Raw genomic sequence first — 68,152 nt, 5'->3', positions numbered from 1 at the left:
TCAGGGCAGCGGTGTGGGGGGCACTGCTGTGGGAGCTGGTCAGGGGGCTTGGCAGAGGGCAGTGGGCTGGGGGGCATAATGGGGCATGCTGTGCTGCAGGGAGTGGGGTGGAGGGTGCTGTGCTGCGGGAAGCAGGGTGAGGGGCCATGCTGCAGGGTGGGGGGGGTCATACCACACAGCAGGGTGAGGGGTGCTGTGCTGGGGAGTGGGGGGTTATGCTGCAGGGCAGGGGACGTTCTGCTGGGGGATGGGGGGCCATACCACACAGCAGGGCAGGAGACACTGTGCTGGGGGAGTGGGGTGGGGTGACCATGCTACAGGGCAGGGGGTGCTGTGCTGGGGCGGGGGGGCGCATACCACACAGCAGGGCGGGGGGCACTGTGCTGGGGCGGGAGGCGCATACCACACAGCAGGGTGAGGGGTGCTGTGCTGGGGAGTGGGGGGTGATGCTGCAGGGCAGGGGACGTTCTGCTGGGGGATGGGGGGCCTACCACACAGCAGGGCAGGAGACACTGTGCTGGGGGGAGTGGGGTGGGTGGCCATGCTACAGGGCAGGGGGTGCTGTGCTGGGGCAGGGGGCGCATACCACACAGCAGGGCGGGGGCGTGGTGCGGGGGCGGGGGGGGGCGCATACCACACAGCAGGGCCGGGGGCGCTGTGCTGGGGGAGTCGGATGGGGTGGCCATGCTGCAGGGCAGGGGTGCTGTGCTGGGGTGGAGGGGCATACCACACAGCAGGGCGGGGGGCACTGTGCTGGGGTGGAGGGGCATACCACACAGCAGGGCGGGGGGCACTGTGCTGGGGCGGGGGGCATACCACACAGCAGGGCGGGGGGCACTGTGCTGGGGCGGGAGGACATACCACACAGCAGGGCGGGGGTGCTGTGCTGGGGCGGAGGGGCATACCACACAGCAGGGCGGGGGGCACTGTGCTGGGGCGGGAGGACATACCACACAGCAGGGCGGGGGGTGCTGTGCTGGGGGAGTGGGGTGGTGGAACCATACCACGCAGCAGGGCGGGGGTGTTGTGCTGGGGCGGGGGGGCATACCACACAGCAGGGCGGGGGCGCTGTGCTGGGGCGGGGGGGCGCATACCACGCAGCAGGGCGGGGGTGCTGTGCTGGGGCGGAGGGGCATACCACACAGCAGGGCGGGGGGCACTGTGCTGGGGCGGGAGGACATACCACACAGCAGGGCGGGGGTGCTGTGCTGGGGAGTGGGGTGGTGGAACCATACCACGCAGCAGGGCGGGGGTGTTGTGCTGGGGCGGGGGGGCATACCACACAGCAGGGCGGGGGCGCTGTGCTGGGGCGGGGGGGGCGCATACCACGCAGCAGGGCGGGGCGTTGTGCTGGGGCGGGGGGCATACCACACAGCAGGGCGGGGGTGCTGTGCTGGGGCGGGGAGGCATACCACACAGCAGGGCGGGGGGCGCTGTGCTGGGGCGGGAGGGCATACCACGCAGCAGGGCGGGGGCGCTTTGCTGGGGCGGGGAGGCATACCACACAGCAGGGCGGGGGTGCTGTGCTGGGGCGGGGAGGCATACCACACAGCAGGGCGGGGGGCGCTGTGCTGGGGCGGGAGGGCATACCACGCAGCAGGGCGGGGCGCTTTGCTGGGGCGGGGAGGCATACCACACAGCAGGGCGGGGGTGCTGTGCTGGAGGAGTGGGGTGGTGGAACCATACCACGCAGCAGGGCGTGGGATGCTGTGTTGTGGCGGGGGGGCATACCACACAGCAGGGCGGGGGCGCTGTGCTGGGGCGGGGGGCATACCACACAGCAGGGCGGGGGGTACTGTGCTGGGGGAGTGGGGTGGTGGAACCATACTACACAGCAGGGCGAGTGGTGCTGTCCTGGGAGGGGGGAAGGGCATACCACACAGCAGTGGGGGTGCTGTGCCAGGGCAGGGGGGCATACCACATAGCAGGGCGAGGGGGTGCTGTGCTGGAGGGGCCATACTACACAGCAGGGTGGGGGTGCTGTGCTGGGGCGGGGGGGCATACCACACAGCAGGGCAGGGGCGCTGTGCTGGGGGAGTGGGGTGGTAGAGCCATACTACACAGCAGGGTGGGGGTGCTGTGCTGGGGCGGGGGGGCATACCACACAGCAGGGCGGGGGCGCTGTGCTGGGGGAGTGAGGTGGTAGAGCCATACTACACAGCAGGGTGGGGGTGCTGTGCTGGGGGGGGGGATACCACAGCAGGGTGGCAGGGGTGCTGTGTTGCAGGGAGCACAGGAGGGGAAGTGAGTCTTGCTTTGCATTTGTCCTGTTGAGTTCCGTTCCCGAAATGAGGTTCTTTCTTGTAAAATATGTCGTCTTGCAGGTACATCCGACCTTCCCGCTGAACCTGGCGCTTCCTTTGGCTAAGCAGGACGCTGCCCATCTCCATGCCCGGTGATTGACCCAGCTGTAGAGCTGCACAACCAGTGAATCAGCATCTGAATTTTGACCTTTTTAAGGATGTTAGAAAACCGGCCAGCTGCATTTCCTTGTTTCTGTGTCCACACTTTTTACGCTGGGCTCGTGTTATGCTGCCAGGTTACTCCTGGGGGAATTCTGCACTACAGCGTGTGCTCATATTAACGAGTCCTGCAGATTTGTAATTTTTTGAGCAGAAAAAAGCTGCTGAATTGTTGCTGCAGTTCTGACTTTTGCCCACCAGAGGGCACTGTGGCGCTAGGGCAAAGCTGCAGCTCCCGACCAGCGAAGGAAGAATCAGCACCTGCCTTCTTCAGGCCAGAAGCCAGGGGCTATGGGGAGACACAGCGTGGGGTGCTGGGGGGGGGTCAGATGGACTCACAAAGGCGAGTGGGGCAGGAGCTCAGTGGGAGAGGAGGCACAGGGCCCCGGGGGAGGGAGGTGCAGAGCTACACGGGGACGGGAGTGGCTGGGCAGCGCCGGCTTTAGGACGTGCGGGGCTCGATTCAAAAGAGCTGCCGCCAAAATGCCGCTGAAGCCAGCAGCAGCAATTGAGCTGCCGCCGAAGATAGCGGCAGCAATTTGATGGCAGCTCAATCGGTTGGAGGGTCCCTCCTTACCTTGCAGGGCCCCTCTTCCAGACGCTGTGGAGCCCTCGTAGGCGCGGGGCCCCATTCACGGGAATCGGGTGAATCGGCCTGAAGCCGGCCCTGCGGCTGGGTGGGGAGACAGAGACACAGGGATGGGGGAGGGGGTACAAACCACATAGGGACAGTGGGAGGGGGTGCGGGGCCACTTGGGATGGGGGTAGTGGGTGTCAGAGTGGGGGTGGAGGGACACATGGGGACAGGGGCAGATGTGCCTGACTGGGAGAGGCTAGGGGTCAGCCAGGGTCTGTCTGGGGGAAGCTCCCTAACAGTCCCTCCCTCCACCCACCAAAAAAAACCCTCCGAAGTTCACATGCAGCAATTTACTTTCCTCTCCCTCAGCTCCTCCGTCACCCCGACTCCCCCAAGCCTTTGCCCTGTGTCAGAGGGAGGTGAGAAATACGGGTCTGTGTTTATTACTCAGAGTTCTATATTAATATGCCTAGTAAGGAATCTATTTCTCAAAAACCATTACGGACAACAAAAAAGATGCAAGTATGGTTACACACGTATTTGCTGACAGGTATTTTGAAATAAATGACCAAAAATAATCAAAACGGGTGTCATTATATTGTGTTATGCAGAATTTTATATGCAGAATTTTAAAATATTGTGCAGAATTTTTAATTTTTTGGTGCCGAATCCCCCCAGGAGTAGCCAGGGCAGTTCTAGCAGCGAGGCGCAAACACGATATTTTCCAAGGGTTTCTTCTTTCTTCAAGAAAACGTCTTTCAATAGGCTGCAGTCAGACGTGAATCAAAACCTTTGGCCTTTCAAGGGACCTGCTCCAGTAAGTGTGAACTGCACCTAGTGACTGCGGGGACTGTTTGGGGGACAATGAGCCGGGTTTGGGGGTCTAACGAGGTGGATAATTATAAACCTTCACTCTCAACTAGTGTGTCCCAGCAGTGGAGCTCCAAACTTGTCACAAAGCTGGTCTGTTACACACCAGGGTGGGTGTTTTAACTGTCATGCTGTGCGGAGGGCTCCCACAGACAGAGCAGATACACCCAGACTGGAGGTGGGGGCTGTAATTAGATTTCCCTGAGCCAGGAACAGTTAACGCCTGGACCACGGCACCCATCTCACCATCAAGTCCCAGACAGTCCCCTTGGGCTCTCCAGTCCATCTCGCCCCCCAAACAAGCTGGACTTAGTGATCAGTGATCACTGACACGTTCAGGTCGCGTCCAGTCCCAAGAGGCCGCACAGCCCAGATCCATGGGAGCCTAGAGCAATGGTTTTCAGCCTGTGGCCGTGGACCCCACGTGGGCCGCAGACTATCCAAGGGGGGGCCGCGCTGCCATTCAAACTTGTTTAGGGGTCTGGAGATGAAAAAAAGGTTGAAAATAACTGGCCTAGATTTCCCCCCCGAAGACAATGCCTGTAGTTTGTTACAGGATCAGCCAGCTATTAATTAGGAATATGAGTTATTTACAAGTTAAAGCAAGCAGGGGTATGTTGGCAGGGGTCCAGCTCCCTCCTCCCTCTTACTTCCCAGACGCAGCTCGCTGGAAAGTAACAGTCCAGAGTGCAGCCTGCAGGCACTTCGATGGGTTTATTGGGGCTAAACAAGCAAACATGTTCAGAAGCCAGGCCCTTCGCACCAGTTGGGCTATTCCTACACGCCAAGAGTTTTCCTCTTCTCCTCCTCCCACTACAGGTCTATACGATGAGAGTTTTCCTCTTCCCCTCCCCCCACTACAGGTCTATACGTGGAGAGACTTTTCCTCTTTCCCTCCCCCCACTACAGGTCTATACGCAGAGAGAGTCTTCCTCTTCTTCTCCTAACCCCTAGCTCCAAACACCACCGAGTCCCTCTTCCCCCACTCATACTCATAGACTCATACTCATAGACTTTAAGGTCAGAAGGGACCATTATGATCATCTAGTCTGACCTCCTGCACAATGCAGGCCACAGGATCTCACCCACCCACTCCTGTAACAAACCTCTAACCTATGTCTGAGTTACTGAAGCTGGCTGCCCTTGTAAGGAGCAGCGGGAGTGAAGCCAGGGGCAGCCCTGCCTCTCAGCGGGGCTCCTTTCTGCACCTGCAGTCCTGGGTGCAGGTGGGTGGCCCTGGTGGTTTTTATGAGGATTTTTGATACGTTTGTGAATAAAGGGTTGCTCTGAGGAGTGCCAAGCTGTTGAGGACGAGTGGGGGGCAGCATGTGCACGTACCTCAGCGGGAGGGAGGGAGCACCTGGGAAATGAGTGCCCTCCCCTCCCACAGCCCAGGGCTCCCCCCCACTCAGCCTGGTGGTGCAGTGAGGAATAGGGGCCAGCAGTGGGGGAAGAGGGCTCCCCATGGACTGGACTAGGCTGCTGCCCTGGCACGGACTGAGGAGAGGCAGCTGCCTCATGGGGCACTGGGGCCACTGGCCTTGATTTCACACATGGCCAGTGGTGTCACAGGAGAGCCCAGCTCTGCTACTCGGCACTTACTGGGCCTTCGGGTGTCCTCTTGGGTGCCTTCTTGGCAAACTTAATTATACTTGTTGTGCTCTTCCCCTGGGCCCACCCACCCGTTCCAATCCATGGTCAGGTTCCATTCTGGGGGGGTCCTGAGTCGGGGGTCGATGAGCCGCCTCTTTTGTACCTGATGGGAGGGTTAAGGAGCAGGTCATGGTCACTCCTCTGCAGATTCCACGTCTCCTTTCCAGCTACCTGGTAACAATTGCAACCCCTTGCTCCATTAGCCCCTCATCTTCAAGGCTACCAGCCGTGGGGGGGGGAAGGCGAGGAGGGGGTGCAGCCTTGTGCTTTCACTTACATTCACTTGCTTATTTAGCCTGTTTAAAAGCAAAGCCAGAAGCAAGATGATGATTGATTGGTCTCTACGCTATTTACTTTACATTCTCCTAACAAGCGACACACACTGCTGAGTTAGCCTCTGAGCTAAAGAGTGACTGAGGCTGCAGTGATCTGTCCTTTGGGGTGCACCGCCCCCCGCCCCAGGATCTCTGGCTTCAGCTACAGCCTTTGGCCCTGTTCAAGGTCAACCAGCCCAGACGGAAATTGTTCCTGTGACTTTGTTTGATTTCCTTCATTCAGACTCTAAGCCCCCAGCCGAACTTCCCTGCACAGAGCAGGTCTCCAGTGGGACAATCTTCATATTGCAAAACGTTTTCCGCGTTTTCAAGCAAAACTCACACCTCTCCTTCTCGCCGGGAATACCGACATTGCAAGTGAGCTGAACGCAGGCAGCAATTTACAAGCATGTCATAGAGTCTAAACACTAAATCCATTCTCATTAAACTAACACCTATTCTGAGCGAAACTAGCATACAGGTGACCTGGTCTGGGCTTCAGCTACGAGTCTGTTAGGTCTTAGCTAACGCCTGCAGCCCAGGCACGGACGGGCATCTGGCACAGCCAACATCACATACTTGGGAATCTGAAATTCCCACGAGGCGACTAGCTGCACCTTTCAATTCTTAAACCCCTGCTGAATGCTGGCCTTGTGGCTTTGCAGACCTTGTAGCTCTCAGCTTCTCCTGACTGCTTGGGATTCACACAAAGAGGCAAAGAAGCTTCTGGCTTTTTCAGCTCCCAAGCAGTGGTACGATTTGGAAGACAGACAAAAAATGTTCCCTCTGCACCTGCCCCATAAACTGCATCCCAAATTCTGAAGGTAAAAAGCTTTTCTCCCCCGCCAGGAACTGTAAGGGACACAGGGAGCCCAATGCTGAGATGCAGCCACCGCTGGGGTGGGGCAGCCAGGGAACAGCCACACACAATGCCACACAGGGACAGCTTGCCCGACACTGAGACGCAGCCACCTCTGAGGGCAGGGAACAGCTGCACAGTACCACCCCCAGGAGCGAAAGCTTTCCACTCCGTGAACTTCATTTTACCAAGAACCAGCTCACTGGTTCTCAGTCCTGCCCACACATCCTGAATGCTGTGGCATTTAGTGTCACTGTCTTTTCCTGCACTCTGAGCCCCTGTATTTTGTCTAGATTCATCAGCTGCAGGAGTCTCAGAGCTGGCCAGTTCTCAGCACCCGGTGAGCCATCCCCATGCGGTGTTATGTGCAGCTGTTCTCAAGTTACCCTGACTCAGACCTGGCTGCATCTCAGTGGCAGGTAGGGTGACCAGATGTTCTGATTTTATAGGGACAGTCCCGATTTTGGGGGCTTTTTCTTATATAAGCTCCTATTACCCCCATCACGATTTTTCACACTTGCTGTCTGGTCATCCTAGGCCCGGGCAAGCTGTAACCATGTGGTGTTATGTATGGCTGTTCCCTGGCTGCCCCACTCCAGTTGTGGTTACATCGCAGCACCAGGTGCGCTGTCCCGTCCGGTGTTACAAACAGCCATTCCCCAGCACCCATGTCTGGGTAATCCCCATGCAGTTGGTAGTGCTGAGTTGACTGGTTATATCTGCCTCAGCTGACTGCTGTTTTTCAGGATGGCAGGAAGTGTGCAGGGTGGAGACGGGAAATGGGGGGCTGGCTGGGGGCCGGGGGCAGCACCACGGAGTTCACACACCTTACAGAGGTGAGCAGCGAAGCAAACACATGTGTAACTCGGAGAGCAGGAAAGAGGATACACACGCTGGGCAGGGGTGAGAGCCTGGGGGACAGCTGGGGCTGGTAGGGTGTGGTATCAGAGGGGCACACAGGTTGGTGGGGTTATGGAGGGTGTGTGGGGAAGGGGTACAGGCCAAAGGGGTGAGCTAGGGGGAGGGGTATGATTAATGGGGTGGGGGCTGAAGCAGCCAGGGGGCTGTGGGGAAGGAGTACAGGTGAGGAGGGTTGAAGGGAGCTGGGGGTTTACAGGCAGCTGGCAGGGGGTGGGGTGGAGAATGAGGATTTAAGGACCTGGATGTGGTTGGGCTCAGGGTCAGCTGGTGGGGGTATCAGTAGGGCCGGGACTGTGGCTGGGGGAGGGAGTAGCTGGGATGTGGGGGGTTACTGCCCCTGGAGCGTGGGGGGGTTGGGGTGAGCTGGAAGATGTGGGGGGGTTGTAGGTGAACCCCACATCCCCCCTCCCCATGTTCTCCCCTCTCCCAGGTCCCAGCACTTCCAAGCCCTCCCCCCAACACACACACACGGTCCTTGCCATGCTGCTGCCCCTGCTGCTCTGCCTCCTGCCCAGCGCCCTGCTGCCCCCCAGCGCCTGCACGAGGGCCCGGAGCTCCCAGTCCAAGAAGTGCAGCTCCCTGCAGTACTGGCACCAGCAGGCCCAGGCCTGCGTCCCCTGTGAGAACGGCTACGCACACAAAGTCCCACTGCACGGTGAGTGGGGGGGGGGGCAGAGAGGGCTCAGCAGGGGGTACCGTGCTGCAGGGCGGGGGGCTCACCAGGGGGTGCCATGCTGTGGGATGGCGGGCCTGGTAGGGAGCGCTGTGGTGTGGGGCAGGTGGTCAGCTGGGGACCCTGGGGTGTGTGCAGTGGGGCGCAGGGTATGGGGCACTATGCCATGGGGCTAGGGGCTCTGACTCACTCTGCGGTCTCCCCAGGACTGGAATTCACCGTGAACTGCGGCGTGAGGGACACAGGCGGCCGCTTCGCAACTCCCACCCAGGAGTGTCCATCCAAATCCTTCAACGATGGGCGATTCCTGCTGTGCCAGCCCTGCTCCCAGTGCCCGCCCGGCACCGAGCTCAGCCCCTGCACCCGCCTGCAGGATGCCCGGTGCTGCCCCCCCGGGTATGGCATGGACCCACCTTGGCTAGAGCAGGGAGCTGGGTTCAATCCCTGGGCCTGGGAGGGGAGTGGGGTCTAGTGGTTAGAGCGCTGGGGGCTGGGTACCAGGACACCTGGGTTCTCTACACGGGGGGGGGGGGGGACGCTGCTCTTTGCCCTGGTTGACAAGGCTGCTCTCGGCTCCGCAGGCAGCGGCGGGGGCCGGATGGGAGGTGCCGGCCCCAGTGCTGCTTCCCCAGCGAGCGGTGTCACCCTGCGGTCCGGGCTGACATCGACTGCAACAGCCCAGCGGAGGTAGGTGCTGGGGGTGTGGAGCCAGCGTCGGGAGGGGGGGAGGGGGGAGCCAGGACTCCTGGGTTCTATTCGGACTTGGGCGGGGGGTGGCAGGCGGGCTCATTCCCTCTGCCTGGCTCTGCCTTTCAGGCTCCCGGCGCCGAGTCTTCTGCCTCCCCCCCGCCGTGCTGGCCTGGGGCCGCCCCCACGTCGCTTCCGTCTGCAGCGGGGCCGGGGGGCTCTGCTTCGGCCCCCCCCTCTGGGACCCCTGGAGCGCCCGAATCCTGCAGCGACACGGCAGGTACGTGGGGCCTGCCAGCGCCCCCTGCTGGGCCAGACCGGGGCGGGAGGCACGGGGAGCTCGCCCCACAGTGCCCCCTGCTGGCCAAGGCCAGAGTAGCGGGGCGCTGTCCCCCGACCCACTGCCGCCCTCATTGCAGGCTATGGGGGGCATGTCGCGCTTCTGACGCTGCTGCTGCTGCTGCTGCTCACTGGGTCCTTCGCCCTCCTTGTCTGGACAAAGCGTGGCTGGTGCCCTCACCAGGGTGAGTAGCCAGCCAGCCCCACAGCTGCTCTGCCCCACTGCCCCACTTCTGCCAGTGCTGGAACAGACCTAGGCTGACCCCATTCCCTGATTTTATAGGGAGAGTCCTAATTTTTGGGTCTTTTTCTTATATAGGCTCCTATTACCCCCCACCCCCAACCCGATTTTTTGCACTTGCTGTCTGGTCACCTTAAATAGACCCACAGCTCCATCAAACTTCTCCCCCAGCTGAGAGCCCTCCCAGAGAGCAGGTCGCACCCACTGTCCATCAGGCTTCTCCCCCATCCTCCCCCCATTCATTGAACTCCTGAGGCAGAGGCTGGGAGGATCCTGCCCCCCTTGGGAAGGGGCAGGGTCTGCTCTGTTCTGGGAGGAGGGCCTTGGAAGAGTGGGAGGGGCCTGCCCCCGGGGAGGGGCTGCTCTAAGCACTAGAAGCCCCAATGTCAAGGGCAATGCTCCTTGGGCAGCAGGTGGAATCTAGCCCCTGGGGGGTGGAGCTCTTTGGACAGCGGGTGGGGCCTAGCCCCTGGGGGGTGGAGCCTAGGCCCTGGGGGGGGGTGGAGCTCCTTGGACAGCAGGTGAGGCCTAGCCCCTGGGGGGTGGAGCTCCTTGGACAGCAGGTGAGGCCTAGCCCCTGGGGGGGTGGAGCCTAGGCACTGGGGGGGTGGAGCTCCTTGGGCAGCTGGTGGGGCCTAGGCCCTGGGGGGGTGGAGCTCCTTGGACAGCAGGTGAGGCCTAGCCCCTGGGGGGTGGAGCCTAGGCCCTGGGAGGGGGTGGAGCTCCTTGGACAGCAGGTGAGGCCTAGCCCCTGGGGGGTGGAGCCTAGGCCCTGGGGGGTGGAGCTCCTTGGACAGCAGGTGAGGCCTAGCCACAGGTGGGGGTAGTGAAGCTTTCCTTCGTGAGCAGCAGACAGGGTTTGGGTAGGTGCTCAGTGTGCCCCTTGGGCTGGGGGTCCAGGACCCCAACCCTCACCTCTTCCTGCCCCCTCAGCCTCCAGCTCCATGGCTAAGCCTCCTCTGCTGCTTCACCCCCAGAGTGCAGAGGAGACATCTGGCATCATAGCCCCCACCATTGGCCATGCAGGTAGGTGTGGCTCCCTTCCCTCACCAGCCATGCCTACACACACCCTGTCCTAATCACCCCTGCTCTGTACCCCACAGGCCTGTGGGGGGCACCACTGCAGCACCTGCTGGATGACCCAGATGTGCTGGAGGAGCTGATCATGCTGCTGGACCCTGAGGGCAAGGCTGGGGCAGGCACCCGGCACCTGGCTGCCCGCTACGGCCTCTCAGCCACCTGGATTGACTATGCCTATTCCCTGCGCAGCACGCGCAGCCCCCTGCGCGCCACCCTGGAGACAGTGGCTGCCCGCCAGCCCGATGCCACGCTGGGGCAGCTGGCAGGGCTGCTGGCTGCCATGGGGCGCAAGGATGCCCTACAGGTGCTGGAGGGGGTGCAGGTGGGGGTGTGAGGTGCATGCCTGGACAGACATGCAACATCCTTGCCCACCACAGGAAGGAAATGAGCCAGGACCGTGTTCACACTGCCCTCCACTCTCTAGCTGTGCCACCTCACTATGCCATCTCCTCCTCCACAAGAATCACAAGGCAGCTGGGTTCTCAGGTGCCAGCCTCCCCCGGGTGTGTGTGTGGGGAGGGGGGTAGTAATCCACCAAGAACCATCAAGGAGTGTAGTTAGAGTGAAGACCAGGACACCTGGGTTGCCAGGTGGCTGGGGGCAGCTGTTAAGAGCAGGCCTGCCCCCCCCCACTGGAGGAGAGTTGAGGGTCAGTCAGGCAGAGGGGCTGCCCTCCCCCACCTAGTCTCAGAGCCCATGGTGCAGACAGTCACATCAAAGGGCAGCAGGAGGCACCTAAGCCACACTGGAGACCTTGACACCACCCCCAGCCCAGGAGACAGTGACTGACGGATGCAGGACAGGAGCAGCTGGTAACTGCCACACTGCAGCAAGCCAGGAGGACAGCTTGCCCAGTACTGAGATGCGGCCACCTCTGGAGTAGGGAACAGCTGCACATAATGCCACATGGGGCCAGTCCCTGCAATGAACCTGTCCCGAGCAGCAGGCACACGCCCTGAAGGTGTCTAAGGAGTCAGCGGCCGCTGCCCCGTGGAACTCTGCCTAGAGGCGTGAGACTAGGGAGGAATGGGAATAGGTCCTACAGGCGCAGAGCACCCCCCTCGGCCAGCAGCCTCCTCCTGGGGTAACAGATGGTGAGTGGCTGGGGAAGCAGCAGGGAGCTGTGGCTGCCCCAGGCCTGCACCAATGGAAAAAAGAGGAGGCACTTCTGCAGAGCAGGGGCAGGAGCTGGGGCAGGCCTTTCCCGGCAGGGGGCAGTGTGCCCAGACCCCCTCTCAACCTCTGGGGGCCTGGGCATCTCCACAGAGCCCACTTCCCCCCCTTCCCCTGCCACTGACCCGAGGAAGAGCGCAGCATGTGAAAATGGCCATTTATTTAAAATTATACCAACAGGGCGGGGCCGGGGGGCACAGGGCCGACTCACCGCTTTAAATAAAAAAGTGCATAGAAAATAAACAGGTTTAGAAACATCTGTACAAATATCTACAGGGTTGGGGGGCCTGCCCTGGCCCCCCACCCCCCACTCACACCCTCCCCGTACAAAAAGGAAAGCAGCCCCCAGGCCAGAGCTGGGAGTCCAGACTCAGGAGATGGGGGCTGGGCAAACTCACCCCCTCAACATACACACACACAAACACACACCTCATGCCTCTGCTAGTGCAGATCAGCAGGGGGGTCATTGTGCTCCCCTGCTCTGGGGCAAACCCCACTAGCCCACATGGGGGGCTCTGAAAAAGGGGCAAGACCCTGTTCCCCAAGGGGCCTGCCCCAAGTCAAGTCTTGCTCCTCCCTGCCCAGAAAAGGGGGGCACTTGGGGGCAGGAGCCACAAGCTGCCCTGGGACCAGGGGTTGGGGGAGGGGCGAAGGAAGAGATCACAGCAGAGGAATCTAGGGCACCAGGCCCTGCCCCCAGCAGCGACGCTAGGGGCCCTTCCTCCCCAGGCCAGTGTCTGGGGGGGTTGAGCAGCTGGGCTCCCTTGCTCCCCAAAAGCCCAGCACTGGGCTGCTGGGGGCCTGGAAGGGGGGAGGTAGCAGGAAGTCAGGGGGCTCTGGAGGGGGCTGATCCCTGCTCCCAAAGGTGGGCACCCTAGGCAGAGCAGCGGGCGCTAGTTGAGGAAGCGGCGGCAGCGCTTGGCCCCGCAGTTGCAGGGCAGCTTGGAGCCAGCGTCCTCGATAGGGAACTTGTAGTCGTAGGTGAGCTCCTCGCCCCGGAAGATGCGCCGCAGGGCGAAGATCACGATGTGCTTCTGCCCCTCCACGTGAATGACGCGCGAGTAGCAGTTGGGCTCGCACGAGTGGTTGATGAAGCGGGCGGCGTTGCCGTGCATCGTGGCGTCCACCACGTCGAAGTCGTCAATGCGGAACATGTAGCAGCCGATGCCCTGGGGGGTGGGGTGGGGATGGGTCACAGGGCACCCCATGGCTGCTGCTGGGCCTCCGAGCCAGCAACCCCCCGGGCCACCCTCTCCTGCCCCCAGCAGCCCTCCCTGGCCACCAGCCACCCCTCTCCTGCCCCCAGCAACCCAACTCACCAGCTGCTCCTCCCACAAGCCTGTGACCCACCCCCAGTAACCCACCCCCCCAGCTGCTGCTGCCCTCCCCTGCCAACAACCTGCCCCTAGCAACCCCCACAAGCTGGCAACCCACTCCCTGCAACCCCCACAGCCCCCGTCTCCACCCCCACAGAGCAACTCCCCTCTTGCCCTCAGCCCCTATGGATCAGCCCCCCAGCAGTCCCTCCTCCAGCCCCCCCAGCACCACCATCCCCCATGCCCAGATGGAGCCTTTAGCAGCACAGCTCCCCCAGCCCAGCCCCCCCGCACCTTGCCATCGTAGTACTTCTCGCGCTTGTCGGTCAGCACTGAACGGATGACGATGCCCGAGTACTCAATGACCATCTCGCCCGCATCGATGGTGCGTTTGCAGAACAGCCCGCGCCCGTGGATGGCCGACCTGGGGGCACACAGGGTCAGCACCGGGGCCAGGCCTGGGATCACAACAGCACATGGGGTGGGGGGGCAGGTAGCACGAGCCAAGCAGCGACTGTCCCCAGGGCAAACAGCAGGGTGAGTGGGGGCACCAGCTGCAGCCAGATGCCTATTTGTGCCCCCCTGTACATTGCCGTGTAAGAGCAGGGCCATATGCCAGGGCTTGGGATGGCTGGCGGTGCTGGAGAGGGAGGGGCCATTACCTGTACACACCCACAGCCTCCTTGGAGGTTCTCTTGAGGTGGCGGAAACGCATGGCCATGGGCAGCTCCAGGCTGGTGGCTCGTCTGGGAGAGCAGGAGAGAGAGCGGATAAGAACTGAACCTGCCTGGGTTCAGAACCCAGGAGTGCTGGCTCCCAGCCCAGGAGGGAACCCAGGCATCCTGGCTCCCTGCACCATTACCTGGTGGATTTCAGCTGCACCTCATCCTCCTCCTCATCATAGCTGCCCCCCTCGGGCAGTGTGCGGTGCTGCGACGCCAGGAAGTTGAACATGTCAAAGGTGCATTTCCTAGGTTGGAGAGCAGGATTAAAGCACCATTGATCCCTCCCCTGTTCCCACCCACATCCCTGCCTGGATCAACCCTGCACCCCCCACCAACCCCCATCCCGTTCCTGACAGACACCTCAGCCTCCTACCGGCCAGGTCTCCAGCCCCACTCCCAACAGCATCCTCACGCCAGGCTGGATCTCCAGTCCGAGGTGTCTCCCCTGCCCCCGTGACTGGACTTGCCCCACTCAGCTACACATCTCTGCCCCACCTGACGTAGACCTCGGCCCGGGCGCAGCCACTGGGATTCAGGGGCAGCGGTTCCTCCTCCTCCTCGTGCTGGTGGTAGCGGAACTTGTACTTGTGGCAGGACTTGGCTCCGTGCAGCTGCTCTACCAGGAAGGTGACGGCGTCGTGGTGCATGCCCAGCAGGCGCACCCCGTTCATGCCTGGGGAGACCCCCCCACACATCAGACACCAGCATGGCAATGAGCCCCACCCCCTCCCCCAGGAGTCCTGGCCCCCGGGCCCTTTCCCCGCACCCCTGCTCTAACCCACAAGCCCCACCCCTGCTCTAACCCACAAGCCCCACTCCTGCCCAGAACCAGGGAGAGAACCCAGGAGTCCTGGCTCCCAGCTCTGCCCGCTCTAACCACTATACCCCACTGCACTCCCAGAACCAGGGAGAGAACCCAAGAGTCCTGGCTCCCAGGCCCCCTGCTCTAGCCCACAAGACCCCAGGCCAAGGCTCCCGACACTCACCAGCAAATGACAGGTGCCTGAGGCGGGCGTTGGCTCGTGCCTCCTGCACTCTCTCAATCACAGCCTTCCAGGCACCTGGAGGGAGAGCAGGGAGAGCGCATGAGCCCCTGGGCTGCCTGGCACTCCCCAGCCCCATGCCCTGCCCCTCCCTCCCCCAAGCCAACCAGTCCTCTCCCTTAAGGACTGCTCAGAGCCAGCGCGCCCTGGAGGGGAAAGGTCCCATGTGGCCAGCCACCCCCATACCATCGATGCTGTCCGCCTGTACGCTGAGCCCATCCTCACTGCTGATCTCAAAACGTAGGTGCGGCTGGCTCTTGGGTGGCGCCTCGTTCTCCTTATCCTCGCAGTACAGGGTGTCCTCATCAGAGCTCGACAGCTCCCCTGGGGGCAGAGAGTGAGGATGGGGCAGGGCAGATGATGGCTGGCCCTGGCTCACGTCTCCACGACACCTCGCACAATGAGGGACGGGCACCTTGCTCCAATCCCAGGCCCCACTCTGCCCCCCAGCCAAGCATCCCCCCAAACCCCCTCAGAGCATGGCATGATGCCCCAACCTCCCCACAGTACCACCTCCCTCTGCCTTGCTCCTCGTGGCACAGGCGCATGCTGCCCACCCGGGCGATACCTGTGTAGCGATGCCACGTGGGCTCCGGCAGAGGCTCCAGGCTGGGATCCGGCATGCGGGGGCTGCACTCCGGGGCCAGAGAGGGATCCGAGGGTGACCTGCAGTGGGCAGGCAGAGGGAGCTCAGCACAGCTGGCCCACTGGCCAGGAAGGTGGGACAGGGTGGGGAGCCAGCAAGGCTCACACTCACCCTGTGCTGCCCCCATCGCTCAGCTCCGCCTGCTCCTTCCGCGCCACCAGCTCCAGGACGCTCTTCACCGAGGGAGTCTTCATCCGCACCCGGCCAGGCCTGCAATGCCAGCACAGCAGGGGGGTTAGGAGGCAGGCAGTGGTGGCTGTGGGGCCCTGGCAGAGCAGGGCGGATTGTGGGGAGCCCAGGGATGGGACAGAAGGGGGCTGTGGGTTGAGATTGAGGGGCAACAGCAGAGCTTTGGGGCGCAGGGCTGAGGCACCCATGACAGAGCTGATGCCCTTACAGGAGACATGCACTGCTCCCCACGGCTGTGGGGGTGGGGTCACCTACCCGGGGACCTGCGGGGGGCTGGCGAAGCCGTTCCTGCTCTGGCTGTCGGGAGCACCAGCTGGTGACGCAGGGGGCAGCGGCTCCTCATCTTCCTCCAGCTTGGGCCTCTTGGGGGGGGCACCAGCAACAGCAGAAACCCTCTTGGCACTGCTGGGGAACTGGTGGGGGTGCGGCTGGGGCGGGGAGACAGGCAGGTGAGCAGACCTGAGTTGAGGGCCAGGCGCTGCAGCAGACATGGCTGAGACAGTCCCAATGAGGGCGTGACCAGGGCCGAGGGGCTCAGGGTGAGCTGCCCCCCAGCACCTGATGGCTGCAGCACATTCACCATGGGCACCATGCTGAGAACTGGCGCTCGGATGGTCCATGTGGGCACTGGGCTCCTGGCCACGCCAAGCGGGGCCGCAGCACGGAAGATCACTGTGCCCAGGCTGGCTGGGTGTTGCGGGGGCAGAGCCGGCCTGGCTTGGCAGGGGCGCCCGCCCCTCCAGGCCGCCCCCCACCGGCGCCCTCCTCCCCACCCTGCATCTTGACGAACACCTGTCCCAGCTTGTTGACTAGAATGACCTTGGAGCCAGGCTTGGGGGGAGCGGGAGCCTCGGGGCCCAGCACCCGGACGCCCGGGCTGCCTGGGGCCCAGCCCAAGGCACGGGCCGGCTCAGGTGCGGGGCCTGCCTCGCTGCCATTCACACTGGGCTCCGGGGCCTTGCCCTCGCCAGGTTCTTCAGCACAAAGTCCACGATCTCTGAGGGCAGGTCCTCAGGTGGGGGGGCAGGGCCAGCCAACACCTGCTCCACCCCTGGCTCCACCCGCTTGCCATTGGCACCCCGCCCCTCACCCTCCCCATCATCCACCCCATCCAGCTGGTCGATGTGGGGAAGCGGCAGGTCCAGCGGGAATGGTGCCAGGGTCCAGCTCCCGTGTCACCACTCTGCGGGGGAAGTGGAAGTAGCGCCCGGTGCCCGCGGCCCCTTCCTCCTCCTCGTCTTCGTCGCTGGGGCCGGCCAGGGGCAGGCCAGGTGAGGAGCAGGGCCCCCGCCCCTCGCCCCCCTCATGGAAGGTCTCATCCAGCAGGCTGTCGTCGAACTCCAGGTCCGAGACTTTGAGCTCGTCGAAGGCCAGTTCGGGGGCAGTGCCGTGGGGGAGGTAGGTGGGCCGGGCCTGGCTGAGGTAGGGGGGTGCTGCGGGCTGCTCCCTGGGGGAGCGGCTCCTGCCCTGAGAGAGGTGGGGGCCAAGCGGCCGAGTCCTGGCGGGGCGTGGGGAGAGGGGGCCCAGCGGGGGGGGGCGGGGCGCGATGAGAGCGGGCTGTGGCGCCGGGGTCGCGCAGTGGTGTGAAGTCCGGGTCACCCACTGTCAGGATGTGGTGGGCCATGGATGCCGTGCTGCCTGGGAGGGGAGACGAGGGGTGAGATGCTGGCACCAGGTGGGGGGGGACCCCCGCATGCCCCTCCCAGACAGGATCAAACCACCAGCCTCCAGAAAGTCTCTCTCAACCCCCTTGCCCACAACACCCTCCTCATCACAAACCCCGCACAGTGCATCCCAGAATCCCCTGGGCCACAATTCACCCCCCTCCCCACCACACCCACACCCAGTTTGCCTCCCCGAATCAGTTGAGAGGCTGGGCCACGAGCAGCAGCGCACCCTTCTCCCTCCCGCCATAGGGCGGCTGGGTCTGCCCCTCACAGCCAGGCAAGGGGCACTTACTGGGTGATGGCAGCGGCCGGGAGGAGACCCCAGCCAGGGGCCGGCGCGTCGGCGAGTAGTTGGGCACTTTGATGCGGGCTCCGGCCAGGGAGCGGGGCACAGAGGCGGTGGCCGACTCAGGGGGAGGCAGGGGCCCCGGGTTGCGGGAAGGTGAGTGGCATTCTGGTGCCAGCATGGCTGGTGCTGCGCCCAGGAGGTGCAAGTCCCCGAGGTGAGCATCTGAAATGGGAGCAAAGACGACAACATGCTAGCTAGAGGGGAGCCCCGACTGCACAGCCCTGGAGACAGCACCGGGACACATGCCTGGCGTGGAGATGCAGCCACCTCTGGGGCAGGGCTGCTGGGAACAGCTGCACATAACGCTGCACTTTGAGCTGAAAGGAGTCTCCCCTATCCGCAGCAGCAGTGGGTCTTTTATCCTCCGCCAGGATGAGAGGACAGCTCCCAGGTAGGACATAGGGGCTGGTGCACCAAGGACAGCCCCGCCCCCAAGGAAGGGAGCACCCGGCCCAGAACTGGCCTGGCTTGTGCAGGGCCCACAGAGCTCCTTTGTGGGTGGCAGAATGCCTCCTCACTCAACCCCAACAGGGTCAGCCTCCCACCCCCCCGCCCACCTGTGGCAGGACTGTGCACGATGGTCCGGTTCTCCTCCTGCCCGCCAGCAGGTCTGGCTCCTTCTGGCTCAGCTGGGGCCGGCACTCCAGGATTCGGCACTTGTACCAGCAGCGCCTTCGGGCATCTACCGTGCTCCAGTACAGCCGGGTACACCTGGCAGGAGAGGGCAGCTGGTCAGCTGTGAGACCATGGAGTCCTGGCACTGCCCAGAGCCACCTGAGCTCTGGGACAACACAAGCCGGAGACCTCATGCCAAGCCCAGCCGCAGGTGTCCTGGCTAAAGCAACTCCCCGAAAGCTGGCCGGCCCAGGTTGCTGTACCATGCCCTGGCCACTTCTCCCCCGGTTGCCCCCTCCCGAATGGTGCAGCCAGTGAGTGCAATGCCCCTGCCAAGGCACCGTCCCACAGGCTGGATGCCTGTGCTCCCAGCAGGAGCGGCCAGACAGGTCTCCACGTTGGCGGGGCAGCACCATACACATCCTCACCCCCCTTCCCTCGTGCTGCTAGTTCAACGCCTCCCCTTGCCGCTCCAGCATGGCCCCAGCTGCCCGCTTGGCCCCCCCAAAGTGGGGAATGGGGGGCTGGAAATTGGGGTGGGGTACACAGGCAGCCCCAGGGTAGGGGGGGATCCACCCCTGTAGCACACGCACCCCATGGCAAGGAGCCGGGGGAGCCCTGCACCAGGGGGCCAGATACTCACTGGTAGCCAACGGGGAAGAGACGTCCCTCGCACTCTGACAGGTCCGTCAGCAGCCCCAAACTGTCAATCTTGATGGAACCTAGAATAGGAGACAAGGCGAGGGCGTCCACATGCACCTGGGGCCAGATGGGAGCTGGAGCCTCGTGGAGGGGGAGGCCACATGCCCCATTCCCCACCCTACCCCCAGTCAGCCAGTCCTCTGCTGTAGGGCCAGATGAGAGCTGGCGCCCCCTAAAAGAGAGAAGCCCCCCTGCACTCACCAATCATCATGTGACAGTATCGGGTTCGAGGCCAACCATGAATTTCCTCTTGAAGCTGATGCCCTCAAAGTCTACGTAGACCCGGCGCAGCACGTCGAACCCGTCCTCGGTGACGATCTCCTGGGGTGGGCGGGGGGACGGGTCAGCAGTGCACCCTTGCCTGGGAGCAGCTTTGCGGGGACACGCTCCCCTCCCCGCCAGGGCCAGCCTGGCCATAGGGACCCCCCTAAACACACCATGGGGCCCCAGCCCTCAATCTCCAGCAGGGATAGTGCCCCATAGCCCAACCCACCTGGCTTGCACCCCATAGCCCCGCCCCACAGGGGCCACCAGCATGACCACTCACCGTCCCATCTAGCAGGTCCGTGTGCTTCTGGCAGAAAACCTTCTTGTCCTCCTGGAAGGTACAGTGGCGCAGGCGGGCACACATGAAGTGGTAATTGCTGAGACAGGCCGACAGGCAGCAGCCCACGGTGGCGCCAGTGCGCTGGCAATGCTCGCAGCGCTGGGGGCACGGGGGGGTAAGGGGGCAGTGCTCACAGCCTGGCTTGTGCCAGTGCAGAGGGCAAACAGCCCCCCTGGCCACAGCCTGCCCCCCCTAGTGGCAGACAGGCCCTGCCCCCACTGGCCTCTGCCCCTCAGCCCCGCCCCCACCAGGAGACAGGCCCCACGCCTGAAGGCTTCACCCCCATGCACCCACCACCCACCTCAATGAAAGAGCCACAATCCTCACCCCAAAAGCAGAGAACTCCTGCTCCCCCTAGGCCAGGCCTGCACAACATGCGGCCCGCGGAGGCTCACTGTGCGGCCCGCGGCTGGGATTCAAAAGGTTCTGAGCTGCCCGGAGCGGTGGGGAGCCCAGAGCCCTTTAAATCTCAGCCACGGCCGCAATTCAAAGGGCTCTGGGCTGCTCGCAAGCCAAGTACGGTGTACTGGCAAAAGCCAGTGTGCTGTACCGGGGTGGCCCAGCTTCCCCAGGGGCAATTTAAAGGCCTGGGGCTCCCAGTAGGGACTGGAGCCCCAGGCCTATTAAATTGCCATCAGAGCATCACTGCTGGAGCCCTGGGGTAGGGCTCTGGGGGTTATTTAAAAAGTCCAGGGTTGCTGTTGCTTCTACCGCCCCAGCCCTTAAATAGCCACTGGAGCCCCACCACTTCCCCAGGGTTCCCGTGGCTATTTAAAGGGCCCTTTAAATACCCCCAGGCCCTTTAAATACCCCCAGAGCCCTGGAGTAGTGGGGGGCTCTGGCGGTATTTAAAGGGCTGGGGCTCCAGCTGCCTCTGCCACCCCGGTCCTTTAAACAGCCGCTGAAGCCACACCGCTTCCCCAGGGCTCCCTCAGCTATTTACAGGGCTGGGGTGGTAGAAGCAGGGGAGCCCCGGGCTCTTTAAATAGCCTCTGAGCCCCGGGCTGCTGCTGCTGCCGCTACCATGGTGGGGGAGGCAGGAGGAGGGGGCACTCACCATACAGGATGGGCTGTACCCCCTGTACCTGTACCAGCTGCCCGCAGCCAACCCCTGCTGCACCCCATGCCCACATCAGCCCTGCACCTCCTGCCCTGCCTGCACCCGTTCCTATCTGCAGCCAGCCCTGCACCCGCTGCCCGCAGCTAGCCAGTCTCCAGCCAGCCCCGCACTCCCTGCCTTGCCTCCAGCCCTGCACCAACCCATCTCCAGCCAGCCCTGCACCCCCTTCCCTGTCTCCAGCCAACCCCTGCCGCACCCACCTGCCTGAAGCCAGCCAGTCCCGCACTCCTTTGTCTCAGCCCTGCCAACCTATGCCGCACCCCCCCGTGGCCCTGCCTGAAAGCCAGCCAGCCCACCCCACACCCCTTGCCCAGCCTGCAGCCAGACCCTACCTCCAGCCCCCTCCTCCCAGCCCCCCACGTCCAGCCAGCCCATGTCCACTGGTGCCCTGCAGTTCCCAGGAAAGTAATCCTGCACACCTGCTTCAATGAGGTGGGCAGGGAGCAGCTGAGACACATACGTGCACCCTAGCACATCTCAGGGAGTGCCGGGAGCTCATTTCTAGTTCAGACCCATCTTTTCAAAAAAGAGCTTTAGGTAGGGTTAACATACATCCGTATTTTCCCGGACATGTCAGGCTTTTTGGTTCTTAAATCACCATCTGGGAGGAAAATACGGATGCATGGTAACCCTATTGGTACAAAAATACATACTGTGGCAGAACTTTTTATAGGGAACCAGTTGCTAAGAAATGAAGGTTTTGGTTTTTTTTTCCCCCAAGTCAACCCTGCCGGGGCCTCACGAAAATGTTCGAATTGGGCCCCGCACTTCCTAAAACCGGCCCTGCCAGACGCGGTCAGGATTCAAGGGCTCTGGGCTGCCCACAGCTGCGGGGAGCCCTGAGCCCTTTAAATCTCAGCCGCGGCCCGGATTCAAAGGGCTCTGGGCTGCCTGCAGAGATTCCTGGCCGCGGCTGGGATTTAAAGGGCTCGGGCTCCCCTCAGCAGCAGGAGCTCTGGGCCCTTTAAATCCCTGCCCCAGCCCCGCAAAGCTCCAGGTTCCCCCAGCTGCCAGAGCCCCGGGCCCTTTAATTTGACCCTGAGGGCTCCTAGCCACCTCTTCAGCTGGGAGCCCCTGGTTGATTTTAAATCAAGTATCACCTCCCCCCCCCCAACCATCCTTTTTGGCCCACAGCTGTTTTGGTGTGGTGGCGCTGGGGAAGGAGAGTTTGTTTCTGCAGGGCTGGGCGGTGCTGGGCCGGGTGTTTCGGCTAGGCTGGGAGGTCCTGGAGGGGGGTGTTTCCGTGGGGCCAGGTGGTTTCGGCCCTCAGCTGTTTTCTTTGGAGTAATGTGGCCCTTGCCACTTACGAGTTGTGCAGGCCTGCCCTAGGCCATACCCCTGCCAGCACCTCAGCCCTGCCCCCTCACCCTGCCAAGGCCGACCCCCTTCCTGCAGGGACCTGCCCCCTCACCATCTGGCGCCCCCGCACCACGGCGGCGTGCACGTTCTTCAGGGACCCGTCGTTCTCCTCAAGACCTCGGCCGACCAGATGGCGCAGTTGACGTGGGTCCACTCATTCTGGCCGATGTACAGGAGCCGCCCCGCATCCTGAGGAGGGGTGGGGAGTGAGGGGGACAGGGTCAGCATCACCAGCCAGCCCGGGGAGCAAAGGGCAAAAACTGGGTTCTGTCCCAGGTCACCACTGGAGGAGTCTTGGCTCCCTGCCCTCACTGCTTTAACCATTAGCCCCCCACTCCCCCCTACCCCCAGCAGGGGACTGAACCCAGGTGTCCAAGCCCATATGCCACGCTCCTTGGATCCCCATTGGCCCAAGGCCGCAACGTTCGAAGGCTGATGGCTCCCCCAGCCCTGGTGCAGGCCAGGCCTACCTTGGAGGGGGCGTCCCCGTACTGGAGGCACAGGGCGCACTGACGCTTGTCCTCAGCACTGCTGCCCAGCCCCTGCTTCGCCAGCACCACCTCCTGGCCCTTCCCACCTGCAGGGAGAGGGGGTGAGAGCTGCTGGGGGCAGAGACCCGATGGCACTGAGGGGGTGTGGGGATAGGAGAGAGGCCCTAGCAATACACATTGAGAGGGATCACTGAGTCCTTCCCCACACCCCCTACCACCCAGCAGCTGGCCCAACTCCCAGCCACTACTCCCCGAATCTAACCCACCAGACCCCACTCCTCTCCCAGAGCCAGGGACAGAACCCAGGACTCCTGGTTCCCAGCCACACAGCCCCACCCCACCCACCCGCTTTAACCACTAGACCCACTCCCCTCCCGGAGCTGTGGAGAGAACACAGGCGTTCTGATTCCAAGTCCCTACTGTAACCCACCAGACCCCACTCCTCTGCCAGAGCCAGGCACAGAACCCAGGAGTCCTGGCTCCCAGCCCCTACTGTAACCCACCAGACCCCACTCCCCTGCCAGAGCCATGGACAGAACCCAGGAGTCCTGGCTCCCAGCCCGTACTGTAACCCACCAGACCCCACTCCCCTGCCAGAGCCAGGGACAGAACCCAGGAGTCCTGGCTCCCAGCCCCTACTGTAACCCACCAGACCCCACTCCCCTGCCAGAGCCAGGCACAGAACCCAGGAGTCCTGGCTCCCAGCTCCCCTGTACTCACTGGTGCCCATGGCTCCGGGTGCCAGCTGGCCGTTCTCGTGGCGCTGGGCTCCTCGGGCCGGCGCCACTGTGCATACATGTGGTCGGAGGAGGGGGGCAGCACGGCGTCGGGCAGCATGCCACTAGGGGGGCAGAGTAACAGCGTGACGGCAGGGGAGCCGGAGCCCTGGGAGTCCCGCAAGCCCTCCCAGAACCCCACAATGTCCCTGCTGCCCATACACCTCTCTCTGGTACTCACTTGGGAAGGCAGCTGCGCCGTGCCAGCGCTTGGCGTCCTGTGCATTGAACCAGCTGAATGAGCGCGCCATGAGCTGCGGGAGAGAGCTGAGTGGTGGGGGCTTGCCACATCCACAGGGTTCCCCCAGCCACCCCCCGGGGGCCCTGCCCCCACTGCCTGCCCCCCCCCAGCATCCACCCCCTGGGGCCCTGCCCACCACTGCTGCCCTCCCCCCGGCATCGACCCCCCGGGGTTCCTGCCCACCGCTGCTGCCCCCCCCACCCAGCATCCACCCCCCGGGGCCCTGCACACCGCTGCTGCCCCCCCCCGGCTTCCAGCCCCCTGGGGCCCTGCCCACCACTGCTGTCCCCCCCCCGGCATCCACCCTCCTGGGGCCCTGCCCACCGCTGCTGCCCCCACCACCCAGCATCCACCCCCTGGGGCCCTGCCCACCGCTGCTGCCCTCAGCCGGACCCACGGGGGGCCCAGCTGACCCGGAAGCCTGTCTTACTCCCCATGCTGAGTGCATGCCACGTGCAGTGCCCCCCGCGTGCCCCTGGTGCTCCCCTGCGGTACCTCAACGTAAAGTGCCTTGACGGAGGGACCACCCTGCTCCTCCTCAAGGCCCTCATGCTCCTCCAGGTGCTGCAGCAGGATGGCCACCACGTCCTCGCTGAACGCGTGCTGGGGGGAGAGTGACCGTGGGGGCAGGGCCTAACCACTGCCCCACCCTACCCACCACCCACTCCAAGCTCCCCTGCACTGCTGTCCCCCACCTCCCTTGCCCCCATCCCTAGGGCTCCATCAGTGCCCCGCACAGCCCGCGGCCCCCTCACCACGGAGCTGTAGTGGCCCTGTTCGAAGAGCTTGCTGACGGTGCGCAGGTCGCCAGGGCCGCTGGTGCACCTTCACGCCGTCATCTGGGCAACACTGCGGGGGAGACAGGCGTCAGCACCCCAGAAAGCCACGGGTTGCTGGCAGGGGAGGGTCTGTTCCCTGCCCCAGACCAGAATCCCCCCGCACAGGCTGAGACTGATCCGCCTGGCATGGGCCCTGTGTGCCTGGCACCCCAGAAACACACGCCCCCCCCAATCAGCTCCCAGCCAGCGAGGGCCCCAGACACTGTCACTGCAACAACAGGACTAACAGGAAACGGGGGCTAGGAGCCAGGACATCTGGGTTCTAACTCCCGCTCTTCCCGCCCGCTGGGAGGGGTAAGGGGACTTGTGGATTCCAGGAGTGTGGGAGGGGAATGGGGACTGGTGGGTTAGAGCAGAGGGATGCCGGGAGCCAGGGGCCGAGGTCTCTCCTGGCTCCAGGCACAGGGCCATACTTGGACACACTGCGACAGTGGGCTCGGCATGCTGGGAGGGGAATGGGGACTAGGGGGTTGGAGCAAGGGGGTGGACGTTGGGAGCCAGGGGCCAAGGTCTTTCCTGGCTCCGGGCGCAGGGCCGTACCTGGGCGCACTGTAGCAGGGGCTCGGCATGCTGGGAGGCCATCATCCCCTGCAGTACATTGCGCAGCCCCTTGCGCTGCTCCGAGGTGAGGACGTCCGCCACCTGGCCTTGTCACTGCCAGAGCAGGGCCGGCAGGTGTAGACCACGTTCTCTGGCAGGCTGGACAAGATCTCATAGTCCTCGTCTGGGGAGAGAGCAGAGCAGGTCAGGTCAGGCAGCCCCAGCCCCGCAGCCTCCCATTCCCTGGGGCAGGGAGAGCATGGGCCAGCCATGGCCAATGAAGCAGGGCAGGGCTCAGATGGCAGCCCAAGGCAAAAGGGGTGTGTGGCAGATACTGAGGCAACACACTAAGGGGTGCTGTGCCGAAGGGGGCAGGGCTCTCCCCAGCCAGCAGGGCCAGCCCCGATGCCCTGGCAGCACTGGAGCGCGCTGCGGGGTGTCATGCTGCAGGGCTCTCCCCAGCCAGCAGGGCCAGCCCCGATGCCGCTGGGCAGCACTGGAGCGCGCTGTGGGGGTGTCATGCTGCAGGGTCAGGGTGGGGGCGCTAGGGGGTGCTGCGCTGCAGGGCTCTCCCCCAGCCAGCAGGGCCAGCCCCGATGCGCTGGGCAGCACTGGAGCGCGCTGCGGGGGTGTCATGCTGCAGGGGTGTCATGCTGCAGGGTTCAGGGTGGGGGCGCTAGGGGGTGCTGCGCTGCAGGGCTCTCCCCAGCCAGCAGGGCCAGCCCCCGATGTCGCTGGGCAGCACTGGAGCGCGCTGCGGGGGTGTCATGCTGCAGGGTTCAGGGTGGGGGCGCTAGGAGGTGCTGCGCTGCGGGCTCTCCCCAGCCAGCAGGGCCAGCCCCGATGCCGCTGGGCAGCACTGGAGCGCGCTGCGGGGGTGTCCATGGTGCAGGGGTTCAGGGTGGGGGCGCTAGGGGGTGCTGCGCTGCAGGGCTCTCCCCAGCCAGCAGGGCCAGCCCCGATGCTCCTGGGCCAGCACTGGAGCGCGCTGCGGGGGTGTCCTGCTGCAGGGGTCAGGGTGAGGGCGCTAGGGGGTGCTGCGCTGCAGGGCTCTCCCCAGCCAGCAGGGCCAGCCCCGATGCTCCTGGGCAGCACTGGAGCGCGCTGCGGGGGTGTCATGCTGCAGGGGTCAGGGTGAGGGGCGCTAGGGGGTGCTGCGCTGCAGGGCTCTCCCCAGCCAGCAGGGCCAGCCCCGATGCTCCTGGGCATCACTGGAGCGCGCTGCGGGGGTGTCATGCTGCAGGGGTCAGGGTGGGGGCGCTAGGGGGTAGGGGGTGCTGCGCTGCAGAGCTCTCCCCAGCCAGCAGGGCCAGCCCCGAGACCCAGCACAGCTCGCTGGGCAAGTCCCCAGACTGACCTGAGAGCCCCTCGCATTTTTGGCATGAACCCAGTGCTCGCAACTTAGCACATTGCATCATCTTGCTCTCGTAGTCGTTGTCCTCGTAGCAGTGAGAGCAGATGGGGCAGTAGTTACCTGGGGAGCAGAGGGTGGTAGCGCTGCACATGGGGCCAGCCCCCCCCAGAGGGAACAGGCCCCAAGCCCCATTCCACACCCCCGAGCCAGCATCCTGCCCTGGGCCTGGATGGGAGCCTGTGTCATCTGGAGGTGAACAGGCCCCGTACCCCATTCCCTGCCCCCCGAGCCACTCAGTCCCGCCCTGGGCCTGGATGGGAGCCTGTGTCACCTAGAGGGGAAAGGCCCCGTGGCCCATTCCCTGCCCCCCGAGCCAGACCGTCCCCGCCCCTGGGCCTGGATGGGAGCCTGTGTCACCTAGAGGGGAAAGGCCCCATGGCCCATTCCCTGCCCCCCGAGCCACTCAGTCCCCGCCCTGGGCCTGGATGGGAGCCTGTGTCACCTAGAGGGGAAAGGCCCCCTGGCCCATTCCCTGCCCCCCGAGCCACTCAGTCCCCCACCCTGGGCCTGGATGGGAGCCTGTGTCACCTAGAGGGGAAAGGCCCCACGCCCCATTCCCTGCCCCCCGAGCCAGACAGTCCCACCCTGGGCCTGGATGGGAGCCTGTGTCACCTAGAGGGAAAGGCCCCACGCCCCATTCCCTGCCCCCCGAGCCAGTCAGTCCCCTCTCTGGGTCTGGATGGGAGCCTGTTCACCTACAGGGGAAAGGCCCCGTGCCCCATTCCCCACCCCACACACCTTGGTCATAGAGCAGGGAGCAGGGGGGGCAGAGGCTGTAATCGTGGGACCACTCTGTGTCCCAGCACTTCCCTGGGGCAGCCCCACAGCTCTTGCAGCGGATGCAGGCAGAGCAGATCTAGGAGCCAACAGAGCATTAGTGTGGGGGGGAACCCCTCCCCCACCAATCCCAGGATAGACCCCACCCCCATCCTCCACCCCGGCATGGCCCTGCCCCTGTGCTCACCCAGCCCCACTTCTTGCGGATGGGCTTGCTGGGGTAGTTGGGGCCCAAGCAGGCTGGGTGGTAGCAGTTGCGGCAGCGCTCACACTCCAGCAGCGGCTGTGACAGGGCAGAAAGGAGAAGGCAGGTGAGAGAGAGACGGATTCTACCCCCTCCCATTCTCCCCCCACCCTCCGCCCTGGGATGGACAGCACTGAGATGCAGCTGCCTCTGGGCTGAGGAAGGGGGCTGGTCACCCAGGCCCCCTTGTCCAGCACTGAGACATGGCCCGGCTGGGAATTCCCAGCTGCCCCGCATTACCAGGTTTGGGCAGGAACCACAGCAGAGCCCCAGTCAGGCTGCCAATGTAGGTGATTTCAGGGAGCAGAATGGAATCACCCGAGGGGCGACTAACAACCTCACACCTGGCTTTTGGTAGCAAAGTGTGTAACTCAGAGGACTCAGGTGGTGGGAGCACAGCGCAGGGTATCAGAGCCAGCCCTGACCGCCAGGGAGAGCCCCTGCCCAGTCCTCTGCAGCACAGCGCCCCCTAGTCCCGGCCTGGGGCATCGGGGCCAGCCCTGACCGCCAGGGAGAGCCCCTGCCCAGTCCCCTGCAGCACAGCGCCCCCTAGTGCCCAGCCTGGGGCATCGGGCCAGCCCTGACCGCCAGGGAGAGCCCCTGCCCAGTCCCCTGCAGCACAGCGCCCCCTAGTGCCCAGCCTGGGGCATCGGGGCCAGCCCTGACCGCCAGGGAGAGCCCCTGCCCAGACCCCTGCAGCACAGCGCCCCCTAGTGCCCAGCCTGGGGCAATCGGGGCCAGCCCTGACCGCCAGGGAGAGCCCCTGCCCAGTCCCCTGCAGCACAGCGCCCCCTAGTGCCCGGCCTGGGGCATCGGGGCCAGCCCTGACCGCCAGGGAGAGCCCCTGCCCAGTCCCCTGCAGCACAGCGCCCCCTAGTGCCCGGCCTGGGGCAGCGGGGCCAGCCCTGACCCGCCAGGGAGAGCCCCTGCCCAGTCCCCTGCAGCACAGCGCCCCCTAGTGCCCAGCCTGGGGTACAGGCTAACGCTGCCTGGAGGGAAGGGCCTCAGCCTCTTCCAGGGCACCTACCTTGGAGACCTTGTTCTTGCGCCCGCACACATGGCAGAATTTGCAGCGGCGACAGCACCAGTTCTCCTCCTGCTCCCGCCGCGGCTGCTCGTCCTCCTCCAGGCAGAACACGTGGAAGGGGTCGCAGCAAACCTGGCAGAACACCAGCTGGGGAGGGGATGGGCCGATAAGATGGCTCCACTCAGACCAGGAGGGAACCCAAGAGTCCTGGCTCCCAGTCCCCCTGCCCGCAGAGCCTGCGCTCCCAGCCCCGCCCCCCAACTATTAGACTCCTCACCCCCAGAGAGGGGGGGAACCCAGCGCCCCCCGCCTGCTCTACCCACTAGACCCCCTGCCCCCAGAGCAGGGAGAGAACCCCGGCATCCGGGCCCCACGTGCTCACCTCGTGGAAGCCCTTGCTGGCGCAGAGCAGGCACATGAGCTGGGCAGTGACGGGCACGGAGGTCAGGATGCTGAGCCCCCCCATCAGCCACACATTCTCCAAGTCACAGTCCTCCTGCAAGAGAGTGCCCACCCCACAGCTGAGAGCCTCTCGCTCTGCCCAGACACCTGGCTGGGACCACGGAGACCGACACAGGCTGGGACAGCAGCCAGGGGCACGGAGCCATGCCACGCTCTGGATCCACCCATCCCACCGGATCCCGGACGGTCACACCGTGGGGCAAAGGCTGAAGATTTCACCCACACTCCCCAACGCCGATCCCATGGCTCAGCGGTACCCCCCAGCTCAGAGGGCAGTGGCACACGAGGGCCCTGGCAGCATGGGGACCAGCCTCCTCAGCCCATGGCTGCATCAGGGGTGGGGAACAGCTACTGGGCAGGGCGTGGCAGCCCTCTGGACACCTGAGAGGGGGTGGCACCCTGCCAGCTCCCAGAGGGGCCAGATCACCTCCACTCCCCAGACAGTCCCCTGCCAGCCCCTCCTCCAGCCCCGCCCGGCAGGGGAGACACCGGCAGCAAAAAGGGGTTTAATGCCTTTGCCCCATCACCGATGTGGGACTGAGCTGCCCTGTGTCCTCAGCACCTCAAGGGGAGGGGGCTGGAGGCTCGCTCTGAGTTGTGGAGCCAGTGCCGACCCCCCTCCCGCAACAGGGCCAAGCTGGGTGCAGATTCTGCCCAATGCTGGGGACCAGGGAGTGCTGCCCCCTCACCTTGAAGTCAACGCGCAGTCGGTGGACGCCGTCAGTGGACTTCTGCTTCCCGTTCCAGCCGTTGGGAAAGGAAGGGAATGAGCCAGAGGAGAGTGTGTCCTGGGGAGAGCAGAGAGTCAGTGCAGGGCAGGGGAGGAGGCAGGGGACCTGCACTCTCTAGGGGGCACCAGCACCCATCTGACTCCAGGGCAGGGGACTGGGTGGGCCACAGGGGTGAGGAAAGGGACATGGGGCCTCTCCACTCTGGGGGGCGCTGGCCCCGATCCAGCCACAAGACAGGAGAGTGGCTGGACCAGAGGGCGGGAAACAGGCCACGGGTCCTAGAACCAGCCAGTGAGAGCTGCACCAGCCATGTGGAGGCCTGGATGGAACAAGGTGGGGTTTTCCATCCTGGCAGACCCCTGCCTGCCCACCCACCCACAACTAGCTATGATTATGGCAGAACTGGGATCCCTGGGCCCCATGCAAGCTCCTCTCCCTCTGCTGTGGGCCTGGGTCCTTCCAGTGCTGGAGCGTAGGTGCATCAAACCCACACTGCCCACTCCGTGCCTGGGGCCACCTCACCTTCTCCAGTCTCCTCCTCGCCTTGAGCTGCACGACAGGCTGCAGTGGTGTTCTCCGCGGCCGGCTCTGCTCCTCCGCCTCCATAGGGAGCAGGTCTGGAGGGGGCGGAGGGGGAAGCAAAGAGATTGTTGGAGGGCCAGCCAGCCCCAGCTCTACCTGCTGGCACAGCCACCTCCCAGGTCCTGGTCCCTCTGCACCCCAGAACCAGGCACCCAATACACAGGTGGGGGAAACCAGCAACCTGGCACGGGGAGAGGGGAACCGGTCCCCATTCGGTGGAGGGGGGAGCCAGCTCAAGTGCACGGGCGACAGAGGTCCCAGCAGGGCAGCTTACCCGAGTCGCGGGAGGGCTTCCTGCGGGGCGTGGCAGAGCCGGGCTGGGGCTCGGCATCCGAGTCATCCGTGGACTCAAAGATGTCATAGGAGGGTCTCTGCTTGACACAGCGCCGGGCTGACTTGCGCTGCAGCAGGGCCTCCTGCTCTGCTGTCTCCGTCGCCCCCAGCATCAGCTCCCAGGGTGCCGGGAATTCCTCCTGTGAGTCCTCCGAGTCCCGTGCCACCACCGGCTTCACCACCGTGCGACCTGCAGGCGGCAGAGAGACACTGAGACATGGGGCCCACAGCACCGCCACCCCATGGAGCCACCAGCCCCACTGCCATGCGACCTGTGGGCGGCCGAGAGACACTGAAGCATGGGGGCAGTGGCACTGCTGGCCCTGTCTGTGTGACCTGCACGTGCCAGTTCCACCACAGGGTGGCCAAGAGACACAGCCCCCACCAGCCCCACAACCACACAAACCACAGGGGGCAACCAACACACACAGACACGGGCCCCAAGCACCATGGGAGCAGCTCAGAGACACAGACAAGCCCCAACGCCGGGCAACCTGCAGAGAGACTCTGATACTCAGCAATGCTGCAGCAGGCCCCCTGCCTGTCAGAGCCTAAGCAGCCCCTCCACGGCCTAGCTCCTCCCAGTAGGTCACAGATCCGTCTGCCCCCCTGAGCACCACATACACAGCAGCCTCCTGAATTGTCCCACTGTGGCTGCTCTCATCACCCACCTCCAGCCAACACGACCCCCCAGCTCATGCCTGCTTCCCACACTCAAGATCTCCCAGGCACCTGAGTGAATGCTCGGCATGCTGGGCTGGGGCCAGAGATCACACCCCACCCCCCTGGGCTCTGTACACACACCCCCTCACCCCAAACACTGACCCAGATACTGTAGGGATGCGCCCTGCCCCAGGAGCCTGTGATCTGCAGACAGAGCACAGAGGGGGCAGGGGCTCCACATGGGGAAGTGTGTGGAGGGGGCGGGGGGGGGGGGGGGCAGATAGAACACAGGAGTCCTGGCTCCCAGCCTAGTGCTGGAGCAGGTCTGGTTCTGTGAACAGCTTCCCCCCCACCCATCACCCTGCAGGGCTCCCCTCCCCCGTCCCATTGATATACACCCCAGGGCTCCCCCACCCACTTTCACACACACTCAGCACCCCTCCCCCCTTTACACACCCAGCACCAGACTCCACTCCACCCATTCTGTCTCTCCCCGCAAGCCATACATGGCTCACAACCACACACAGATCTCCCCCTTCCCCTCCCCCACGCACATGCAGCTCCCAATTCCACTTCCCCTCCCCAAGGGGCTGGGACCCACACACACAGGCCTTGAGCCTTCCCCCACTGGCAGCAGCACAGAGCAGCCTGGCTGCCCCCCAGCTCCGGCCCCCTCCCCAGCTCCCCCCCAGGTACCTGCTGCAGCCTCCTCCAGCCCCCCAGATCTCCCTGCCCCACCATGCTGGAGAGAAACCTCCCCATCCTGCTTGCTGCTGCCCCATAGAGCTGGGCTCTGCCCCCTGCCCAGGGGCCGGCTCTGGGTGAGCTGGGGGGCGGGAAGGGAGGACAAAGGACAGGGCGGTGGGGCTGGGCTGGTTTCCCTCCTCAGCCACAGGACAGGTGGGGAGAGCTGGGCTACCCACAGCAGGATGGGTCGGGTGCAGAGCCCACAGACCCTGCCCAGGTGCCACTCTGCCTGCTTAGATTGTAGGGGCCTCCTGCATCTAAGGGGGGGTGTCCCAGCAGCACTGAGAAGAACACCCTGCTCTCCTCCAGCGCCCCCATTCACAGATCTCAAAGCACCCCACACAGTGGGGAAACTGAGGCACGGGCCAACAACAACTTACCCGCTCACCCACCAAGCCAGTGGCAGAGCTGGGAACAGAGCAGAGGTCCCCTCGGTCCCAGCCCAGGGCTGTATCGGCTAGGCCACGCTGCCTCCCCAAGCTCAGCAATCCCTGGCCTCAGAGCAAACACCCAGGGGTGCGTTTCACTCAGGGAAGTTTCCCGGCCATTTCTGAGCTCAGCAGCCATGCCCTGGTGAAGACATGCAGCGCCACTGGGCCCAGCAGTGCCACAGGGCCGGGGTGCACAGGGCTTTCACCACAAGGATTGTGTGGCGCACATGGCCAGGTAAACCCCAACACTTACTGGCCACTCCTGCGCCATCCTTGCCAGCAAGTTCTCTCCGAACCTTAAGGAAGGTGCATCAACTTCAGCACTATGTTAACTCTGAACCTTAATCAACATGTGTCAACCTTGCTGGTGTGTTCACTCTGAACCCTAACAAGTCCATTACACAGACTGGCAACCTCGGGTTGCGTTATCCCTGAATCCTGACTACCCCACAATTGTCATTGTGTTAACTCTGAACTCTAATGAGATGCCACTTACAACCTCTGAGCATTTCCCAGACGGGGTCGGGGGAATGGAGCTAGCCAGGGAGGTTAGACGTATGCAGAACAAGGGGGCGTCCCTCCTGAGGGGGACTGGGGCTTCTCTGCAAAACACATGAAGATGACACTGGCGATCTAGCAAGGATGCAGCAAGTGAGAGCCGTAGCTCCATTCCAACCCCTCCGCCCCCACCTCCACCGAATCCAGGAGTTGTGCAAGGACAGCTTCTACATTCAGAGTGGCCCACAGCTGGGGGAGGGCATGCAGGCTGCTCCCCAATGCCCCCGGCTCCAGCAGTCAGAAGGAACACTCCAGAGATTTTCAAGAGGCCTGCTATGGGCCAGGGGAGGGACACTGTGGCGAAGGGAAGGGAGGGGGGAAAAAAAAAAAATCACTCAGTAGGGGGAGCTCTCCCCTAAGCCACTGCTGGCTCCAGTGCCCTAGGGCCGCACTAGGGGGTTCCACGCTGCAGAGGCAGGGCTGGCCCAATGCCCCAGGGCGATGCTAGGGGGCACTGGGCTTCAGAGGGCAGGCTCAGATGCTCCAGGGCAGAACTATGGGGGTGCTGGGCTGCAGGGTGGGGCAGGGTGAAGGTCCCTGGAATATGCAGCTCAGAGCCTCAGGGGACTGGGTGAGCTCCAGGCTCTGCCACGGCGATTTTGCTGTAGTTGAATGGGGTATGGGCCCCAGATGAGAGCAGGCGGGAAGAGAAAAGGACCCCCCCACGCACACACACCCACTGCCTGCAGCACTCAATGCACAAACCCAGGGTAGGGAGGGTCTCCAGCACACAGGCAAGCCCCATGACCTCATAGACTTTAAGGTCAGAATGGACCATTATGATCATCTAGTTTGACCTCTTGCACAATGCAGGCCACAGAATCTCACCCACCCACCCACCCAGACACTGGCAGAGCCAGGAACAGAACCCAGGAGTCCTAGCTGACAGCCCAACCCCCGCCAGCCTGCGGCGGCACTGGCATTACCTTTCTTGGAGAGCCGCTCCATCTTGCGCGCCTCAATCTTATCGCACTTGCGGTACCTGCCAGGGCAGAGAGAGCCAGTCAGAGCGAGAGGGCCATGGGTGCGGGAGGGCAGGAGGGGGCAGCAACACGCAGGGTGTGTGTGTTTCGTCCATCCCCTGTGACGTGAAGGGAGCTAGCAGAGGAGCGAGGGCACTCACACAGTGCTTTAGGGGGAGCTCGGGGGGGTTCGTCCATCCCCTGTGATGTGAAGGGAGCTGGCAGAGGAGCGAGGGCACTCACACAGTGCTTTAGGGGGAGCTCGGGGGGGTTCGTCCATCCCCTGTGACGTGAAGGGAGCTGACAGAGGAGCGAGGGCACTCACACAGTGCTTTAGGGGGAGCTGGGGGGGGGTTCGTCCATCACCTGTGACGTGAAGGGAGCTAGCAGAGGAGCGAGGGCACTCACACGGTGCTTTAGGGGGAGCTCGGGGGGGGAGGTTCGTCCATCCCCTGTGACGTGAAGGGCGCTAGCAGAGGAGCGAGGGCACTCACACAGTGCTTTAGGGGGAGCTGGGGGGGGGTTCGTCCATCACCTGTGACGTGAAGGGAGCTAGCAGAGGAGCGAGGGCACTCACACAGTGCTTTAGGGGGAGCTCGGGGCGGGGGGTTCGTCCATCCCCTGTGAGGTGAAGGGAGCTAGCAGAGGAGCGAGGGCACTCACACAGTGCTTTAGGGGGAGCTGGGGGGGGGGGTTCGTCCATCCCCTGTGACGTGAAGGGAGCTAGCAGAGGAGCGAGGGCACTCACACAGTGCTTTAGGGGGAGCTGGGGGGGGGGGGTTCGTCCATCCCCTGTGACGTGAAGGGCGCTAGCAGAGGAGCGAGGGCACTCACACAGTGCTTTAGGGGAGCTCGGGGGGGGGGTTCGTCCATCACCTGTGAGGTGAAGGGAGCTAGCAGAGGAGCGAGGGCACTCACACAGTGCTTTAGGGGGAGCTCGGGGGGGGGGGGGTTCCCATCCCCTGTGACGTGAAGGGAGCTAGCAGAGGAGCGAGGGCACTCACACAGTGCTTTGGGGGAGCTGGGGGGGGTTCGTCCATCACCTGTGACGTGAAGGGAGCTAGCAGAGGAGCGAGGGCACTCACACAGTGCTTTAGGGGGAGCTGGGGGGGGGGGTTCGTCCATCCCCTGTGACGTGAAGGGGGCAAGCAGAGGAGAGAGGGCACTCACAGTGCTTTAGGGGGAGCTCGGGGGGGGGTTCGTCCATCCCCTGTGACGTGAAGGGAGCTGACAGAGGAGCGAGGGCACTCACACAGTGCTTTAGGGGGAGCTCGGGGGGGGGTTCGTCCATCCCCTGTGACGTGAAGGGAGCTAGCAGAGGAGCGAGGGCACTCACACGGTGCTTTAGGGGGAGCTCGGGGGGGGGGTTCGTCCATCCCCTGTGACGTGAAGGGAGCTAGCAGAGGAGCGAGGGCACTCACACGGTGCTTTAGGGGGAGCTCGGGGGGGGGTTCGTCCATCCCCTGTGACGTGAAGGGAGCTGGCAGAGGAGCGAGGGCACTCACACAGTGCTTTGGGGGAGCTGGGGGGGGTTCGTCCATCCCCTGTGACGTGAAGGGAGCTAGCAGAGGAGCGAGGGCACTCACACAGTGCTTTAGGGGAGCTGGGGGGGGTTCGTCCATCCCCTGTGACGTGAAGGGAGCTAGCAGAGGAGCGAGGGCACTCACACAGTGCTTTAGGGGGAGCTCGGGGGGGGGGGTTCGTCCATCCCCTGTGACGTGAAGGGAGCTAGCAGAGGAGCGAGGGCACTCACACAGTGCTTTAGGGGGAGCTCGGGGGGGGGGTTCGTCCATCACCTGTGAGGTGAAGGGAGCTAGCAGAGGAGCGAGGGCACTCACACAGTGCTTTAGGGGGAGCTCGGGGGGGGGGTTCGTCCATCCCCTGTGACGTGAAGGGAGCTAGCAGAGGAGCGAGGGCACTCACACAGTGCTTTAGGGGGAGCTGGGGGGGGTTCGTCCATCACCTGTGACGTGAAGGGAGCTAGCAGAGGAGCGAGGGCACTCACACAGTGCTTTAGGGGGAGCTGGGGGGGGGGTTCGTCCATCCCCTGTGACGTGAAGGGAGCTAGCAGAGGAGCGAGGGCACTCACACAGTGCTTTCGGGGGAGCTGGGGGGGGTTCGTCCATCCCCTGTGACGTGAAGGGAGCTAGCAGAGGAGCGAGGGCACTCACACAGTGCTTTAGGGGGAGCTGGGGGGGGTTCGTCCATCCCCTGTGACGTGAAGGGAGCTAGCAGAGGAGCGAGGGCACTCACACAGTGCTTTAGGGGGAGCTGGGGGGGGGGGTTCGTCCATCCCCTGTGACGTGAAGGGGGCAAGCAGAGGAGAGAGGGCACTCACAGTGCTTTAGGGGGAGCTCGGGGGGGGGGTTCGTCCATCACCTGTGACGTGAAGGGAGCTAGCAGAGGAGCGAGGGCACTCACACAGTGCTTTAGGGGGAGCTCGGGGGGGGGGTTCATCCATCACCTGTGACGTGAAGGGAGCTGGCAGAGGAGCGAGGGCACTCACACAGTGCTTTAGGGGGAGCTGGGGGGAGGGGGGTTCGTCCATCCCCTGTGACGTGAAGGGAGCTAGCAGAGGAGCGAGGGCACTCACACAGTGCTTTAGGGGGAGCTGGGGGGGGTTCGTCCATCCCCTGTGACGTGAAGGGAGCTAGCAGAGGAGCGAGGGCACTCACACAGTGCTTTAGGGGGAGCTCGGGGGGGGGTTCGTCCATCACCTGTGACGTGAAGGGAGCTAGCAGAGGAGCGAGGGCACTCACACAGTGCTTTAGGGGGAGCTCGGGGGGGGGGGTTCGTCCATCCCCTGTGACGTGAAGGGAGCTGGCAGAGGAGCGAGGGCACTCACACAGTGCTTTAGGGGGAGCTGGGGGGGGGTTCGTCCATCACCTGTGACGTGAAGGGAGCTGACAGAGGAGCGAGGGCACTCACACAGTGCTTTAGGGGGAGCTGGGGGGGGGTTCGTCCATCACCTGTGACGTGAAGGGAGCTGGCAGAGGAGCGAGGGCACTCACACAGTGCTTTAGGGGGAGCTCGGGGGGGGGGGGGGTTCGTCCATCCCCTGTGACGTGAAGGGAGCTAGCAGAGGAGCGAGGGCACTCACACAGTGCTTTAGGGGGAGCTCGGGGGGGGGTTCGTCCATCACCTGTGACGTGAAGGGAGCTAGCAGAGGAGCGAGGGCACTCACACAGTGCTTTAGGGGGAGCTCGGGGGGGGGTTCGTCCATCACCTGTGACGTGAAGGGAGCTAGCAGAGGAGCGAGGGCACTCACACAGTGCTTTAGGGGGAGCTGGGGGGGGTTCGTCCATCACCTGTGAGGTGAAGGGAGCTAGCAGAGGAGCGAGGGCACTCACACAGTGCTTTAGGGGGAGCTCGGGGGGGGGTTCGTCCATCCCCTGTGACGTGAAGGGAGCTAGCAGAGGAGCGAGGGCACTCACACAGTGCTTTAGGGGGAGCTGGGGGGGGTTCGTCCATCCCCTGTGACGTGAAGGGAGCTAGCAGAGGAGCGAGGGCACTCACACAGTGCTTTAGGGGGAGCTGGGGGGAGGGGGGTATACAGGAAGCTCCAGCAGGTGACATGATTTGCCTTAAGCCACATGAGGGCACAGTTTGGGGGGAGGGAAAGAGGCAGGAGTCCTGGCCCCCAGCTCCCCGCTCTAACCATCACGCCCCACTCCCTGGCCAAAGCCAGGCTGGCAGCTGGGTGCCCTGCCCCCACCCGGGGACACTCACACACAGCACTGTTTCTTGGTGTTGGGTCCCCCGAACTTGGGCTTGTCCAGACAGTTGACGCAGGTCCCGCAGTCCTGCAGTTTCAGGCAGCCCTTGCACTTGCCGCAGCGGGTCATGCGATTCTTCTTGCCTGAGTGATGGTGGTGGGGGGTGGGGCGGCGCACGGGGGGTGGGGCTTTCACTGTCACTGGCTCCACCTTCCCTCGTCGTGCTCGCCCGCCCTCACTCTCTGAGGCCGAGGAGGTCTCTGTGGGGGAGACGGCAGGGGGGGTTACCATGGGGCGCCCCGGCCCCACCCTGTGGGGCATAGAGCTGCCTGCAGGACAGCACCCTGTAGCCCAGCGCCCCCCTGCAAGCCCTCCCACCCTGCCCCTGCAGCAGCCCCCCCCTTGCCAAGCCATCCCATAGCACAGCAGCCCCCCCCCCCAAAAGGCCTCCCACTCCGCCCATGCAGCATGACACACCCTGCCAAGCCACCCCATAGTGCAGCCCCTTCCTGGAGACCTGCCACTGCACCTCCGCAGCATGACACACCCTGCCAAGCCATCCCATAGTGCAGCCCCCACCCGCCCCTCACTGACACTCCCTCCCACAACGCAGCCCAGCACTCCCTGGCGCCACCTCAAGGCCAGCACTGATGGTCGTGCCCCAGCTCTGCCCCAGAGGAGTGGGCACTGCCTCCATATACTCACCCTCGGCGACCGGTGAGGCAGCGATCTCCTCCCGCTCACGCAGGGGCAGGGCGCTCAGGCGGGGCACGTCCTCGGGCACCATGGCACGTGACTGGCCCAGCGCCACAGCCGCATGCCGGCACACATGCTTGATCCGGGGGCCCTGCACTGGAGACTCCTGGCCCTGCGGGGACATCATGACAGAGTAGGTGCCAGGGGAAGAGATGCCCTCCTGCAGGGAGCACCACAGGGCCAAGAGGCTGCCCTGCTCCCCAACCACTGGGAGGGAGTGTACAGAGCAGGGCTGGAGAAAATATATCCTCCCCCCATCGCTGTGCCCACCCCACCCCTCCCCAGCAGCAGTGATCCAGGTCTCAGCCCAGCATACCAGTTTCCTTGTCTCGTTCCTGTCCGTGCTAGCCAGCTCCGGCTCAGCCTCCCCTGGCACAGCCTCTGCACTCTCCTCCGATTTGACGTTGGGTGATGGCTGCAGGCAGGAGACAGACGGATGCGGCTGTGACAGCACAGCCAGAGCTACAGGGACCCAGCCCCCCACCCCTTTCCCTGGCTCTGGGGCGTGGGTGAGCTTGGTTAAGGCATCGGGTACCCAGCACTGCTGGGTTCTCTCCCCTACACTGGGAAAGGAATGGGATCTAGTGGGTTAAAGCAAGGGGCTGGGAGCCAGGATTCCTAGAGCCGTGGATAGAACCCAGGAGTCCTAGCTCCCAGCTTCACCCCCGTCACCCATGCTCTAATAGAGGCCACTCTCCTTCCAGAGCTGCAGACAGAACCCAGGAGTCCTGACTCCCAGACCCGCCCCCCCTACTTATTCCCCCTCCCAAAGTTAGGGACAGAACCCAGCCTCCCACACCCTTCTCTAACTACTCGTATCCACTCCCCCTCAGAGAGCTGGGGAGAAAGACAATTACTAACCTTCCCGTAATGGTGGTTCTTCGAGTGCTTGCTCACGCCCATTCCAGCATGGGTGTGCGCGCATCGTGGCTGAAAGACTTTTTCCCCCCCTAGTGATATCCATCATCTGGGCTCTGGTGCCCCGTGGAGTAGCATCTCCATGACACGGTAGATAGGCACCTGCTGCCTTCTCAGTTCCTTCTCGCCAGCAACTTCGACAGAGGGGCAGGTGGGCGGGATGGGGGATGGACGTGAGCAACACATCTTGAAGAACGAGTTACAGAAGGGTTAGTAACCATCTCTTCTTCTTGGAGTGCTTGCTCATGGCCATCCCAACACAGGGGACTCCCCCGCATTCCAGAGAGACGGAGTGAAGGAGCACTGCCCCGAAGGCTGCATCGTTCCTCGCCTGCGGGGTAAGGGCAAAGTGCCCACGAACTTGTGGACAGAGGACCAAGTCGCCACCTTGCAGATATCTACAGCCAGAGCATGAGATACGAATGCCGCTGGTGAGGCGTGTGACCGTGTGGAGTGTGCTGTTAAGTGTGGGGGAGCCACCTTCGCCAGGCCATAGCACGTGCAGATGCAGGACATTATCCAGCAGATCCTCCATGCCAAGACCACGCTGCCTTTCGTCCTTTCTGCAACAGCAATGAATAACTGGGTGGACTTTCAAAAAGGTCTGGTCCTTTCCATGTAAAAGGCCTGAGCACGTCTGAACAGGGCCGGCTCCAGGCACCAACGCAGGAAGCACGTGCCTGTGGCAGCACATGCTAAGGGGCGGCATTCCATCCATTCTTGGGGCAGCACAGTCCGAATGGCTTTATTTTATTTATTTTTTTTGCTTGGGCCTGCAAAAACGGTAGAGCCGGCCCTGTGTCTAACGTCCAGAGAGTGCAGCCTCTGTTCATGCTTATTAGCATGAGGTTTAAGACAGAACACCGGAAGATGTCCTGACTATTGTGGAAATGGGAGACCACTTTCAGAAGGAAGGCTGGGTGAGGACACACACAGACTTTGACCCTGAAGACGACCATGTAGGGCAGCTCAGAGGTGAAAGGCCGGATCTGACACCCTTCTGGCCAAAGTGATGGCCACCAGAAAGATGGTCAACCAGAATAAATCAATCAAGGGACATGCTGATAGTGGCTCAAACAGTGACCCCGTTGAGATCCCAGGGAAGCAGAGGCTGCGAATACAGGTGCTCACAGCTCTTTAAGAGCCGAGGGCTAATGGAGTTGGAGAAAACTGATCTGCCGTTCACCAGAGGGGGAATGCCAGCATTGCCACCCAGGGGACTCTGATGGAAGAGACCGCCAGGCCTTCCCCCTTCAGATGGAGCAGGTATCCAGGCTAAAGGGGAGTGTGGCCTCCAGAAGGGGGACCCTGTTCTGAAGTGACCAGAGTGAGAACCTTTTCCATTATGTTAGATAAGCCGTTCTGGCCGACTGCCCATAAGGACCACTTGGACCAGTCCCAAACAGCCCAGCTCCATTTCGCTCAGCCACGAAGAAAGTGCAGAGACTGCATGAGGCCTTGGCCCTGGGAGATCAGATCCGGCCACATTGGGAGACCGACTGGGGAACCTATCAAGAGGTCCAGCAAGGTTGTGAATCAATGCTGGCATGGGCATGCCAGTACTAGGAGAATCACATGGGCTTTGTCCCTTTTGACCCTGAGGAGCGCTTTGTGGATGACGGTGTGGGAGGAAAGGCATATAAGGAACCTATAGCAGATGGAACGTGTCAGAGAGAGACCAGGCTGTGGCCCAGGTATGAGCAGAACTGGGTTATTTCCTATTGCTTCTGGTTGTAGACAGATCGACCTGGGGAAAAGTGGCAGGCTATCTTCCTGCCACTTCTGGATAATAGCCTCCAGGACATCCAGCCAGAGATCACTGGTGAAAGACCTGCTCAGGTGGTCTGCGAGCCTGAAAGCTAAGCAGCCTACAGGTGAACAGAGTGGGCTAAGCTGTAGTCCCAGAGTTTCAACACCTTAGGCACAGGGGAGAGGACAGGATTCCCCTTTGCTTGTTTACGTAGAACATTGCTGCGGTGTCTGTGAGGACTGACGCACATCTGCCCTTGTGGCAGAATGCTTGGCAGGCAAGGTGCACTGCCCTTCACTCCCTGATAATGATATGCAGCAAACCTCCTCCTTTGTCCAGAGACCCTGTGTCCTGAGAGGCCCCAGGTGGGCTCCCATCCCATATCTGGGGCATCTGTGACCAGCTCTACTGCTGGTGCGGGCCTTGCTAAGGAAACGCCAGCACACAGAGTGTCTTGATCCAGCCACCACCGAAGGGCGTCGAGCATCGTCTTGGGGAAGAGCGACCACTCTGTCTAGTGGGTGACACCCGGTAATGTACACTGACGACAACAACACCTGCAGAGGGTGGAGTCTGAGACATGCACACTGCACCACAGTGAGTGCAGGAGGCCATGTGCCCCAGGAGCTTTAGGCAGCTCCTGGCTGTAGTAGTGGAGTATGCTATCTGGCCTGGTATGAGGGCTGAGATGGCCCTGAAAGCAGCTCTCCGGTAGGGAGACCCTTGCTTCAGTCATGTCAAGGATTGCTCCTATGAGTTCTACCCTCTGGAAGGGCATCAAGGTGGACTTCTGCTTATATTATTAATCAGGAGTCCCAGGCTCTTCAAAGTGGACAGAACAATTTCCCCAGGTTGTTCCACTAGCGCCTTGGACCGACCTCTCACCAACCCTTGTCCAGGTTGGAACAGACTGGCACGCCTCTCCTCCTGAAGACGCTGCTCCCACTACCATGCATTCTGTGAACACTCCTGGGACAGCTGAGAGGCCGGGGGGCAGAACTATGAACTGACAGTGGTTCCGGTTTATCACACACTGAAAGTATCTCTGTGGCCCCAGAAGAGAGCTATAGGTCAAGGGCGGCATACCAGCGCCCTGGATCCAGGGAAACCATGCGGAACTTCAACTTCTTTAAGAACTTGTTAAAGTTTCTGAGGTCTAGGATAGATCTGAGATCCCTACTGGAGTTTGGGATCAGGGGACCTCCACCACTGCCCCCACCCTTAGGAGCAACTGCACCTCCTGGGCCAGGAGATTTTAGTGAGAAGGGTCCCTGAAGAGGGATGGGGGAAGAAAAACTAAAAGGCGTATCCCACTTTTGCCATGCAGAGCACCCACCAGTTGGATGTGATGTTGGCCCACACCTGGTAAAAGTGGGACAATGGTCCACAAACATAAGGTCAAGATCCAGGTACTGGGCTGGTGCCGTCCTCAGGTGCCCCCTCAAAAGCTTTGTCTGTTGCCTGATGGTTGTTTCGTGTGCACAGACATTGAGGCTGGTCTCTTCCTGAAACCCCTATTGCTCTGTCGCCTGAAGTCCTGCCGCTAGAGGGACTGGTAAAAACGGCCCATGGGCTGCGGCTTATAAGGTTTCCAGGATGGGACAGTCCAATGATTTCCAGGTCACCCTTGAATCTTTCAGGCTGTGCAGCTGGGCATCAGGACTGCCCTTTGAATGGGAGGTCCTGAACAGTCTGCTGGACTTCATGGGGGAGGCCCAACGAGCAAAGCCAGGAACTTCTCATTACAACTTCAGTAGCCATCACCCAGGCCACTGCATTCGTGTCTAGGGCTGGCTACATGGATGTCTTGGCTATGGCCCTGCCCTCTTCAGTCATGCCTTCAAATCCTGCCCTAGGCTATGTCTACATTGGCAACTGAACAACAAAACTTTTGTCTTTCAGAGGTGTTAAAAAAACCCGAAAGACAAAAGTTCAGTGCCAGTGAGAACAGCATGTGAACTGCCAGTGTGGCTTGAGGACCCCCGATTGCTGCCCCAGGAACCAATCCTCTTTCCGACAGGGATGGAGGGGGTGCCCTTTTCTCTGACAGTGCCGAAAAGGAGCATCCTCCATGGGAGCCCTGGACCACATGCAGCCAAAGGGCCCAGCATCTGCCATTGACTAGTACCCTATGATAGTGGGACAAGTCCCTGGGCCACATCCGTGGGGGCTATGATCTGCCCAAGATCCGGTCCCTCGCAAGGCACATGACTTTGCCTGAGATTTACAGCTCAAGGACCGGCTTCTAGGTGACCAAGATGGCGCCAAATGACTTTGCCTTGATAGGAAGCGGTGCTGCAACTGCTGGCCAGATGCCAGGCATGAGACCGGCATCTAGGCAAGGCGTTGCTGCTGCAAGCATGGCCTGGGTGCTGAGTCTCCCAACGACGAGCAAAATGAAGGGTGGTGCACCACCATCTTCACGCGCTTGTCCAGGACTGGGGATTGCCCTCTTAAGGCTGGGCCCTGCGGTGCCTGTCTTGTCCCTTGTTGGCCCCCAGTTTGGAGATAGCGCTACCTGGAGAGGTAAGAGATTTTGCGCTGCCCCATACACCTCTGTTGCTGCCAGTTTTGTGTCCTCTTCTTGGATCACCCCACATGGGGAGCTCCTCGGTACCGGACTTGACAGGTCCCCCACCCCACCAGGTGGTTACAGTGGTTCACCACAGCTCATTCATCCCCCAGTGCCCCTAATCAGACTTCTTTTTGGTCCCAGTGATGGGAACAGTGCTGTGTCATCGGTGCAGATTTCCTGAGTGCCAGAGAAGCATGCCGGGGAGCCAACCGGCAGCAGCGCGCACCTGGAAAGGGAGTGCTCAATGCTGGGTCCAGTCACCGCTCTCAAGCAGGACAGAGTGCCGCCTCCATAAGTAGGAACTTCAATAGATTCTCTCTCGTTTTGGGTTCTTGGTTTGAAGTTCCTACAGATCTGGCACTTACCCTGGATAAGACCCTCTCCCGGGCACTTCAAGCAGTGCGTGTGAGGGTCACTAACTGGCCTGTGCCTGGCATTCTGCGCACTGTTTGAACTCTGCCCTAGGGCCAGACTGGGTGCTCACTAGAAAAACTAACTAGTGCTATGCTTACGCTAACAAACTATTTACACGTATCTAGAATCTATTTACAGAAAGACCTCCATGAGCGGATCTATTGCTGGGCAAGAGAGATCGTTCTAGACAGAAAGAAACAACTGAGGAGACAGCAGGTGTCTACCAACTGCACCATGGAGGCACCACTCCAGGGGGCACCACCAGAGTCTACCCAACAGATACTACTAGTGATTAGGGGGCAAAAAGCCGTACAGTGACAGTGCATGTGACACGCGCACACCCATACTGGAACGGACATGAGCAAGCATTTGAAGAAGAAATCAGAAGTCCTGGCTCCCAGCACCGCCTGCATTAACCACTTGACCCCACTCCCCTCCCAGAGCTGAGAAGAGAACCCAGGAGTCCTGGCTCCCAACCCCACCTCCTGGCCTCACAGGAAGTACTGTTATTAAGGCAGACTGACAGGTTAGCATATGCAGCCCCCACCCACCCATCCCCCAGTCATCCAGTGCCGCCCCCGAACAGGGGCTCTGTCTCACCGGGGCCAATCTGAGCAGCTGCTGCTGGTCGATTTTGAAGAGCTGCACCTTGGCGCGAGTCAGCAGACTGTAGACTTTGTCCATGCCCGACAGCTGGGCTGGCTGTGCAGCCGGTGCTGCTTCCTCCTGGGCAGGCGCCACAGCTCCCTGCTCCTCGGCCTCGCAACCTGAGCCCTCCTCCTCCTCGGACTCATGGCTGGCCAGTGAGGCCACTCGGCGGATGGCCACTTTACGCACCACGCCTGGCACGTCCACGTCCTCCATCTTGATCAGCTCCGTGTCCAGGGGGACAGGCAGGTGCTGGGGGGGCTCTCCAAAGAGGGGCAGGGTCAGGTGGTTGGTTCGACCCAGCAGCCGCTTGCCACTGCGGGTCATCACGGGCTCATAGTGGGGGGAAGGGGGCTCTGGCCGGGGCACAGGGGACAGTGGGGGGTCCTTCCCGGCCTCGCTGAGGCACACGGGCTCTGGCTCCTCAGGCGACACTGTTAGCGACTCATAAATCTTCAGGTGAGCCTCGCTGGGGGTGAACTGAGGGGCCCGGAGCAGCGGGGGCCGCCTGCCCAGCGGGGAGGGGGCAAGGAGGGGGCCCGCCGGGAAGAGGTGGGGCTCCTCGGGGGGCAGCTGGAAGAGGGACTTGCCTGCCTCGGGGGGCAGAGGTGGCGAGGTGCTGAGGGAGGTCCAGCGGAAGGTGGGCTCCCGCAGGATAGAGCGCCGCTTGCCGGGGAGGCTGGGGAGAGGGGAGGCTGGGGGTGAGAGGCCCGGGGAAGGAGGGGGTGATGAGACGGGGGAGGGATACTCATCAGGTGAGCGGGGGGGCTGGCCAGGTGCCACCTCCTGGCCAGGGGCTTGCTCTGGGGCTGGGGGCTCCCCACAGGGCAGCCCCTCCATTTCAGCGGCCTTGGCCCGGGGGGCTCGTCGGGGGGGCTCGTCCATGAAGCGCCGGGGAGGACGGATGAGGCGGCAGGAGCGGGCGCTCACCACAGGCATGATGAACTGGCGGATGTTCTTCAGGAAGGTGGCTTTGTGCCCAGGGGCTTCCTCGCCCACCGTGCCAGCACCCTCCCGCTGGGCAGCCGCCACCCGCTCAGCCCGCTGACTGGGGGTGAGGGGTGGCCGGCCCCGCCCCCGCTTAAGACACTGTGCCCGCGTGGACTGGGCGATGGAGGCCGGGGCAGCTGACTCCTCCTCTGCCTGGGCCGGACACGGGGGCGACAGCGGCCTCTCCTCCACAGCGCCCTCGCGCCGGGACAGCCCCTGCGCCCGTCTCCGTCGCTTCCACCGGGCTTGGGTCAGAGAGGCTGGCTCAGCTGGTGCCTCATGCGGCAGCTGCTCTGGAGGAGGGGCAGAGGGAGTGGGGGAGTCCCCCGGCAAAACATCGCCCCTCCTTGGTGGGCTGCTCTTTCTCCTCTTGCTGCCCTGCTTCCTGCCCACGGAGGGCTTTAGCCTGGCACGGGCCACCACCACCCGCCCGGACTTCAGCCGTTTTGCTTTGGAGACAAACTTGAGCAGCAGGGGCAATTTCTTCCGCCCACACCCAGGGCCCTTCCTCCGGGAGCTCAGTCTGGCACCTGAGGCTGGCTGCTGGCTCTTCCTGGGGGGCGCTGGGGCAGCGCTGGGAGCCTTGGCATCCCGCTGAGGGGCTCCCGGCTTCTTCTTGAAGGAGCCGCGAGGGCGGCCCCGTGGCCGGTGGGGCACCATGGGGTCATGGCTCTTCCCCCTTGGGGGGCTGCTGGGGGATGGGGAAGGGGGCATGAGCTCAGAGGGCCCTGGGTCCTGCTTGGGAGGCGTCCTGGTGGCTTGAGTGGGGCTGGCGCCTGGAGGGGGCTTGGCCGGCGGGGGCCTAGATCTCTGGAGCAGCTCAGCCAGGGCCCTGACCATGCGCTCCCGCTGGGCCTCGCCCTTCCTCGGCCTGGCCGGTGCCTTGGAGGGGACCGCAAGCAAGGACACGTCCCTCTTCCTGCTGCTGGCTTGGGGCAACACACCTGCAACGAGAAATGAGAGGGAGGTGAACCGGGGGGTTGGACTTGAGACTCCACCCATGCACCACCGCACACCGGTCAGCCAGCTAGCAACTCCATCCCAGGCCTCCAATTCCGGGGGGGGCCCAGACACACAGAGACAGTCCCTGCCCACTGAGATCAGGGCTCCCCTGTGCTGGGCGCTGCACAGACACAGCGAGAGACAGGCCCTGCTTAAAGAGCTGAGTCTGAACAGCCAGAGGTGGATTATCCCCATTTCACAGATGGAGAAACTGAAGCCCAGGGAGAAGCAGTGAGCTGCTCAGGGTGACACCAGGAGCCAGCAGCAGAGCCCCAGCATGTCCAGCATCTCTCCTCCCAGCCACCCCCCCACCACACATCTCTCCCTCCCCTTCCATGTTGGAAACATGCTGCAAACACAGAGCCAGAAAGCTGGTACTGGCAGAGGGGCTGTGGGCACTGGACAAAGTGACTCCCACGTTCACTGGCTGGAGCCTGCACTGCGTCCCCAGGAGGGGCCCTCGCCCTGACTAAGCGCCCTGGGCACCGCCGGAAGCTGATGTGGCCAAGCAGTTTCAGGCAGAAGAGAAGCACGTTCACAGTGGGGAGCAGTCTCAGTTTATCCACAGCCACACCCACGTTAACTCTGCTAGGAGAAGCTGGCACCTAGACCCCAGTGGGGCCGCATTTACACGGGGGGGACTACAACAATTCCCTGTCCCCTGCAGGCATGAGCTATGGCTGGTGCAACTGGGCCCACCCTATGGCAGTAGGTAGGGGGAGATATTTTCCCTCCCCCCAAGAGACACTGTTATAATGCACAAGATCGGAGTTCACGCAAGGCCTCGTGCTGTGAGGCTGACCCCTGCGGAATGGAGGTAGCATCCAGGCAGCAGTCCCGCTGCAGGCAGAGACAGCCAGGCCCCTGGGCCGCGGTGCCAGGTCGAGGGGGCTGGGGAACCCCAAGGGCCCCGTGAAGAAGCACAGCACAGGAGATGTGACCGGAGGCTGGGGACATGGGACGCCAGTGCTGACACCTCCCCAGTGCTGGAGTCAGGCCGTATGGGGTCAGGCCGGCCAGTGCCCTCACCTCTCTGGGAGCGCAGGGCGGCACGCAAGGAACTCTGGGAGACAGGTTCATCAGGAGGGAAGCCCTGGAATTCTTCCTGCAAAGTGGGGGGGGACACAGAGAGGGGCTGTGGTTAGATGGAGGGTACCAAGCTCCAGCCCCTCCTTGCTACACAGACCTATTCCAAGCAGAACCGAGCTGGGCCCAGGCATAGGCTCAGGTCCCACCCTCCCATTTCCCCCCAGGATATCCCCACCCATATCCCCTAGACCCCATCCAACACACCTATTCGGAGGAACTAGCGGTGGCCATGCCCACACTCCTTAGGCCCCACCGACCCAGCAGCTGTCCCACCCACACCACCTCCCCAGGCCCCACTACTGACATGCCACACAGTTGGAAGCAAGCGCCCAGATGGGGAGGCTGGCACAGCCCCACCATGGGACAGTGAAGGATCAGGAAGAGCCACTGGGGCACTGTCAGGCCAGCATGGGGGGACAAGATGAGCCCGGTCAGCTCCATGCTACAGCTATAGGGTGGGGGGCTCCCCGTCACAGGGGCACAGACTTCCCTCAAGCTACCAGATGGGGCAGGTGCCTCATTCATTGCCAGCAGGATCGTACCAGGCTGAGGCCTGGACAGGCCACTGGGACCAATCCCTCCTCCAGCAGCCCACCGCTGGACCCAGCTGCTGTGCTCCCAGCAACCCCCGAATGGGGCAGGCAGTGGAGCCCACCCAGCATTAACCACTAAGTAACTTCGGCTCGCTGGCTTCCTGCTGCACCTGCACAGGCTCACCCAGCTTCCTAACTGCACACTGAGACGTGGCCCATAGGATCCTCGCAACAGGCACAATCAGTGCTCCTTGAACGCCCAGAGACAGCCCTGCCCCAGCCAGTGTGCAATCCCCCTGCATATGGGGGAAACTGAGGCACAGAGAGATGCAGCGCCGGACAAGGTCACACACGGAATCTGGGAATTGGTGGCACATTGCCCCTAGCTGTGCACACACCGGCTGCCATGCCACTGTACCCAGGACCATGTGGGATCAGGAGGTGCTGGGGGGACACAACTAACCATGGGGGTGGGAGAATACTCTGCCTAAAGAGAAATGTTGCCCATTCCCTAGCAGCTTTGATAGATGCCCCAAAGGATAGCAAGGACCTTAACAGATTACGCTTCCCCAGCACCGAGATGCAGCCGCCTCTAGGGTGGAGCAGCTAGGGAACAGCTGCATACAACATACCACACAGGGAGGCTTGCCCAGCGATAGATACAGCTGCCTTCACAGTGGAGCATGGCAGGCACCCAAAGACATGAGCGTGTTACCATCGTGTAGCCGCACCAGCTACCCCACCCCAGAAGCAGCAACATATCAGCAGGGACAATGAGACTGTTCCCCCTCAGCGCCAGATGAGTCATCCCTGTGTGGCTGTTTCCCAGTGTCCCCCACAGGTGGCTGCATCTCATTGTCCAGTGCTGGACAAGGCATCCTCATGTAGTTATGTGTGGTTGTTCTCCAGCTGCCCCGCCCCAGAAGTGGCGGCATCTCAGTGCTGGACGAGCCATCCCAGCATAACACGCTTCAGCTCAGCTAGCCCCAGCAGTTAGGTAAGTTGAGAAGCTAGAAGCAGCCCTGGGGTGTGAACCTTGCACAGCAGTGCCCCCTCCTCTCTGCCAGTCAGCTGGTGCTCCCCCTCCGTTGTGGGCACTTCACAGTGGGCTGCTTTGCCAGCTCAAGGGCGCACAGCATGGGGACTGCTGGGTCCATGCCACAATCACGCAGGCTCATACCACCAGACTATCCCTCTCCACATGCCACCCCAAGCAGCAGAGAGCACTGACAACATTCACCTGCGTGCTGGGGAAGAGCCGGGGCCTGCCTGAGGTCAGATGCGCCCAGCGTTTCACTGGGCAACAGGAGCGCAAGGCCAAGCTACGACTGGACAAACTCCTCGGGTTGGGTGCCAAGAGACCACACCACCTGCCGTTACATGGGTAACTCCACCCCGGGGGGGGAAACAGAACCAGGCCCTCTGCTGGTGGGGCAGGAGACTGGTGGCCACCTCCACATGCCCCTTGAAAGATCCCCGGCTAGGTCAGGAACCAGCAACCTTACACTGGCAGAACTGCAGTGAAATGGAGCCAAGAAATAGTGGGAGCAGGGAACAGAGCAGGGGAGCTTTTCCTCTAGGGGCTCCAGCTCTGAGCAGGCCCCAGGGCAGGGACTGGCTGGCTCAATGGGAAAGAAATGGGTCATGGCACCTTTCCCCTCAGGCCCCAAGTCTGTAGTGGCTTTATCCCAAGCGCCTTTGCTGGAGTCTGCACCTCCCAGACAAGTCAGGGGTCTCATCTCTCAGCAACCCCTGCAGAAGACAGCTTCACTCCCCTGTCCGCAGGCCCCTGCAACCGGGCAACCCGAGGCCCATGGGCTGGGGGCACCCAGCTCCCCCATACCCACAGAAGACAGACAAGCCATTCTGCAGGGCAGGCTGATCCAGCGCTGACCCCTCCCACCTTGTGGGATCCCTGCCAGCTGCCTGCCCTCACCAGCCCCAAATGCTGCCCACTTGAGCAAGGCTGGCACCTCTCTCCAAGGCCGGGCTCCAGGAGTCCCCTGACCAGGCGAGACGCAGAGCTTTCCTCTCCAAACAGGAAAGGCAAGTTCCCTGGCCCAGTGGACACGGAGAGCCACAAGAGTGACGACTCCTGCTCCAGGGCAGAGATCAGCATGTTCAGCATCTAGCAAAGAAGGGCCTGTTCAGGCCGGGACCCCCATGTGCTAGGCCAGTCCCACAGCTCCATCCATTAACTTCAATTCCTTTCCAAAGAGGGCAGAGTCACCAGCCCCCTTAGAAAGGTGGGGAAACTGAGGTATGGAGGGGGAGCAAGCCAGTGACAGAGCCGGGGCTGGACCCCAGGTCTCCAGAGTGCCAGTGCTCCAACCGCCTGTTCCCTAATCAGGGGGTTCGACTCCCAATTCCAGCTCTTGCCCCACGTGCAAGACTGCGGCCAGCAGGGCTCTCAATGCCGCACTGCACGTGGAGGCCAGGTCAGAGCCAAACCAGCCAGCCTGCCCACAGTGAGAGCCCACCCGGGCCATACTAGCCCTCGGCAGGAGCATGGGGCATGACAACATGAGATGGGAACGCTGGGGCCAGAGACTCACCCCGCTCCCGAAAAAGGCACCTTGCCGGCCATTAGCCCCAGCATCTTACAGTTCACAGGGGTTCCTCAGGATAGGGGAACCTCCCACCCCTCACTGCACACAGGCCCACTTGGAGAGGGAGACCATCTGTATGTGCCCACAAAGAGGGGCCCATGCATTGAGATGGGGGCAGGCAAGGAACAAAATCCGACTCCAGGGCAGATGCTGTCTGGATCACAGCGATTTTCCACCTGACTGTGCAGGGAGGGCTCCAAGTGGTGCCATGCCCGGGGCAGGTCAGGAAGCTGCTGGGAGTAGCATTGCCAGTTACTGCCCAGAATCTGAAGCCAAACTCCAGAGAGGGGCACAGAAAAGCCAGGATGAGCTGAGCCCAGTGCAGGCTACAGTGAGCCAGGGTGAGATGGGCAGTGTGTGTGCCTCCTGCTGCCCAACGCACACCATGTGGGGGAGGGCTCCTCCCCAACAACCCTCGTCTGCCCCACCCCAGCCCGACAGAACTGTTCAGGCAAGGGGGCACCCAGAACTTCAGGATGGGCTCCCCTGGCCAGGTACCACCTCCTATCATGCAGCAACTAAACCCCTCTACACATTGGGGAGGTGCACCCCACAACGCCTTAGCCCCACAAACAGCAACCCCTACCCCCAAGCAGAACCCCAACACTGCCCAAGCCCCACATAGGGGCCCTCTCAAGCCTGCTGTATAGAGTCCACCAAGCCCCCTAACTTTCCCCTCTCCCAGCAGCACCCACACATACCCCTCCCACAGGGACCCACCCCCACAGGTCACCCAGCTCACCCCCAAGATGCCCCCTACCCCAGCCTCACAGACCCTCCATGATCTCCCACCCCTCAACCTTTCCCACACCTCCAGCTCTGGGGCCCCAGCTCCTTTCCCCACAGGGATGCCCTCGGCAGCTTCTCCCTATGCTTCCCAGTTCCTCCAGAAACTATTCAGTCCCCCCTCAGCCCTAGGGTCCCAGCCCCCCCACCTCACCCCCCCCACTCTGGGGGGCTCAGCTCACACCCCCTGCCCCAGCAGCACCCCAAGGTCCCAGCCACGCCCCAGCTCCACCTCCTACTGCCCCGTAACATCCCCCAACATGGCACATCCCCCCAGCAATACCCCCAGCCTCTCCCCACAGCCGCCCCCAGGATCTCCCCACGTTCCTACCCCAGCCCCCCAACCCACAACCTCACCCCCCCACTCTGGGGGGCTCAGCTCACACCCCCTGCCCCAGGAGCACCCCAAGGTCCCAGCCACGCCCCAGCTCCACCTCCTACTGCCCCATAACATCCCCCAACATGGCACATCCCCACAGCCGCCCCCAGGGTCCCCCAACGTTCCTACCCCAGCCCCCCAACCCACAACCTCACCCCCCCACTCTGGGGGGCTCAGCTCACACCCCCTGCCCCAGCAGCACCCCAAGGTCCCAGCCACGCCCCAGCTCCACCTCCTACTGCCCCATAACATCCCCCAACATGGCACATCCCCCAACATGGCACATCCCCCCAGCCGCCCCCAGAGTCCCCCCACGTCCCTCCCCCAGCCCCCCAACCCACAACCTCACCCCCCCCACTCTGGGGGGCTCAGCTCACACCCCCTGCCCCCAGGGTCCCCCCACGTCCCTCCCCCAGCCCGGCTCATCTCCTCCGCGATGCCCTCCCCTTGCCCCAGCTCGGCCGCTCTCCCGCCCCGCCCCGCCCCGCCGCTCACCGGCTCCTCCTCGCTGCTGCCCCCGCCCAGCAGGCCCCGCAGGCGGCGCAGGCTCCAGCCCAGGCCCAGAAGGCTCCGGAGCGCCGGGTCCCCCAGGCCGGGCCCGTCCCCGCTGGACCCGCCGCGCAGGGGCAGGCGCGCGCGCAGCCCGGCCCGGGGCAAGGGGCGGCCCCCGCCCGGCCGCCCGGGGAAGCGGCCCCGGGCCCAGGCGGAGCTACCGCCTCCCGCCGCAGCCGCCGCAGCCGCCATCTTTAACCGCTGGGGGGGGGGGACCTGGCCCGGGGGGCGGGGCCGCCGCAATAACAGCCCGGCCCGGCCGCGGGGCACCATGGGGGATGGAGTCCGGGCGGGGGCGGTGCCCATCGGCCGCAGCAGGGCCGGGACTACAGTCCCCAGCAAGCGTTACGGCTCCGCTTACTGCCCGGGCCGGCCGTGGGGCTCCCTGGGAAATGGAGTCCGGATGGGGGTGGCGCCCCTTGGCCAAAGCGGGGCGGGGACTACAGCCCCCATCAGGCATTGCGGTTCCGCTCCTGGCCCGGCCGCGGGACTCCCTGGGGGATGGAGTCCAGGCGGGGAGGAGCGCAACATGGAATGAATAATAGTTCCCAGCAGGCATTGGCGCTACAAAGCCTCAGAGCGAGACCCCGTTGCATCATGGGGATTGCAGTCCATGGGGTGAGGGCTCATCTTCAATGCACCATGGGAGTTGTAGTCCTCTCTGACCTGCAGGAAGGGGAGAAAACTTCAGCTCCCAGAAGGCATTGCTCCACTAGGAACGACACCCTGTAGCCTGGCATAGGTGGCCCCAGCTTCTCTCTTCCTGTCGCATGAAAGATGGAATTAAATGACTACGATTCCCACCAGGCACGCACTGGCCCCAGGGCACCATGGAGCATGGAGTCTGCAGAGGGAAGCGCCATGCAACTCCAGCCACAGACAACAGAGGGGGACTACAGTTCCCAGCAGGCATTGCAGCTAGGGGACGGTGGCCAGCAATTTCGCAATGCACTGTGGGAGTTGTAGTCCTGTGTACCACTTAGCAGGGGAAGGACTACATCTCCCTGAAGGCATTGCCTAGGTAGGAGAGACTCAGTGCATCCTGGGATATACAGCCCCAGCTCCCTTTCCATCCCCATGCAGCAACGCGAGGTCAGCTCCCAGCAGATCCCGTATCTATACAGCTGTGCCCGCCATTCAGACTCAGCAGCAATGTACCATGGGAAACGCTGTCCTAAATCCTCAGTTCCCTCTCACAATGCCTGGGGGTGGCAATTAGACTACAACTCCCAGCATACATTGTGCTTATCCTGCCCACTCAGCCCAGGGCACCATGGGAAATGTAGTTTGAGACACTGATCACTACCACCCCATGGGTTGAAGGGAATAAAAGGTTTGAACTCCCAGGAGGTATTGCGCTGCATGTTATTGCAATGCACTGTGGGAAATGTAGTTCTGGGCCAACCACCCCCTGCCCCAGATTTTGCAGTAGTTGGCCAGCCAGTAGACATCACACCGATCCATGTGTCATATGCCCCATACGGCCATTGGGGATTCTCCTTGAGGAGGTCCCACTGTAACGGGATGGGGCAGCAGGGCCTGCACCCAGTAGCAGAACATCCTTTTACTGGAGACGTCACGTGCTACAGATGACAAATGCCCCTTTTAACTAGTCTGTGGGGGGTGCTTGACAAACACAGAAGAGACCCAATGGGGCACCTTTCTCAGCTGTATTCCTCACTGCCCGGTGGGTGAGAAGTGATGTCTGAATGGATTTGTCAGAGTCTCTGCAGTCACGGGACTCCCAGAGCTGGGTGCTTCCAGGGGAGAAGGCCCCATGTCCAAAGTGCCACCACAGAGTCCTGTGGGCAGGAGTGGGACAGAACTTTTGTGATCAACAGAAAATAACAAAGACCTTCAGTATCCCTGAGATATTTAATAGGAAATGTGATCCCTGCCCCCACCCCACCCCACACATGGCTTGTGGGGCCTGGTCACAAACGGGCAAGAGACGGGACACAACACGCAATGGCCATCGGCCCCGCAACACAGCTGGCAAAGCCAGGCCGAGGGCAGGACATGAAGGACTGGCAGGTGAGGCACTCCGGTTGCTGTGGCTCATTGAGCCTCGGTTTCCCCAGTAATGGGAGACTCCGTCTGTCCAGACTGGGAAGGTCTTTGGAGCAGGGAGTGTCTCTAACTCAGTGCTGTCATAAACAGATAGCTAAGGGTTAATGTCTCTTTCACCTGAAGCACCTGACCAGAGGACCAATCAGGAAACCGGATTTTTTCAACTTTGGGTGGAGGGAATTGTGTGTCTGGGGTCTTTGTTTTCTGGCTGCCTGCTTTCTCTGAGCTTTGGAGAAGTAGTTTCTGTTTTCTAATCTTCTGTTTCTAAGTGTAAGGACAAAGAGATCAGATAGTAAGTTATATGGTTTCTTTTCTTTGGTATTTGCATGAATATAAGTGCTGGAGTGCTTTGATTTGTATTCTTTTTGAATAAGGCTGTTTATTCAATATTCTTTTAAGCAATCGACCCTGTGTTGTGTCACCTTAATACAGAGAGACCATTTGTATGTATTTTTTCTTTCTTTTTATATAAAGCTTTCTTTTAAGACCTGTTGAAGTTTTCTTTACTGGGAAATTTCAGGAAAATTGAGTCTGTACTCACCAGGGAATTGGTGGGAGGAAGAAATCAGGGGGGAGATCTGTGTGTGTGTTGAATTTGCTAGCTTGATTTTGCATTCCCTCTGGGGGAATAGGAAAGTCCTTTTTGTTTCCAGGACTGGAAACGGAGAGGGGGAGTCACTCTGTTTGGATTCACAGAGCTTGTGTCTGTGTATCTCTCCAGGAGCACCTGGAGGGGGGAAGGGGAAAAGGATTATTTCCCTTTGTTGTGAGACTCAAGGGATTTGGGTCTTGGGATCCCCAAGGAAGGGTTTTCAGGGGGACCAGAGTGCCCCAAAACACTCTAATTTTTTGGGTGGTGGCAGCAAGTACCAGGTCCAACCTGGTAACTAAGCTTGGAGGTTTTCATGCTAACCCCCATATTTTGGACGCTAAGGTCCAAATCTGGGACTAAGGTTATGACAAGTGCTTGTGCAGCACCCAGTGTGATGGGGGGGTCTGAGCAGTGCCCATGGCAATGGGAACCCCTGTCTTGTTGAGGAGTCTGTGCAGCATCCACAGGGATAGGGGAGTCAAAGCAGGCCAAGGGGTGGGGGAGCAAGGGGTGCAGGTGGGCAGAATAGAAGGGGCAGTGCCATATAAACCCCAGCTATTCCTCCCCGCTCCCCAGTTCTCCAGTCCCTGGCCCTGGAGCCAGTTCTTACACCCCCTCCCTCCAGATAACTTCCCAGTTCTCTGCTTGCAGTTCAGTGTCGCCTGGATTCCTGCGGGCTAATGAGTCCCACCCTGCTGCTGGGTAATGAGTGACCCGTGGTAATCCAGGCAGGCCCTTCCCCAGCCACTTGTGACATTGCAGCCCAGGGCTGGCAGAATCTCTCCCCTCCAGTCTCAGCTCTCTGCTGGCCATGTGGGGTAGGGACCCCAAGCAGAGCAGGGGATCCTGGCAAGCTAATGACAGATGCCCCCTCCCCCAGTCAGCTACTGAGCAGCAGGAGTCCCCGCTGATCGGGGTTCACCTAACACCTCCCACCCCCACGATAACGGGGGTCTCCCCATCCCCACACTGAGGGTGATGTTAGAGGTTGGGGCCCCACACATACAGCCCCCCCTACATAGTGAGATGGGAACAGCAGGACTGATCTACTCCATGTGGGCTCTCGTCTCTGGCCTGCAGCAGGTTCATGCCCTCAGTAGCTAGCTGCCCATGGTGCCAGTGCCACACGCATGACTCCCAGCCAGCGGGCAGCGCTCCCGGCGTGCTGTGTGTGATGGGCAGGAAAACAAGCCACGGATCTGTGTTCTGCGGGTCCAGCCATGGCCAGCTGTGCCTTCTCACCATGCCAGGTGCTGCTACACCCCACACCCTCCCCGTGCCACGCACCATTGCAGATCCGTCTGCCATGCCGACGCTGGTCCCCGTACCACGCACCATCACAGATCCGTCTGCCATGCCGACGCTGGTCCCCGTGCCACGCACCATCGCAGATCCATCTGCCACGCCAACGCTGGTCCCCGCGCCCTCCCCGTGACATGCACCATCGCGGATCCATCTGCCATGCCGACGCTGGTCCCCGCGCCCTCCCCGTGCCACACGCCATCACGGATCCAGCTGCCAGGCCGATGCTGGTCCCCGCGCCCTCCCTGTGCCATGCGCCATCGCGGATCCAGCTGCCACGCCGATGCTGGTCCCCGTGCCCTCCCCGTGCCACGCGCCATCGCGGATCCAGCTGCCACGCCGACGCTGGTCCCCGCGCCCTCCCCGTGCCACGCGCCATCGCGGATCCAGCTGCCACGCCGACACTGGTCTCTGCACCCTCTCCATGACACACATGAGTCTCCCGATGCCTGCACTAGCACAGGTGGCTCAGGAGGAGGTGGAGGAGGAGTAGAGGTAGGTGGTCTCGATCGTCCAGTCCGAGGGCAGCTCCTCGGGGCAATGACCCTTCATGTGCTTCTGCATGGCGGCCAGGCTGGGGCAGAACTGGCAGCACAGGGTGCAGCGATAGGGGGCAGCGCCACCATGGGTCCGCAGGTGCTTGATCATGGCAGAGTAGTCGCGGGAGCGCTGGGGGCAGAGCTTGCACTGGAACGGCTTCTCGCCTGCAGGGGGCAACGGGCTGTGAGAGGGGGTATCCCCAGCCCCTCCCGCCCCCTTCCCTGCCTTGGCTCCCCAGCCCTATCCCACTGCCCGCCCCTTCCCCCCAGACCCAGCCTCACTTTCCTGGGGACAGCACAGGGGTTTGGGCCACGGCAGGGTTGGGTGCGGGAGAAGTTAGGGCTGCCCCCCCAAGACCCAGGGAGATGGGGGGACTAGAGTGCCCCCGACTCCCAGTGGAGGGAGGGCTGGGGGCGATGGTGTGGGAGCAATGCCTCAGCCTGCAGGGGCACAAGGCAGGTACGTGTACCCGGTTCCCAGGAGTTAGGAGGGGTGCAACACAGCCAGGAAGCACCAGGGGCTGAGGCCCCTGGGGCAGGGGCACACAGCCCTGGTGGGGGGAGATGATGCCCCTGGGGGAGGGGCACACAGCACTGGTGGGGGGAGATGATGCCCCTGGGGGAGGGGCACACAGCACTGGTGGGGGGAGATGATGCCCATGGGAGAGGGGCACACAGCCCTGGGAGGGGCTGACGCCCACGAAGGAGGGGCACACAACACTGGGAGGGCTGAGGCCAGTGGGGGAGGGGTACCCCACACGAGGGGGCTAGCGCTGTGGCTGGAGGGGGGTCCCGCTCACCAGTGTGCACCCGATAGTGCGTCTCCATCTGGTGCTTGAGGGTGAAGCGCTTGCTGCACTCGCTGCACTCGTAGGGCTTCTCGCCTGGGGGTGCCCGCCGGGGCCCCCGCCGCCCGGCCTCGGCCTGAACCCCACGGGCACAGAACTCCCGCTGCAACAGCCGCTGGCCTGCAGGGATGGCACCAGCGTCAGGCCTGCAGGTTGGGAGCGAGGGGCACCGGCTGGATGGGGGGGGCTGGGAGAGCAGGGGCTGCTGGTCAGGAGTGAGGGGCACTAGCTGGATTGGGGGGGCTGGGAGAGCAGGGGCTGCAGGTCAGGAGTGAGGGGCACTGGGCTGGGAGAGCAGGGGCTGCAGGTCAGGAGTGAGGGGCACCGGCTGGATGGGGGGGCTGGAAGAGCAAGGGCTGCTGGTCAGGAGTGAGGGGCACTAGCTGGATTGGGGGGGCTGGAAGAGCAAGGGCTGCCGGTCAGGAGTGAGGGGCACTAGCTGGATTAGGGGGGCTGGAAGAGCAGGGGCTGCCGGTCAGGAGTGAGGGGCACTAGCTGGATTGGGGGGGCTGGAAGAGCAAGGGCTGCCGGTCAGGAGTGAGGGGCACTGGGCTGGGAGAACAGGGGCTGCCGGTCAGGAGTGAGGGGCACTAGCTGGATTGGGGGGGCTGGAAGAGCAGGGGCTGCCGGTCAGGAGTGAGGGGCACTAGCTGGATTGGGGGGGCTGGAAGAGCAGGGGCTGCCGGTCAGGAGTGAGGGGCACTAGCTGGATTGGGGGGGCTGGCAGAGCAGGGGCTGCAGGTCAGGAGTGAGGGGCACTGGGCTGGGAGAGCAGGGGCTGCCGGTCAGGAGTGAGGGGCACTAGCTGGATTAGGGGGGCTGGAAGAGCAGGGGCTGCCGGTCAGGAGTGAGGGGCACTGGGCTGGAAGAGCAGGGGCTGCCGGTCAGGAGTGAGGGGCACTAGCTGGATTGGGGGGGCTGGCAGAGCAGGGGCTGCAGGTCAGGAGTGAGGGGCACTAGCTGGATTGGGGGAGCTGGAAGAGCAAGGGCTGCCGGTCAGGAGTGAGGGGCACTAGCTGGATTAGGGGGGGGCTGGGAGAGCAGGGGCTGCAGGTCAGGAGTGAGGGGCACTAGCTGGATTTGGGGGGCTGGAAGAGCAAGGGCTGCCGGTCAGGAGTGAGGGGCACTAGCTGGATTGGGGGGGTTGGGAGAGCAGGGGCTGCAGGTCAGGAGTGAGGGGCCCCGGCTGGACAGGGGTGGAGCGAGGGCAGGGCTGGAGGAGCAGGGGTATGGATCTGGAGTGAGAGGCACCAATGGGATGGGGGAAGGGCAGGGTTGGGAGAGCAGGGGCTGCAGGTCGGGAGTGAGGGGCGCTGGCTGGATGGGGGGGCTGGGAGAGCAAGGGCTGTGGGTCAGGAGTGAGGGGCATCAGCTGGATGGGGTGGGGGTGGGGGCAGGACTAGGGGAGCAGGGGCTGCAAGTCGGGAGTGAGGGGCACCAGCTGGAGGTGGGGGGGCAGGGACAGGGCTGGGGGAGCACTGGTTTCAGGTTGAGAGTGAGGGGCGCCGTGGGATGGGGAAAGGGCACGGTTGGGAGAGCAGGGGCTGCGAGTCGGGAGTGAGGGGCGCTAGCTGGATGGGGGAGGGGCAGGAGCGCTCATGGCCCAGGCTGTACCCATGTGGCTGCGGCTGTGTCTGCGCAGCGCCGTCTGGCTGGGGAACCGTCGCTGGCACAGCTGGCAGATGTAGCTCCAGGCGCCAGCTGGCGGGACCCGTGGGGGGCACCGTGGGCCGTACATCAAGTACAGCGTGGTTGACGCTGCCGTGGCTGGCTCTGGGGAGGAGCAGGAGAGACACAGCTCAAAGATGTGCCCAGCCCTCCCCACCAGTCCCTCACCAGTTAGCCCAGCTGGCTCCTACCCTCCACCCTACCAATGAGACCCATGGGCCCGTGCAACCCGGGTTTTCCAGCCCCACTGCTCTCGGGTGACCCTATAATAACAACGTGCCCAGTAGAAACAACTGAAACATCCAGCTCCTTGCCTCTGCCCAGGGAGGACCACTGCCTCCCTGGCCCCCCGCTGTTCCTGCCCCTGGAGCACCCCCTACCCCCGCTGTCCCTGCCCCCCAGGGTCTCCCTACCACTGTCCCTGCCCCCTCAGGTCCTCCCCCACTGACAGCGCTCAGGGACCCCCCACTGTCAGTGCCTCAGGTCTCCCTCCTCCCGCCCCTCTCACCTCCAGGGGACGCTATGCTCAGAGGCGGCAGGTCCTTGTCACAGCTCCGCTGGGCCCAGAAACGGGGGAGCGGGAGCGACTGGGGCCCTGGGGAGATGGAGCGACTGTCAGATGGGGTGTGGGGAAGACTGGGTGAGAGGTCTGGGGGAGGGGCAGTAAGGGTGGGGTCGAGGATCTTAGAGGGGAGGCGATAGTTGGGGTGGGGCTGGAGGACTCAGGAGACAAGGGCAGGAGGGTGGCAGGGAGGTGGCGGGGGGCCTGGTAGAGCCAGTGAGGGGCAAGGTGGGGGGAAGAGCAGGGGGAGGTAATGGGGCAGTAGGTCGTTGGGGTCAGGGTCCAGGAGCTGCTAGTGCGAGGAGACGGGCAGGGTGGGGCAGTTGGCAGGGTCCATACCTGGGTGGCACAATGAATGGGGCGGATGGTGGGTGGTCCATGTGTGGGTGGCAGAGTGGGTGACAAGGTGGGGGTCCATATGTGGGTGGCCTGGGGGGCAGAGGGGCACATACATGAGTGGCACAGTGGGGGCAGGGTCTGGGGTCAATACAGAAGTGGCACAATGGGGGGCAGGGGAGTCCTTATGTGAGTGGCACAGTGGGGGGTCCATACATGAGTGGCTCAGCGGGGGTGCAGGATGGGGGTCCATATGTGGGTGGCACAGTGGGGGGACAGGGTGGGGGTACTCATGTGGGTGGCAACATGGGGGGATGGGCGGGGTCCTTACAAGGCTGGCACAGCGGGGGTGCAGGATCAGGGGTCCGTATGTGGGTGGCTCAGTGTGGGGAGAGGGTGGGAGTCCTTATGTGGGTGGCACTGTAGGGGGGTAGGGTAGGGGTCCGTACATGGGTGGCACAGTGGGGATGCTGGGGGGTCCATACATGGGTGGCAGAGCAGGAGGTGCACAGTAGGGGGTCCATACATGGATGGCACAGCAGGGGGGCAGGGTGGAGGGTCCTTACATGGGTGGCACAGTGGGGCAGGCGGGGGGACAGAGGATTCCTTACGCGGGTGGCAGAGCAGTGGGAGGTGCTGGGTATCTGGGCCCCGCTGGGGGCAGAGGTCGTACCCCGAGCTCTTGGCCGGAACCGCCAGCAGCCTGAGCAGAGGGAAACAAGGGGTTAAATGGCAAATGACCCACAGGGCTCAGGATGGAGACAGGCAGAATCTCCATTCAAAGCCCCCCATCCCCTCCAGCCCCCCCTAGCTCTCACCCCATTGCTCCTGTGACGCTGTGTACCTCAGGGCAGCACCCTACACCCCCCAGTTTATCTTTATAAAAGGATTGTGTGGTATCCAGTGCAAAGCTTGTCATGTTGGGTGTCTTCGGAAGGCTCCTGATGCACTGGGCATGGTTGTTACGGTGATGTTACGATACGGTTACGAGTTACAGGTTGTAATTTCATGTATATAGTTATGAGGCTGAAAATGTGTCCTCGTGACTTAGGGCAAGCCCAGGCAAAAACTCCCCAAGAGCAGAGGGACAATTCACACCTCATCAGCGCAGGTATGGGACAAACCCAGCCCAGCCTCACAGGAACAAAGGACACTGGCCTAGGCAGCAACAAAGGATCTGTTGGACTCTCAAGGGAGTCAGCTCCTTCCTTTGGCCTGTTTGGGACTGCGATGAGGTAATGCTCATCTGACTTCGGGCGGGGGGGCAAAGCCAAGAAGGAAGAAAGGGCATGAGAAAAGTAAGGGAAGTTTGCCAGGCTCTTCCTCTCTCTTCCACCTCCAGCTACAGACGCCACCACCAAGCTAGTGAAGCGCTGATCAAAGGGGAGAGCCTGCTGAAGAGCAACCAGCCAGCCTGTGGTGAGACGCGCATCTACGTTTGTAAGGGCATTGAAAGTGATAAGATCAGCTTAGAATGCAGTTTGCTTTCATTTCATTTGACCAAATCTGATGTATGCTTTGACTTAAAATCTGTCTTTGGAGTTAATAAATCTGTTTGCTTCAAGTAGACTAAGCAGTGTGTTTGGGTCGAAGCATGTCAGAGACTCCCCTTGGGATAACAAGCCTGGGACATATCAATTCCTTTGTTCAATTGATAAACTAATTATATAAGCTTGCAGCGTCCAGCGGGCATAACTGGACACTGAAAGATGGAGGCTCTTAGGGTTGTATCTGGGACCAGAGATATTGGCTAGTGTCATTCAGTGGCACAATCCAAGGAGCAGCTTTAGGCCAGAGGCTGTGCGTGAACAGCCCAGGAGTGGGGTTCTCACAGCAGAGCAGGGTGAGGCTGGCTCCCAGAGTCAAGGATTGGAGTGACCTAGCAGATCATGGGCCTAGATAACACCAAAGGGGAACATCACAATCCCCTAGTCCCACATGGCTCTGACCCCATCGCCCCCTGGCCTCCCCACTGCTCTGACCCTCACTGCCCCCAACGCCACATTGCCCCCTAACCCCCCACTGCTCTGACCCATCGCTCCCTAGTCCCACTGCTCTGACTCCCATTGCCGCCAACCACTTTGACCCCCTCATTGTGTAAGCCTCTTGCCCTGGAGACAATATGCTTAGAGAGAGGAGGCTCCCCCAGAGTCCTGACTGGCTTCGTAGGGAGTAGTTCCAGAGCATTGACCTGGTGACTCCATGACAACTGGTGGAAGCAGTGGGATAAACTGCACCCAGTGGACAGAGCATCCTGCAGTAAGTGACTGGGGAGCACTAAAAAGAAGAGGGATTAGCGAGAGACAGATGTGCTGAAGGGTCCAAGAGGTGAGGTTCCAGGAAGCAGAGGAGCTTACAGCTTAAATCCCAAGAGAGAGAGTGGACCCCCGAGAAGGGCTGTCGCACTGAAGGGGTTCCTCCCAGCGATCATGGGAGCTGAGAGAGCACAGGCCTGTGAGTCCGTAACCACTTGGGAACATCTCGGAGATAGCCTAGAACCATCTCCTTAAGAAGGAGATTGTAGAGCTGTGCAGAAGGAGAGGGCTGCATATTGGAAATTCACTAAGACACAGCTGATTGCTCAGTTGGAAGAGGAGGATCGCTCTGAGGAGCCAGTTCCTGACTCAGCTGGGACCGCAAGAGAGGCTGGGAGCAGCCTGGTGTTCCAGAGACCCCTGACCCCGACTCCAGGGGGTCTCCACCAGGATCTGAGACGGATGCAATTGGAGCTGAGATCGAAGGACTTGGAGGACCATGAGAGACAGGGAAGCCATGAAGCAGAACAGCAGGAGAGACAGGCAGCAGGAACTGGTGATGGCTGAGCTGAGAGGCAGAGGGACCCATCCAGGGGTGAGTGGGGATGGACCCTGAGGTGCTAATTCGGCAGGGAACCTCAACATTAAATTGCTGCAGCAGGTTAAGGAGGGGGGAGAGACAGATGCCCGTCTCGCGGCCTTTGGGAGGTTGGCAATTGGAACCAGGCTGGCCCTGCCGAAAGGCTTCAGTGTCTAGCCCCCTTCCTGGGTCCCAAGGCCATAGAGCTGTTTAGCCAGATGGACGGTGTGGCCAACTGGCTCCCACTCCTGGCCCCAGCATATATAGGTCTGCATGGACTCTCCTGGGCTCAGGCCTAGGGTAACCAGACGTCCCAATATTACCAGGACAGTCTTGATTTTAGGGGACTTGTCCAGCGTCCCGACCTTACATCGGTTGGGACGCCCTTTGTCCCCATATCGGGGACCATCCGACTGCAGCCACAGAACCACAGCCACGGCGCCGCCACTCACTGCTTCCTGGGGCAGCTCCCGCGCCCACCCACCAGCAGGAGTGCCATGTGCTGCAGGGGCGGGGCAGAGAGCCTCTCTCCCCCCCACCAGACCCAACCTGCCACCTTAGGAGCCAGCAGCCTGTCAGATGCTTCCCAGGATGGGAGCCGCCCCAGGTGAGCCCCACCAGGACTCCCCACATCGCCCGCTGGCAGGTCCCTCTGGCTCTTAGGGTGGGGTGGTTCTTTTCCTGGCCAATGGGAGCCACGGCGCTCGTGCTTGTGGTGGGTGCAGCACGTGGAGAGTCTGGAGACTCCCCTCACCGCTCTGACCCTAGGAGCCAGAAACCTCTGGTAGGGCTGGTGAGTGCGGCCAGGGAAGGGGCAGAGTGTGGTGGAGTGAGTGTCTGGGAGGTGTGTGTGGCGCGCTGGGCTGTGAGGGTGTGGAGGGCGCTGGGCAGTGGGGGAGATCTGTGTGTGTCAAGGCACTAGGCAGTGCGGGTCCGTGTGGGGCATTGTGTAGTTGTGGTAGGGCTGTGGGGAAGGGCACTGGGAGGGAGGAAGGAAGAGAGGGAGGGGAAATCTGTGTGTATTGGGAAACTAGTGAGTGGGGGGTTCTGTGGGGGGTACTGGGCAGCTGTGATGGGGCTGTGGGCAGAGGGGCGCTGGGTGTTTGTGCACAGCACTGTGCATCTGTGGTGGAAGGGTTGTAGGGGGCTCTGGGCATAGTGGATCCAGGGGGCGCTGAGCAGGGGAGCTGTGTGGCGCAGCATGGGCCCACCCCCAACAGGAAGGGGCACGCTGGTAGCACAGAGCCAGGCGGACCAGTGTGCCTCTGACTCCAATTGGCTGTGCACATGTGTCTGTCTGTCTGTATCATCCCCGCCTCCCCCCTGCTCACTCAATGTGTCCTGATATTTTACTCTTGCGATCTGGTCACCCTACTCAGGCCCCTTGAATCCCCAGTGGGAACGGAAGGTGGCGGTCAATGGGAAGACATTCCTGGGGTGGCGAGACCCTGGGACAGAGAGGAGTGTTGTCAGGTCCTGGGTGGTGCAGCCTCACCAGGTGCTGAGGGGCTGTGTGACCTGGGCGAAGGTCCCAGGGATGAAGCCCCTCGCCCTGCCTATGGGGGATGACTGTGTCTCTTTGGGACAGGATCCAGGCCCTGCTCCTGTAATGGCCAAGGATTTGAATTTGAATCCAGGGAACCAATCTGCTGAGACTGAAGTGGTCAGTAAAATGACCTGGCTGGCAGGGAGGAGGAGGTGCTAGGCTCAGGACACCTGCCTGTCTGTAACCAGTGCACTGGAGCTGAGTGGGGCAGAGATACTTCCCACCCCCCTGCATGGGGGGAGGTGGCTCACGCTGGCTTTCATGCTGTGAGCAAAGCAGCGGGCTCACTGCCTGCCCTCACTGGAACAGCAGGAGCGAAGCTGAGCCCAGCGGGATCCACGACCCCAGCTGAGTGTGGAGAACCACAGCCAGGGCGGGACAGCTGCCAACCGGGCCTGCCTTGTCCAGAGGTGCAAAAAGCCCGGAGCAAGAGTAAAGCAGCCTTGAGACACCTGCTTGTCATAGAGGAGCCTTTTCAGAAGGTGGCCTTGGTCTTGGTGAGGGATGAATGGGAGGGGAAGGCTCCCCCAATGGAGATTCAGTGGTGGAGTATGTACTGATGACCTCCTGAGGTCCCTTCCAACGCTGATATTCTATCTCTATGTGACTTTCTAGGAAAAGCTCGCTGAGTTCATGGGTCTGGCCAGGGAGAACCTAGCCAGGGCCCAAGGGAGGCGGAAGGTCTCATACCACCACTCAGCCTACGGCACCAGGGACCAGGTGAGGGTTCCCATCCCAGTGAGGACGAATAAGCTGCAAGCTCCCTGAGATGGGCCCTTCAAGGTCATCCAGCAGCTGAACGAGGAAAACGATGTGCTGGAACTGCCCAACCGGGCTCACAGCCACCGAGAGTACCAGGTCAACATGATGGAGCCATATTGTGACAGGGAGAGGCTGGTACTGGCCATGTGTGGCCAGTTGGAGAAGGGTCTCTTCCCTTGCTGGAATCAATATGCGTCTCTGACCTACTAACCCCTGCCCAGCAGGCAGAGATCAGAGAGATGCTGCATTCGTACCAACAGCTGTTTTCCAGCTGTCCTGGGGTCACTAACCGAGCTATCCGCTGAGTGGAGACGCCCTCCCATCAGGTGTGCCCCATTCAGAGTAACTGGGAACAAAGCCCAGGCCCTGGAGGGAGAGGTCAGAGACATGGTGGCTTTTGGGGTGATCCAGCCACCCACCAGTCCCAGGGGCCTCTCCCATGCTGCTGGTCCCCATGAAAGATGGGTCAGTCTGATTCTGTGTGGCCTATTGGAAGCTCATTGCCATCACCATGTCCGGTGCCTGCCCATGCCTAGGCCTCATGAGATCCTAGACAAGTTGGGGGGGACTCGGTACCCCATGACCAAGGATTTCACCAAAGGCTACTGGCAGGTGCCTTTGGATCCAGATGCCAGGTTGAAACCTGCTTTTGTCACCCCTCTGGGGCTGTAGAAGTCCCTGGTCCTACCTTTCAGGCTCAAGACACCAGCACCAGGTGGATCAGTTACTTAGGGGGATGGAGAATTTTACCCTAGCTGACATTGATGATATTTGTGCCATTAGCCAGACCTGGGAGGAGCATGTGTCCCAGAGCAGTGGGGGCCCAGGGAGTGACGGGTTCAGAGTTGGCTGGTTGTTGGGGTTCTCCAAGATATCAGCTGTGATTTCCTGTTGCGGGATGACTGTCTCTCTTTGGGACAGGATCCAGGCCCTGTTCCTCTCGACTCCCCACCGCTCTGACCCCTATCATCCCCCGGCCGCCCACTGCTCTGGCCCTCTGTGACAAAGTGCGTGTCCCATTGCTCCCAAGCAGAGGCTGAAGGGCTAAGTCCGCGCTCGGAGCAGGCAGGAGGTGCCATGGGGTCATTCAAGGGCTGGCCCAGGCTGACCCATAATGATGGACAAGCTGAGAAGACAATGGAAACCCCCCACAGCCAGAGGACCCCCTGAGACTCTGGCCCAGGGCTAAGCATGGGGGGTTGGGGAGGGGGAATGGGACCGGCCTAGGGCAAAGCCCCAGACTTAGGGGCAGGGCTGGGCCTGGGGCAGGGACCACCCAAAGGGGGCTGGGATGCTGATGGGTTCATCCAAGGGACAGGTTAAAAGCTGGGGCACGGCACCGATCCTGTGTATCCAGGACCCCCTCCATTGCCCCATCGCGACCGCTGCCCTGAGCCACAGGCGACAGTCTTGCTCCAGCCAAGCACTGGGAGCTCCCACCCCTCCATCTGGACCACATGGTTATGTCTGGCGCACGCCGGCAGGCAGTCGTGCCGCAGTTCCAGGGCTGGTTATACATGTACCAGCTGCCTTGGGGCATGGGTGTGTCCCTGAGCTCGAAAACCGCAGCTCACAGCATGGAGGGAGCTGGGTGCCAGATATAAAACCCAAATGTGCACCATCCCCTGCAGGTCCCCATGCTTAACCCCTGAGAGAGAGTGCACCCCCGAGAAGGGCTGTCACACTGAAGGGGGTTCCCCCCACGAACCGTACAGGGCCAAGAGTGGGCATGATCTTTGAGTCCATGACAGCCCCACAGTTCACCCTGAAGTTCCCATCACTGGAACCCATCCCCGGAACCCATCCCCCTAGAACCCAGCAGCCCCACACAGTTCACCCTGCAGATCTTGTCCCCCTAAAATCCAGCAGCCCCCCACTGTTCACCCTGCAGGTCCACATCCCCCTAGAACCCAGCAGCCCCACACAGTTCACCCTACAAGACCCCATCCCCCTAGAATCCAGCAGCCCCACACAGTTCACCCTACAAGACCCCATCCCCCTAGAATCCAGCAGCCCCACACAGTTCACCCTACAAGACCCCATCCCCCTAGAATCCAGCAAGCCCCCCACAGTTCACCCTGGAGATCCCATCCCCCTAGAACCCGGAAGCCCCCCTGTGACGAAGTTGAGGATTTCTGTAGTGTTTTACATTAATAGCATGTGTGCACCTCAGTTTCCCTGTGTGCTGCATGTTTAACAAGGTGGTGGGAGAGGGTTTGTTGTTGCAGAGGACCAGGGGTGACCTCGCCTATCAGCCAGGACCCCTGAGCAACAGCCTGGAGCTGGGGAACCCTAACAACCGGTGACCTGGTGATTAAGAGGCCCACCTCAGCTTGGCAGTCAGCTGGTTCTGGCCAGTGGGAACACAAA

At 62.3% G+C, this 68,152-nt stretch overlaps 3 protein-coding genes across 3 annotated transcripts in view; 1 reads left to right on the top strand and 2 right to left on the bottom strand.

The window, feature by feature from the left end:
- Window positions 1-8,136: 8,136 nt before the first annotated feature.
- LOC115640444 (IGF-like family receptor 1) lies at window positions 8,137-12,182 on the top strand. Its single transcript, XM_030543183.1, has 7 exons — window positions 8,137-8,311; window positions 8,536-8,725; window positions 8,911-9,016; window positions 9,146-9,296; window positions 9,436-9,540; window positions 10,530-10,622; window positions 10,700-12,182. The coding sequence occupies exons 1-7, from the start codon at window positions 8,137-8,139 to the stop codon at window positions 11,008-11,010; spliced, it is 1,131 nt and encodes a 376-aa protein (XP_030399043.1). The 3' UTR covers window positions 11,011-12,182.
- LOC115640445 (histone-lysine N-methyltransferase 2B-like) lies at window positions 12,003-52,760 on the bottom strand. Its single transcript, XM_030543184.1, is given in 51 exon segments — window positions 12,003-13,018; window positions 13,460-13,589; window positions 13,828-13,911; window positions 14,028-14,135; window positions 14,386-14,563; window positions 14,877-14,951; window positions 15,120-15,257; window positions 15,502-15,599; window positions 15,691-15,789; window positions 16,024-16,222; window positions 16,225-16,482; window positions 16,485-16,739; window positions 16,742-16,928; window positions 16,930-17,144; window positions 17,147-17,344; window positions 17,347-17,406; window positions 17,728-17,946; window positions 18,342-18,389; window positions 18,392-18,495; window positions 19,043-19,158; window positions 19,318-19,422; window positions 19,649-19,807; window positions 22,240-22,301; window positions 22,304-22,376; window positions 22,658-22,764; window positions 23,399-23,437; window positions 23,440-23,519; window positions 23,636-23,657; window positions 23,660-23,708; window positions 24,191-24,298; window positions 24,451-24,501; window positions 24,503-24,544; window positions 25,075-25,172; window positions 25,175-25,258; window positions 26,432-26,450; window positions 26,453-26,473; window positions 26,475-26,548; window positions 27,227-27,344; window positions 27,453-27,548; window positions 28,537-28,683; window positions 28,919-29,032; window positions 29,688-29,786; window positions 30,252-30,346; window positions 30,586-30,834; window positions 33,970-34,025; window positions 37,735-37,981; window positions 38,427-38,589; window positions 38,794-38,892; window positions 44,735-46,716; window positions 47,804-47,879; window positions 52,666-52,760. Coding segments are annotated over 49 exon segments (7,599 nt in total). The 5' UTR covers window positions 46,613-46,716; window positions 47,804-47,879; window positions 52,666-52,760; the 3' UTR covers window positions 12,003-12,742.
- A 4,378-nt stretch (window positions 52,761-57,138) lies between these two features.
- Window positions 57,139-68,152, bottom strand: part of ZBTB32 (zinc finger and BTB domain containing 32) — an 18,915-nt gene continuing 7,901 nt past the window's right edge. Inside the window, exons 2-6 of the mRNA XM_030543131.1 lie at window positions 61,251-61,342; window positions 60,250-60,336; window positions 59,688-59,846; window positions 58,026-58,193; window positions 57,139-57,390 (exon numbers count right to left, since the gene is read on the bottom strand). Of these exons, the coding sequence (XP_030398991.1) occupies window positions 57,155-57,390; window positions 58,026-58,193; window positions 59,688-59,846; window positions 60,250-60,336; window positions 61,251-61,342 (742 nt within the window). The 3' untranslated portion in view covers window positions 57,139-57,154. The remainder of the gene's footprint in view (window positions 57,391-58,025; window positions 58,194-59,687; window positions 59,847-60,249; window positions 60,337-61,250; window positions 61,343-68,152) is intronic.

This window comes from Gopherus evgoodei, unplaced genomic scaffold (assembly GCF_007399415.2).
Source record: "Gopherus evgoodei ecotype Sinaloan lineage unplaced genomic scaffold, rGopEvg1_v1.p scaffold_31_arrow_ctg1, whole genome shotgun sequence".
Taxonomy (NCBI): domain Eukaryota; kingdom Metazoa; phylum Chordata; order Testudines; family Testudinidae; genus Gopherus; species Gopherus evgoodei.
The sequence above is the reverse complement of the archived record's forward strand: the minus strand, read 5'-3'. Positions and strand labels throughout refer to the sequence as shown.

Excerpts from the sequence above, each read along its gene's own strand:
- LOC115640444 (XM_030543183.1), top strand. The coding sequence starts at position 8,137 with ATGCTGCTGCCCCTGCTGCTCTGCCTCCTGCCCAGCGCCCTGCTGCCC. Across the intron at positions 8,312-8,535 it reads ACACAAAGTCCCACTGCACG|GACTGGAATTCACCGTGAAC; the intron begins GTGAGTGGGGGG and ends CGGTCTCCCCAG. Across the intron at positions 9,017-9,145 it reads ACTGCAACAGCCCAGCGGAG|GCTCCCGGCGCCGAGTCTTC; the intron begins GTAGGTGCTGGG and ends TCTGCCTTTCAG.